This window comes from Microtus oregoni, unplaced genomic scaffold (assembly GCF_018167655.1).
Source record: "Microtus oregoni isolate MIOR12 unplaced genomic scaffold, Mior012 000005F_ref0000423, whole genome shotgun sequence".
Taxonomy (NCBI): domain Eukaryota; kingdom Metazoa; phylum Chordata; class Mammalia; order Rodentia; family Cricetidae; genus Microtus; species Microtus oregoni.
In genome coordinates, this window is record NW_024543064.1 from 14,786,964 (window position 1) to 14,857,677 (window position 70,714).

Consider the following 70,714-nt stretch of genomic DNA (forward strand, 5'->3'; position numbering starts at 1 on the left):
AGCCCAGGCTGGCCTGGCTACACCACATAGCCAAGGATGACCTTCAACTACTGATGCTCCTGCCTTTTTATCTCAATCCTGGGTGTGCTGCTATAGCAAGTTTATGTGGTGCCGGGGACCAAACACTGTCTCGGCCTTACTAGGCTAACACTTGACCAACAGAGTCTCATCCCAGCCCTGGAATGTGGACTTTCCTACATGGCTGACACACATGTACAAAAGTCAAGGCATTTTTTACCACATGCTCAGCAAACACCAGCTGACCCAGCAATTTTACCCCTCCATAACTCACTCAAGAGAAACGCAAACATATATCATGTAGAAAGTGCTTGCCCGTGGAGTCAGCTCTTTGGCTCTGCGCTGGGCATTTTAGACAACGATCTTGGCCAGTCTTCCCCATATCCTGTAGGGAGGTACTAAACTCCCCATTTTACAGATGGGTAAGGTGAGGCTTGGAGGCCAAGTATTGTAAGTTGCTCAAAGCTATAGAGCAAAACAGTATATTGAACTTGATTTGAAACTGGACTTTGCTCCAAGGTTCACCTCACTTGCACAGAGAACAAGTCAGAGACTTCCTGCTGTGCAGGTGGACGGTAGAAGGGAGCGAGGTTGAACCAGGCCCGGTGGCTCTTGTCTGTAATCACAGCACTTAGGAGGCTGAGGCAAGGCAACTGACTTGAACTCAAGCTCAGCTTGAAGGCAGCAATTGGCCCTAGGAGAAGAAGCCAGGGAGGAGAGGTGCTGGTAGAGACGGCTCAGTGTCAACCCAGATAGCAGTTCACGACCAGCTCAGAATTATCTGTAACTCCAGTTCCAGGGCATCCAACACCCTCTTCCAGCCTCTGTGGGCACCAGGCATGCCCATGGTGCACATATATACATGAAGTCAAAAAAAAAACATGCACATACAAAAATAATAAAATTAAATTGCAAAAAGAAAAGACCCAGGTGCGGTGGTGGAACACATCCTTAATCCCAGCACTCAGAAGGCAGAGGCAGGTGGAGCTCTTGAGTTTGAAGGCAGCCAGGTCTACTGAGAGAGTTCTGGGACAGTTGGGGCTAGGTAGGGAGACCCTGCCTCAAAAAAAAAAAGGAAAGAAGAGAGGAGAGGAGAGGAGAGGAGAGGAGAGGAGAGAAGAGAAGAGAAGAGAAGAGAAGAGAAGAGAAGAGAAGAGAAGAGAAAAGTGGGGGGATGCAGACCAGCCAAAGCCAACATCACCTGTCTCTTTCAGAAAGAACTAAAAGCTCCACACAGCATTGATTCCAGGGGGACCACCCCTCCCAGTGCTGGTGATCTCATCTCCCAGGTCCTTCAGGGGCTTTTCTGTTAGATTGTCCAACATTTTCTCTGAAAAATTAGGAGACAATGGGAAGGTGGGCTCTACTACTGAAATTCCAGTCTCTTGAATTCTTCAGTGAAAACCAAATTCCCCAGTATTTATTTATGGGGCACCCCTATCTAAGGCATGGGGGAGACTCCAAGGACCTCAACTGATTGATGGGTGAGTGCCTTCCTGGGAGGCTGAGTGTCAGTGAGTCAATGTGAAGATACACGCATCTGAGGATTGGATCTCTGCACAGGGGTGTGACCCGCTAGTGACTTCCAGCAGGTCCAGTGAGGCCTCAAACATTTGTGATGAGGGCTGATTGAGCAATGGATCCAGGCCTCCTTCCGGACGCAAATGGGATTGTGACTCATGGCTCTTTTCCCCCCTTCCTAACCCGACTCTCATTCATTCAGTGTGTGTGGCAGCTGCTGCTTCTCAGAAGTTATGAGAGAGGGAGAGAAGCCTCTCAGACCCAGGCCAAGTTTCTGGGCCTGCATTCATTCATGCTTGGTTTACCCCCTCTCACTGTGTGACCTTGGGAAGGTCGTTTTGCTCATTCAGCCACCCTCTCCTAATCTTGTTGTTGTGGAACTAATGTGGTATTCTGTTTGGGTAGTGGAAGGATGCATTGAAGACAGCAAGTATAAGGGGGCTTGTCCAGTGCAACACACACAAGCCATATAGGGCACAGCTATGCACGATGGTGGTCAAGGAAGGCAGACTGTAAACAGCATACACAGCAGCAGGTGCCCAGCGGGGCCCCAACATCCAAATTGCTAGAACTCAGTATCAGGGGCTTGCTCAGGCCGATGTGTCCTGACTCCTCCCTGCCAACCCTCGCATCTCCACTTTCTCTGGGACTTGGTGCTCCTTCTCCCTCAAGATACTCCTTGGCTTGCTTCCAGTTCTCAGAACATTCTAGGAGCAATATCCCCAAATACCAGTGGCCTCCATCACCGGGGCAGTGGGTCCCTCTCTTCCCTGGCCCCACATTACCACGTAGATCCCCCTCCCCATCTTACTTAGGGTTACTATTGCCATGATGAAACAGCATGGCTAAAAGCCAACCCTGCCTTTGGGGAGGAAAGGGTTTCTTTGACTTACTTTTCCACATCATAGTCCATCGTTGAAGGAAGTTGGGACAGGAACCCAAACACAGCAGGAACCTGGAGGCAGGAGCTGATGCAGAGGCTATGGAGGGAAGCAGTTTACTGGCTTGCTTCTTGTGGCTTGCTTGGCCTGCTTTCTTGCCCTTCCCCGTCAATCATTAATTAAGAAAATGTGTTACAGTTGATCTTATGGAGGCATTTTCTTCATCGAGGCTCTTTCCTTTCAGATGGCTCTAGCTTGTGCCAACTTGACATAAAACCACCTAGCACACCCCACCCCTGACACCTATTATGTTCCTGAGTAACCTAAAACATATCCCCTTGGCAGAAGCTCTGCAGGAACTGGGGTTCCTCAGACTCATCTTCCAAAATGACTGCTTCATCAGCTGCCCCAGCCTGGAACCTTCCCGCCTGCCCACCTGCACAGGTCTAGAGCAATCTCTGCCAACCAAGCAGTTTGGTGACCCACCTCCTAGTAGCTGTGCGCTGGCCTGAGCAGGTGTCTGATCCTTCATCTGCAAAAAGAGGGGGATGGCAAAGCCCACACTATAGAAAGAACTCCATCAAATATGCCTGCGGCACAGCCATACTTACAAGCCTCCCCGGTGTCTCCCTAGGCTGCCTGACTCCTGTCTCTGACCTGAGGCAGTACTTCTGTGAATGTCACTATTTCCCATCTCACTGTATTCCCACGGAGATAATGAAATGGGGTGCTGGCCCCAGAGGGCTCCAGCATAACCAGGAAGACCAGGAAATCAATCATCAGAATTGGGGTAAAAGGCGCCGTGAGGAGCTGGACATGGTGGCGCACACCTTTACTCCCAGCACTCAGAAGGCAGAAGCAGGTGGATCTCTGTGGGTTCGAGGACAGCCTGGTCTACAAAGTGAGTTCCAGGACAGCCAGAGCTGTTACACAAAGAAACCCTATCTCAAAAACTGGAGAAAAAAAAGTGCAGTGGGGGGTGGGGGATATAACAGAAGGTCAGGAAGAGTCCATGGAGGAGAGCACCCCAAGTCAGTCCTCAGGGATGACTAAATGTTAGAAGGGAAGAGGAAGGGTCAGGAGGAGAGGGGTGTGCAGTGTCCCAGGAGTGAAAGAAGGCCTGGTCCCTTACGGAAAGTGCAGTCCAATCTGGATGACCAGAGCAGAAGGAGATGGGGAAAGGGACGAGAGACAGGCTGGAGGAAGCCATAGGTCAGATCGTGAAGGGTTTCTGGTGCTCTACTGAAAAGCCAGTCTAGTGTCTCAACCAGAGCCTTAGACAGAAACAAGACAACCCTGGGAAAGCTGCTGAAATGCTATGGGAAATGTCTACACTGTTGTTAGTAGCACGGTGTGTGTGTGTGTGTGTGTGTGTGTGTGTGTGTGTGTGTGTGTCTGTGTGTCTGTGTGTCTGTGTGTGTGTGTGTGTCTGTGTGTGTGTACAACCACACCACGCTTGTATTAGAAATGAGGCATGGGGTGCCAGAAAGGTGGCTCGGAGGTTAAAAGCACCTGCTGCTCTTGCAGAAGATCCAGGTTTGGTTCCCAGCATTCGTGTGTGGGCTCACAACTCTGTAGCCCTCCTTCCAAGGGATGTGACGGCCTCTTCTAGCCCACCAGCATGTGACACGCTTGTGTACATACACATACATGCAGACAAAACACTCAACACATAAAATAAAGAAAAGGGTACCGGATCCTCTGAAGCTAGAGTTGCAGGTACTTGTTAGTTAGCTAGATAGTTAGTTAGTTAGTTAGTTAGTGTTAGTGAGTTAGTGAGTTAGTGAGTTAGTTAGTTAGTTAGTTAGTTAGTTGCTGGTAGTTGTTAGCTTCTATGTGGGTCCTGAGAACCAAACTCTGGTCCTCTGAAAGTCCCGCAGGTGCTCTGAAGCCACTGAACCATCTCTCCAGACACAGAAGTTTTGTTTGTTTGGTTTATTTTGGTTTGGGAGGTTTTTGTTTGTTTGATTGATTGTTGTTGTTTTGAGACAGTCTCACTATGTAGCCCTGGCTGTCCTGGAACTCGCTACATAAACCAGACTGGCCTGAAATTCACAGAGATCCACCTGCTTCTGCCTCTAGCTTCCAGGTGCTGGGATAAAATCATGCACCACCAGGCCCAATCAAAGTTTCATTTTTTTTTTCCTTTTCTTTTTCTGAGACCAGGTTTCTCTGTGTAGCCTTGGCTGTCTTGGAACTCATTCTGTATGTAGTATGTGGGCGCGGCGGGGCTGCGTCCCCGGCACCCGGCCGCCCCCACTGTTAGCTTTACCCAAAATAATTACACGGAAACTGTATTCTTTTAAACACTGCTTGGCCCATTCTCTTCTAGGCTAATTCTCCCATATTAATTTAGCCCATTTCTAATCATCTGTGTATGGCACCCCAAGGTGCGCTTACCAGGAAGATTCTAGCCTATGTCCATCCTGGGTCGGAGCTTCATCCCGGGAGCAGGGCATGGCGTCTCTCTCAGGCATCTGTTCCCGAGAGGAGAGCTGTCGAGTCTGACCTCACTTCCTCTTCCTCCCAGCATTCTGTTCTGTTTACACCTCCCACCTATCTTCTAACCAATAACATGGGCCAAGGCAGTTCCTTTATTAGCCAATGACCTTCCTCCATCATCTGTAGACCAGGCTGGCCTCAAATTCAGAGATCCACCTGCTTCTGCCTCCCAAGTGCTGGTATTAAAGGCATGTACCACCACCACCACTTTCATTTCTTAAAGCTAAGTTTAACCTTAAGAATAATGGGGAGCCATTGAAAGCTACACAGCAGTAGTATAACCAAGACTGTGCTGGATACAAACAGAGACTTAAGAGTGTGAGCCAGGAGCAAAGAGGAAAAAATCTCCAAGATCGAGAAGGGGAGTTTAAAAAACTGTTCCTGCCAGTGATGGAGCACTCTTTTAATCCCAGCACTCAGGAAGGCAGAGGCAGGTGGATCTCTGTGATTTCAAGGCCAACCTGGTCTATAGAACATGTTCCAGGAAAGCCAGGAACACACAAAGAAACCCTGTCTGGAAAATAAAATTTAAAAAAAAGTAAAAGAAACTGACCGTGATGGGATGCAGAACTAGAAGAGAGGGCTCGGCCAAAGGAGACCTGGGAGTCGCTGGTATGGGAACGTGGGTGCTAAGACTGACTCCCTGCGAGAGACAGAATTCCAATTCAAGCATGAAGGAGAGGTTCCAGCGGGTTGCCCACCCATCCCTGCACTAAAAACAAAGCAAAGGTATCTCAGCTGGAGTTGACCCGGGAGCCATTGCAACACTAGTCCTTGGGCTCCATCAAGACGCTCTCTCCCTTTTCGGTGGCTGCTCACTGCTCAGCTGTGAAGGGCTCCTATCCGAGAGCTGCGAAGCCTCTGAACAGCCCACAAAAAGACGCTCTCCCCATCTGCTGCGCTTAGAAAGCCCCACAGAAGGGTTTTGCTTAGTCAGGCTGGGTGACAGCTACCTCTATGCCACACCCAGACATGCTCTGAGTAACTACAATTGGCCCAGCCTGGTGGCTACCCACCCCCTGGCTGAGGTTAGAACCAGAACGAGAGAGGAACAATTGTTCCCCCCCCCAAAAAAAGAGTCTGTTATTCATGCTCAGGAAAGTGAAGCAGACAAATGAACAAGATGTCAGTGCACAAGGCGAAAAGAGCAGAGGGTGGGGGAGGTGAAGCAAGCAGGAAATGGACTTACTTCAGGCTATAAGAAACATAAGGCTCCTCTTGAGCTTAAAGCAGTCCAGTTCCTATTTGTCAACATGCCAGGGCTTCTGGAGTCAATGCTGTTGGCATTAGTGGGCTTTCCCAGGCCTTCCCTGGTACAATGGCCTGCCCCTGAGTGCCAACAGCAGAGCTGCATAGTTAGGAAGATGGAGGCCAGGTGCAAGGCTAGGACCTTCCCCAGAGGAGCAACAAGAAGTAGGAAGCACACCTCTTTTCTGGGGGTGGTGGGGCATGGATCTGGCGGAGAGGGGAGGTGGGTGGGGACTGTGAGGAGTGGAGGGAGGGGAAGCTGTGGTTGGAATGTGTTATGTGAGAGAAGAGTAAATTTAAGATGTACTACAGAAGAGGAGGAAGATGGGGAGGAGGGGAGGACGAGAAGGAGGGAGAGGAGAAGAGGAGGAGAAGGAGAAGAAGGAGGAGGAGGAGGAGGAGGAGAAGGAGGAGAAGGAGGAGAAGGAGGAGGAGGAGGAGGAGGAGAAGGAGGAGGAGGAGGAGAAAAGGAGGAGAGGAGAAGAAGAAGAAGAAGAAGAAGGAGGAGGAGGAGGAGGAGGAGGAGAAAAGGAGGAGAGGAGAAGAAGAAGAAGAGGAGGAGGAGGAGGAGGAGGAGGAGGAGGAGGAGGAGGAGGAGGGAAAAAAGAAGGAGGAGGAAGAAGATCAAGCAATGATATGCATAGGGAGAGTGTTGCCTCCTTCCCCTACCCAGGTCTATTTGCAAACCTGCTGCTCCTCTCTCTTCCCCCACCCAATAGGGAGCAAAAGATAATGGGCTCTGTAACCAGATGCTGGTCTTTGGAGACCTCCCTTAAAGATGATCTTGGTGACAAGAAAACCCAAGAGTTGCCCTCTGACCTCCACATATACACTGTGGCACACATGTGCCAACGAACGCACACAGACAGACAGCCAAAGAGATAATTCAAAGATGACCTTGGACAAGTCACTAAAATTCTCTCACTGCTTTCCTCATATAAAATATAGGGATAATAACCTTGTTTCACAGAGTCTTTGGGGGGTCTTGGGTTTCCTTTCCTCAATGGTTAATGTCTTCTCTGCAAGTCGCACAGCTCTGGGAACAGTGTGATCTCTGGGGAAAATGTAGCTACTTGAAGCTTGTTTTGTTTGGCTGCAGTTCGGCAGTTTCCTGGGGTTCTGAAAGGGTGAATGACTGATAGATAGCTTTATTACTGGATGACTGCACAGATACATAAGTGGATGAATAGTTGGTTAGACAAATATATAGACGCACGGATGAATGTATAGATGGACGTGGGTGGGCATGAATGAGCATTAGGCTGGCTGGGTATTTGGTTGGCTGGGTGTTTTGTTTGGTGATCGAGGATTTGTTGGATGGAGAGACGGTGTTTAAGTGTGTAGATGGACATTAGGTTGCATGGGTTGCATGGATGTTTGGTTTACTGGTGGGTAACTGGCATGTTGAGTGGATACACGCACAGATGGATACATGTATGATATATGTACTGGCTGAGATCGCACTTCTATGAAGAACAAAGGCACAGACCCAGATTATTTCGATCAAGAATGCAGCTTGTGGGGAGGTGGTGGTGGGGAAACATGACAACAAAGGCACTTCCTGCCTTCTAGGAGTTCACAATCTGATTGAATAATTACCCGCTTTGGATTCTGTTTGAAGTCAAGCCAGGTATAAGTAAATCTATAAACACAACTGTTAAGTAAACACGGTGTGCTTTAAAAAGCTTCGCGCTCAGACATATAATAACTCTTGATTCAAAACATCACTTTTTCCTCGGAGCAACCTCAGAGCTAATTCCCCAAATTTCTGAGAACACACGTCCTCCTTCGTCCCTGCTGCTCAGCCTCGCCTCCTCCCTGGACCCCCTGTGCTACCGCGATGGGAGAATATATACAGGAACCTGTCTCCACCTCACACACACACACAGTTTGAGCACTTGCCCGCAAGGTGAACAGGCCCAGTCATCTCTGTGGGAGCTCCTCCTCACCCTTAATAGGCAATCCAAAACTGGGGACCCAATGTCCCCAAGCTCCTACAACATTGACCTTATCGGTTGGTGATTTAGGTTTTAGTCTTAAATGCAGCATAATCCGGGTTAGAAGACTAGGAGGGGCTGGAGAAATGGCTCAAAGATTAAGAATGTGGGCTGTTCTTCCAGAAGACCCGAGTTCAGTTCCCAGCACATACATGGCAGCTTTTCTTTGTTTTATTTTTTTGTTTGTTTGTTTGTTGGGGGGTTGTTTTTCTTTTTTTCATTTTTGTTTATTTGCTTTGTTTTTCAAGATAGCATTTCGCTGTAGCTTTGGAGCCTGTCCTGGAACTAGCTCTTGTAGACACAGAGATCTGCCTGCCTCTGCCTCCCAAGTGCTGGGATTAAAGGCGTGCGCCACTACCACCCAGCCTTGTTTTTGTTTTTCAAGACAGAGTTTCTCTGTGTAGCCCTGGCTGTCCTGGAATTCACTCTGTAGACCAGACTGGCCTCGAACTCACAGAGATCTGCCTGCTTCTGCCTCCCGAGTGTGGAATTAAAGGCGTGTGCCACCAGCGCCCGGCCTGCCTGGCTTTTTATATAAGAACTGAACATCTGAACTCAGACACTCAGGTTGCCAGGGCTTTACCACCTGAGCCATTTCTCCAGCCCTAAACAAGAGTTTTCCAAAGACAGAACTCCACTTAAGGAAGGTTGTTTCTATTTCCCGTGCTTTGTTTTAACCAGGAGGGTGACACTGTCCGGTTATGGAGCTAAATGAGACCCTGTCTGTGCAGACAGATACAGCTGCAGAGCTCCGAATCCATTCTCAGCCGTGAGGAAAGATGATTCAAGCCCTTTGGGAACTCACATGGACATGAGCTCCACACACCAGCTCTGAAAGGCCCCGGAAGCCCGCTGGCTATCTCTAGAAGCAAAACTGGGGCCCAGAGAAGCCAGGAGAATGCTCCTGAGCCTGGGGGTGCATTAAGACTAGAGCCCCGGTCTTATCATAGGGAAGACTCTCCCTGCCCCAGCTCAAGCCTGACCAGAAACCTGAGTCCTGTGGGGTCTGGGGTCACTCAAGGATCTAAGTGAGGGCGAGGTCCCGTTTGAGTGGCTCACCCCTCTCCTCAGCAGGTTTCCCAGCTGCTCTATCCACATGTGAGGCAGCTCACAGGCGATGACACCCACCCACCCCCACCCCGGTGGTGGTAACAATGGTGTTTGAGGAGCAGCTGGGGAGTGGGTGGCTGAGGGAGGTGTTGTTCTCCACGGAGATGCTGGCATGCTGGGGGGAGTGTGAAGATGCAGTTGCCGCCACAGCTACTATCTTGGCTACTGGTATGACTGGAGGACAGGAGGCCTCAGAGAACATGGGGGATCCACACGGAATCACCCTCAACTACAATCCTGAGGCAGGAGAGGATGTTTTAGCTTGTCATCCTTTGCTGACTGCCTGTCCGTGGTTGGTTGAGGCCCCTGTGGCGGCTGGGGCTAGGGTTTTCTAGACAGCTGCCCTGTGTTCAAATCCAGGTTCTGTCAGTTCCTCCCAGAGCAGCTGCAAACAGATTTGAAGCTCTTTCCTCTGTGGTTTACACGGGGGTCAGGGTTTAATCAGGGTGTCTCTGTCAAAAGACTGCTAGGAGGGTCAAGGGATACCCTAGGTGTCATTACATAGAGGGCTCCTAAGAAGGGTAGGGGAACAGGACACTTGCAATTTCTCTGCCATGTTGCATGTGTACTTGGGTCAGAACTGCTCAGGCAAAGCATGTGACTTTGTACAAAGACAACTCCAGGGAGACGCTCAGTAGACAACACTCCCTGAAACTAGACATAAGCCAGGGGAGTCTAGTGCCCCTTGCACACCTTCTAAACAGGAAGTAGGACAGTGGCACCCTAAGAATGGAGGCCTTAAGGACCTGAATGTCATGGAAGCACCCAAAGTCCTGAGACGTCCCTGACCATAGTTAACCTCCTAGAGAGATGCCGCTGAGACCAGTGGGGACTCTGAATGATGGGGTGTGAACTCCCCTCCACCCACACAGACCCCTTCCCGTCAGACCACCTATTTCCCTGCCCCAAAGCCTGGCTGCTCTCATTTCTCCTCTCAGCAGGTCCTGCTCTCTTCCTCCACTTCTGCTCCTTCCTCCTGCCTAATCACTCTTTGGACCTGTCCCAGTTTGTTTTCTATTGCTGATGCCCACAACAGCCTGTGTAGGGTTGGGGGGGGGAGGGGGGGGTTATTTGGCTTACACCGTGATTGATCATTTTCAGTCATTGAGGGAAATCAGAGCAGGAATTCAGGGCGGGAACCTGAAGTCAAAAATCGAAGCAGAGGCCGTATTTACTTACCAACTGTTTACTTACCAGCTTCCCGTGGCTTCCTCAGCTCGTTGTGTTTATATAATCCAGGACCACAGCCCAAGTTGGCACACTCCAAGTAGGCTGAGTCCTCTCACACCAATCATGAATTAAGAGAATTCCCCTACAGATGTACCTACAGACCAGACTAATGGGAGCATCTTCTCAAGTGAGGTTCCCAGATGACCCGAGCTAGCGTCAAATTGACAAGAAAAAAAAAAATACAAAATAAAAATAAACTAAGCCAGGTGGTGGTGGTACAGGCCTTTAACCCCAGCACCCTGGAGGCAGAGGCAGAGGCAGGCAGAGCTCAGTGAATTCAAGCCCAGCCTGGTCTACAAAATGAGTTCCAGGAAAGTCAGGGCTATTACACAGATAAACCCTATCTCAAAAGGCCAAATAAAAATAAATAAATAAATAAATAAATAAATAGCCAGCATGGGGCCCCAGCTTAGATAGCAGCTTCACTGGTAAGCATCCTCTGAGTGTCCCTAGTGTCCCCAGTACCCTGTGCTTGCCCCTCTCCTAATACCTAGGAGCCACCAGGGAAGGCACAGCCATTTCCAGAAGTAGGGTCAGAGGATATAAAAGCTGTCATTCCTGAGGTCCTCATTCTTCTCTACCCTAGTGTACCGCCCTAACACAGCATCCTGCATGGACCTGGGGCTAACAGGGAGTGAGGGAACAGACGGTGGTGTGGATGGCAGAGGGACAGGAGAGAGGGATCTGGTGGGATTTACCCCAGTATCATAGAGGTGGCCCTGAAGGGCAGAGCCCTTGCCCCAAAGTCTGGATAGTGCAGCCTTGTCCCTGGTCCCCTTCCTGTCCCATGCCAACCACAGGAAGGTAAGCTTGGCAAGGTGATACACAAAGGCAGCCTTGGCTACATAGTAAGTTATAGGATATATAAGACACTACTAAGAAAGAAAAGAAGGAAGGAAGGAAGGAAGGAAGGAAGGAAGGAAGGAAGGAGCGAAAGAGAGAGGTTCCAGGGGCTCAGATCACATAGCAAACTCTGTTCCAAGCTTGCCCACTTACTCTAGCCATAAACAGAGCCTAAGCCCTTGCAAGATGCCCCTGTAACCTTCCTCTTTGGAGAAGCAGGTGGAGGATTCACCTCCTCCCCATTCCTGCCACTTATAGGTCCTCCCAAAGCTTCAGGAGCCTAAGGGCCCCACTCCTCCCCACTTGCCAGCTCTTCCTGCCTCTGGGCAACGAACCTAGGCTGGGGTGGTGAGCGTGGGAGGCTGGCACCAGGGAGGTTGCAGGTTGGAAGTAAAATTCTAATCAAACCCAGAATCCCTCCGTCTTCTCCCTCTGCTCCGAGGAAGGTGTTTTTGGCTGGGTTATTACTCATTTGTTCTCAGAGAACTCTCTGTGGCTTTGGAGCTGAGGGGAACTTGCAAGGTTGGGAAAATAAAAATCGTTCCCCGCCCTGCCCCCCTCCCCCCAGGCTGCTTCTTGCTCTTATTATTGTCTCTCTCTGTCTCGCTTTGTGGTAGGACTTTTGAGGAGTGCATTTGGCCCATCTTAAAGGCACAGGTTGCTGGAGGTGCAGAGCTGTCAGAAGCCCTGAGGCTGGGAACAGTAGGGAAGGGTCAGTGCAGTCAGCCTCCATATGGGAGAAATTGCAAGTGATGGGTTCTCACAGCATGGAGGGCAGGAGGGCAGAGGCCACTGGGGAAGGCACAGCCTTGCTCAGAAGCAGTTATCAAAGGGGTTCAAGATTAAAACTGTCTCTTTTTTGTTTCTGAAATAGGCTCTTTCATATTGCCCAGGCTAGCCTAGAACCTGACCCTGAACTCCTGACCCCCCTGCCTCCAGTCCCCCTAAGTGTTGAAATCACAAGCGTGCATGGCTCTCCCTGGGTTATGCAGTGTTGGGAATTGAACCCAGAGTTCTGCTCATGCTAGAAAAGCACTCTGCCAACTGAGCTAAGCCCCTCCCCCAGGCTGAGATGGTTTTGATGCCTCTTTTCACAGCCCTACCTCAGTCTGAGTCACCTTTGAAGTCCTTCCCAGATCTGAGCATCCTGTTTCCAGTCTTAGCCCTGCGCCCATTGCTCCGGCCAGTAGCACAGACAAACTTCAGAAAGGACGCAGCCACCCTGCATTGAACTCTCGCCTCAACAGCCAGAACGGAATCCAGCTCTCTAGACTGGCCCGTGAGATGCGTTGCCTGCTATGTTCCCACTGGCCCAGAGTCCCTTTCTGTCTTCACCTGACTCCAAGTTCCAAGTCCCCCAAACATGCCAACTCTCTTCCCAAGGTCTTGTTGCAAAAGCCACTTCCAAAAGGGGCTTTCCCCACCCACCTGTTCTAAAGTAACACCCACCCCTGTCACCACAGGCCACGTGACCCATCCCCCCCACTCTGGGCTCAAACTGTGCAGGAACAGTAGGGACTCAGAACGCAGTGAACCACATCCCCTAAATCCCCTTCCCTGGGTGGTGCTGGGGCTGTTCGGGATGGAGGGAGAGAGGGGCAGCAAGATGCGTTTGTGTGAGATCAGGCCTGGGAGTGAAGCAGCAACTGCTGTATGCTAGCAGGTGGGGCCCCTATCACTGGCCCATCTCGGTGGTGAAAAGCCCCTGCCCCCCATCAGCCATCTTTCTCTTCAATTTCCCCAGCCCTGAGTGAGTCCGGAGAACTCTGTTGGTGAAGGGTGCCAGTCTCTCCAGCATGATACCCTGGGCATCAAGGTCAGAGGTCACGGGAGACGCGTGCAGGAGCTTCCCATTTTCCTTAGGCAGTTTTTTTTTTTAAATATTTATCTATTTATTTATTATGTATACAGCTAGCCAGAAGAGGGCACCAGACCTCATTACAGATGGTTGTGAGCCACCATGTGGTTGCCAGGAATTGAACTCAGGACCTTTGGAAGAGCAAGCAATGCTCTTAACCACTGAGCCATCTCTCCAGCCCTCCTTAGGCAGTTTTTGTCAGCTTGGCTCGGTCCTAGAAACACCTGGGAAGAAGGAACCTGGATTGAGGAATTGCCTCCATCAGACTGGGCCCCTGCGTGGTTTTTGTTGATTATTGGTTGCTGTATAAGGGCCCAGCCCACTGTGGGCAGTGCCATTCCTAGACAAGTGGGCCTGTGGTCTTTGCTTCAGTTCCTGCCTCCAGGCTCCTCCCTTGATTCCTGCCTTGGCTTCCCTGATGATAGACTATGACATGACGTGTGAGCCAGACACACACACACACACACACACACACACACACACACACACACACGTTGCTCACATACAAGTTGCTTTTGGCCAGGATTTATCACAGCAACAGGGAAACCAACTAGACCACCATTTTCCCTTCCCCTGCCACACCCAACTTTCCCTCCCTGCTGAACTGCAGCTACCCCACCTAACCCCAGACACAGAGGCAGCAATCTGCATAGCCACCCACCAGCTCCACGTGTCAGGCTGCTGCTTGCAGCCCAAAGAAAAGCCCTGACCCTGCCTTCATCTCGGCCCTAGGCAGAGCCCCCGCCTTTCTAACTAGCACACACTCGCGGTTCTCCTGAGAGCAAAGGTCCCAGCTGCCTTTTCTCAGTGGTATCCCCAAACCCAAAACAGCATCTGGTACACAGTTGGGTGCTCGGTAGTTATGAAAGGCTGACTATTAGCTGGCACTCCGGTGACTAAGGAGCCACCGGGGAAGGGAAAGATCACTCTGGCACAGACTGTGCACTTACCTAATAGGTACACAGTCCCAAGGAGATCCACGCCTTCTTCAAACTGCATCCTTGCCCAAGCATCCCACCCCCGAGCAGGCCCTAGCTCATGAGCATCCTGCCCTCTTATCAGCCATCTCCTCCAAAGAATGCCTACGGCTCCTGTCCCCCTGATCCTTCTTCTAACCACTCCCTAGGATCTGGTTTCTGCCTATGGTTAGAGTTGGCCATGACCAAGGTCACTGGGACTCACCCAGCTGCAGGTCCCCAGTCTCTTTTCCGCTAGCTACAGCCCCCTCTTCCCTCCCTGCGAATGTGGCCTCTTCTGACTTCCAGTCTTTGTTCTGAGTTTTGCTTTTCAGGACACTTGAGATGGAATCAGAGCCTGGAATGTGCCAGGCAAGCACTGTACTCTACCACCGAGGCAATCGCCTAGTCCCAAGTCTTTTCTTTGATTTTTCCAGGTTTCTCCTTCCAGCTACACCCTACACAATAGCCCCCCACCCATTACCTGATCCATTGCCTACAAAGCCATAATTTCAAAATGGTCTCCAGTTTTTGCAGCTCTCCAGAGTCCCCCACTCCAACAGCCCGAGAAGGTTGTAACCTGTTTACGTCCTGGAACAAAGATTCATCAAGTTGGGTGTACTACTGTAAGCTGATACCCTTGTCACCAAGCTCCTGGTCCTCATCCTGTTGCTGATCTAAGCCTGTTGAGACCGTGGGAAGACCTGTGGGTGGGAAGGACCGAGGGCCTTGGTCACTGGTAACACCTATTGCACATGTGACCTAGTCATGGGAGGAGCCAAAGGCCTGTTGAGTGAGTGTTCACATGAATCAGTGCGTGAGAGGAAAGGAGGCCATCTTTGTCTGCATATTCCAGTTGAAGGAAGCAGACTGGGGTATTTGTCAAACAGTCAAGGCACACCTGTAGGCTGGGAACAATACCTGTAGGCTGGGAACACTACGATCTCTCAAGTATATGACCAAATTCCAGCTTTGTAGGCAATGGATCAGGTAATGGGTGGGGGGCTATTGTGTAGGGTGTAGATGGATAGATATATGGACAGACGCATAACTGGGGAGGAATAACGAGGGATTAGGCCATGGTGATGGAGACCCAAGGGACATCAAGCGTGGATGAAATCTTAGAATACTTCCCCATAAGATCCTTGATAATTAGACGCAGATGAGGAAAACTGAGTGCCAATCAATCTTAGGCCACTCTGCGGTTGAGAGCTATGCCCCTGTCACAGCCAGGGCCACAGCTGGGAAAGCCCAGCTCACTACAAATGCTGTGTGCCCCTCAGTCACCTGGACCTCTGCTCTGTCAAAGAGGACATCTGGTGGTAAGCAGTTACTGTACCTGGTGTGACTCTGATAGGCACCTGGTGCTCGGCAGTTTCCAGCAACCCCTCTGCTGCCCTGCACGAAAGCACCCCCATCTCTACCCAGCTGATGAGGAGAGCAAGCTCAGAAACTACAAATGGTTAGACCAGGAACATGGAACCAGGAGAGCCTGACTGAGATCCGAACCAGGCCTGCCTGACTGGAACCTGGCTCCATCCTCTCCCTCCCCACACCTCCCATGTCTCTCCCTCCCCACACCTCCCTCCTCCCTCCCCTCACCTCCCTTCCCACCTCTCCCATCTCCATCTCTACTCCTCCCACTTCCCTAGCCTGATACTTCATTTTATTAATTTTATCTATAATTGTTTATATGTGTCTGCATGTAAGTGTTCTCAGGCATGTGTGGGTGATTCTCAGAGACCAGAAGAGCGTGTCAGATTCCCAAGTGATGGAGTTACAAGTGGTTGGTTGTAAGTTACCCAATGCAGGTTCTAGAACCGAAACCTAGAAGAGGAGCAAGTGCTTCTAACCACTGAACCATCCCTCCAGCCCCGCATGACGCTTTGCACAGACAGCTCCTGCAGCCATTTGTGAGATTTCTGATGGGTGTGTAAACCCCTCTCTTTATGTGTCCACAGTGTCCAGAACTTGCCCTGTGAGTCCAGTGTCTGGTCACCTGCCTGCCTCTCAGAGCAGAGGTGATTTAAAGATCAGACAATCTGGCCCTATAGGCTACTTACCCACCAGCAGGTTACTGTGTGGCAGTGGATGGATGGATAGATATATGGACAGATGCATAACTGTAACCATGTACACATGGGAAATGAATGTGTTTGTAGGTGGATGGATACGTGGACGGGTGAATGAATGGCTTCATGGACGGATGCATGCATGCATGGATAGATATATGGACAAATGCATGACTGCAACCATGTATACATGTAAAATGAATGGGTCAGGTGGATTAATGGATGGAAGGATACATGGATGGGTCAGTGGGTGAATACATGTGTATATGCAAGAAAATGGATGCGCACATGTATGTATGGGTGAATTGATAGATGGATGGATGAAAAATTAGGAAAGGGGTCCCCAGGCATGGTGGCACATATCTGTAATCCTAGCTAACTCAAGAGTCAGGGCCAGTGTTGTGCATAGGAGTTCAAGGCCAGCCTAGGCTACAAGGCAGTATCTTGTCTTCCAAATGAAACAAAATAAAAACCACTAAAAGCGGGAGACAGACAGTGGTTAGCAATAACTGTCATCGTGATAGTTTAAAGCGATAGCTCAGCCAGGTGGCTTTAATCCCAGCACTCGGGAGGCAGAGGCAGGCCGATTTCTGTGAGTTCGAGGACAGCCTGGTCTACAGAGCGAGTTCCAGGACAGGCTCCAAAGCCACACAGAGAAAGCCTATCTTGAAAAACCAAAACCAAACAAATAAAAAGACAAACAAAAGTGGTATCTCAACACAAGTCAGGAAAAGCTAGATTAAAGTCTAACCTAGATCCCTGGCACAGGGGCCCCCAAAGCCTCTGAATTCACCGAAACCTCAGCCAAAAGGAGTTGAGACGGGATGCTAGAGAGATGGTTTGAGTTAAGAGCACTTGCTGCTCTTCTAGAGGACCGGAGTTCAATTCCCAGCACCTAGGTCAAGTGACTCACAACTGGCCATCTCAGGTACCTGCTCCAGGCATCCTAGGGTACCTGCTTTTGTGGGTGCATGCCCACATGCAGATATACACACCTACATATACTTTAAAAATATTAATAAATCCTTTAAAAAAAAACGATCTGAAAGGAACAAATGGCATTAACTCCTCAGAGGTTAGGACCAGAGGCGGGTACCTGTCCTTACCTCCATCCGGACCACCTAGGTGGTGACCTAGGGCAGACCCACATGCACCGACTGGCCTGCTGGCCTCTGGCTGGCTCTCTCTGGCACCCTGCCAGCCCGACAAGCCAACTGATGAAGCCGGAACCGCTTTCAGAGCAGTTGGCCCTTCCGTCACCATCAATGCCCCCCTCTCCCTGGATTCTGGAGTGTGATGCTGACGGGGTGTCAGAGGGATTTAGTTTCATTTCTGATAGGGCCCGCCCGGGGAACTGTCACAGTCATCAGGCAGTGACCATTTATGGCTGTGGGTATTTAAACAGCTTGACTATTTGTTCCAATAGGCATCATATAAAGTGATTAAAGTAGCAGACGAAAGGCGGAAGGCACGGCCCGGACTGTTTGAAGAACAGCTACCTGTAAGCTGTCACTCTGAGAAAGAAAAACAGTGATGGGGTGTGTTCCCAGGGTGTCCAGGTGGTGATGGCAGAGGTACATCACGTCAAGTCCAAACAAAAGGTACTCCTAAGTCTATGTTCCAGCTACTGCTGTTTGGGGGCAAATAAAGTTTATTCTTCCTGATAATGACAGCAATACACCCTCATTATAAACTGTCAACAGGACAGCCAGGGCTATACAGAGACACCCTGACTAATATATATTATAATATAATATATAATAATATATGTATGTATTATATATTCCACCCCAGTTCCACTCCAGCACTGCAAAAAATTACATAAATAAATAAATAAATAAATAAATAAAATAAAATATTTGGACTGGGAGAAAGATCAAACTGGTTATTATGGTGAGCATGTGTAATCCAGCTTTCAGGAGATGGAAGCAAGAGGATTAAAAATTCCAGGCAAGGGCCAATGAGATGACTCCGAGGGTACAGGTGCTTGCCACTAACAGCCTGAGTTAGATCCCCAGAACCCAGACGCCTGGAAGTTGTCTTCTGACCACCACACACATGCCGTGACACAAGCACGCACACACTAATGACACAAGCACGCACACACTAATGCACAAGCACACACACACTAATGCACAAGCACGCACACCAATGACGCAAGCACACACATGACACAAGCACACACACTGATGATGCAAGCACGCACACACTAACGCACAAGCACGCACACACTAACGCACAAGCACGCACACACTAAAACACTTAGTGAGTGCGTGAAGAGGAGTTACTGAAACATTTGCTCGGTCCCATCTAGCTGTGAGGTGTTTCTACTGGTGAGTTCTTTACAATAAAGTGAGTTTATTAAAATAAATACATGAATAAAAGTTGCAGGCCAGCCTGGGCAACACAAAGATTTCCAAGCTGGCCTGGACTATGTAAGATCAAACTGGCCTGGGAGAAAGATCAAACTGGTCTCACAGCCAGGCAGAGGCAGGTGGATCTCTGTGAGTTCAAGGCCAGCCTGGTTTACAGAAAGAGTTCCGGGACAGCCAGGGCTAAATAGAGAGACCCTGTATCAGAGAGAGAGAGAGACAGACAGACAGACAGACAGACAGACAGACAGAACAAAAACCATACATTAAGCCATACTCCAGAGACAACATGGTTGACAGCCTTCCATCTTTTTATTTCTTCTTATACATATTTGATATAACGAAGATGACAAAAGTCACTTATAATAACTGAATCTCCACAGTACGAATTATTTTACGTGCCCTGACAAATGATAACCCATCTCATCTTCTCAGTGGTGCCCTTGGTATCTGACGGTGCTTTTATGTCTGCCTCCTTCACATGAAGAAACCGAGACACGGAGAGGCTAGGTGGTCCTAGTTCACACTGAGCGAGCAGCAGAACTACGATTCAAGCCACCCGGGTCACTGTCCGTACCATCACGGATGCCGTCTATATTCTCCTTGTTGCCCTGTACATACGACCTATTTTATTTCTTCACACTGGAGGTAGAACCTAGAGCCACACACATGCACGCAAGCACACACACACACACACACACACACACACACACTTAGCAAGTGTTCTTGCTTTAATTTACAATCTCAGATCTTAAAATGTCATTGTGAGGCAGGGTCACATGTAACCCAGGCTGTTCTTTAACTCATGAAGTAACTGAGGTTGGCTTTGAACTCGTGACCTTGCAGCCTCCACCTTGTGATAGCTGAGATTGCAGGTGTGCACTGTGCATTTCGTCTGACTCCAAAGTATTATTTTTTGATTGTTGCCAAGAATTCCAAGAAGATGAACTAGTTCACTCGGTCGTTCCTCCCCTTGTTCTGGGTTTTCCCCTGGGCTTTGGGGCTTCTGGGTCCTGCACAGCACAGTGACTAACCCGTCACAGAAGAAAGCCCCTGGCTCCTCAAGTTTGCGCTCCTGAGAATACACCCACCCTGGGCACCAGCAGGCAAAGCTGGCTGCAGCTCCTCACTGAGCCCTGAAAGCAACAGCTCCTGGCCTCCTCCCTCTACCCATCCCCCATGAGACAGCAAGCCTGGAATCAGCTCTGCAGAGACTCCCACTAGGAACTAAATATATTACAAGCCTATCCCCACCCACCTCCAGGGAGACAAATTGGGCGGTCAGCCTGGTCGCAGGGGGGCAGGTATTCTGACCCCACCACCACACCTGCCTACCTCAAACCATGTTTCTTCTGTGGGCAGCCGACGACAGTCATCTAAGAGGCTTTTGAAGCTGGAAAACTGTATATGCAAGAGGTTGTTATTGTTACAGCATGAACTCAACAGGATTCCCTGGGGAACGGCTATGTGCCTGACATTTGTGCAAAGCCCCGAGGAGATGAAGACATGCCAAAGAGAGTCCAGCAACTGCCCCAAAGGGAACCATGGGCTCACGGAGGAGGACAGACCAGCAGTGACGCACTCCAAGGATGGGTCCGCAGGCGAGGAGAGCAATGGGCTTCAGGAGCCTAAGGAGAAGCCCCACTCAGGTGGAGAGCATTCCTGGAAGGCTTCCTGGAGGCCCAGCTGTCTCAGTGAACACCTGCCCTTGATCTTAGCCAAGGGAGCCTTGGAGGCCGAACAGGATTTGGCTGAATCATAAGGGCAGGAGCTGAGACATAAGTAGGACATTCTAGAAGAAAAAAAAAAAAACAAAAAAACACTGAGGCCTGGGTGTTGTGGACTCCTGAGAAGTGGAGGGAGATGAGGAAGACAGTTGTGACAGGAGTGAATGTCTACTAACCCCAGACAGTAGACATACCAAAGTAAGGGCCCAGTGAGTTTTGCTGGGGCTACTTAAATGAGTACAGGAGAGGGGTCACTCACCAGAGCAGAAATGACTCAGGCAGCTATACCTCCAAAGACCCACCAGCACGAATGACAGCTCCCAAAAGCTGGAACCCTGAAGCTCAGCGCTCAATTTAGGATTGGACAGTTGAAGAGTGTCTCTTCCAGGCAGTTTAGCTTGTCCGAGAGTGTTTCTCATCTGTCCTTACTTTATATAAGATTGGGGGATGGAGGGACTAGTGCATCTCATCAGTTTCAGGGACTTCCTGAGGCTTCTCTGCTGTTTACTTCCTGTGAAGTAATATGAGCGGCAGGGCTGCGTTCCCAGCACCCTGGCTGCCTGCTCAGCTAGCTTATGCCCCGAAATAATTACACGGACACTGTATTCTTTTAATCACTGCTTGGCCCATTTCTATCTAGCCTCTTCTAGGCTAACTCTCGCACCTGGACTAGCCCATTTCTAATATTCTATGTAGCACAGCAAGGTGTGCTTACCGGGAAGATTCTAGCCTACGTCCATCCTGGGTCGGAGCTTCATCGCGTGTGTCTGCCCAGGAGCCGGGAGCATGGCGTCCCTCTCTGAGGCGTCTGCTCCCGAGAGGAGAGCTGTCGAGTCTGTGTGCTCACTTCCTCTTCCTCCCAGCATTCTGTTCTGTTTACTCCTCCCACCTATCTTCTAACCAATGAGGGCCAAGCAGTTTCTTTTTATTTAACCAATGACCTTCCTCCATCATTTCCCCTTTTTCGGTTTAAACAAAAAAAAAAAAAAAGGCTTTAACTTTAACATAGCAAAATTACATATAACAAAACAGTTATCAAGTAAAAGTTACAATAATCTTTATCATAACTAAGGAAAACTATAACTATAACTAACTATTCTTAATTCCATCAAAGACTCCAGAAAGATACAATATTATCTAAGCAAACAAGAAATAAACAACTTTTAAAACTCTAGAAATGACAGAGACATCTCGCTGCTTGTATAGTCACCCAAAGTTCCTCTGTACCGTTGGGGCATCCATCTTCAGCCTACAGGCCCTTAGTTTCCAGCAGACATTTCCACAAAGCAGGAAATTTCAAAGGCAGTCACTATCTGCTTGTCCTGAAGAATGTCTTGCAGACTCTTTCATGAATCAGGAACCCTGAAAGACCATCTCACCTTTAGGCAAGTTCAGCAGTCCTCTCTCTGCAGGTTCTTTGTGTCCAGTTTATGCAATAGTCCAGGCAAGAACAGTTTCTTGCCCAAATGGCTATCAAACTCCATAAGGATCCTCTTCAATGTCAGTCTTCTTCTTGAAGTAAATTGGTGCTGCCAGGAGTAGAGTGTCTCATTGTCATGAAAAGTCCTAAGTTATTAAAACATTTAAAATGCCATATTCTATAATCTTTGAAAGATATGAAGAATGCCTATCTAAGATATATCTATGCACATCTAGAAAATCTTAACTAACATGACTACAAACTTGACTATTATGATTATCTATTAACAAGCTATATATATATATTACATTTTAAGTGAACTACACAATCACAATATCTTAATCAATAGCAGAAATATGCATATACATATAACAAAATTGACCTTAAAATCCATACCAATGCAAATTATTCATACCTATATCATTCCTGCATCTTTTCTCTGCTTTTTAAAAGCATTTTTCTCTTTGAAAAGATTTGATTTTAATTATGTACATGTGTGGATAAGTGCACGTTTGTGCAGGTGCCCTCAGAAGCTAGAGGCACAGGCTCCATCAGAGCTGAGGTGACAGGAGGTTGTGAGCCACTCCTTGTGAGTGCTCAGAATCAAATCTAAGTAGTGTCCTCCGGGAAGAACAATATGTCTTCTTACTCTGAAGTCATCTCTCCAGCTGACTTCCCAAGTCTTAAGCTTGAGTCTTAACGAGTCTCCCACCCTGCAGGATGGAATATGCCATCTTGCAGGAAATTACTGCACACTAGCGAAGACCACACTCCATTGTCCCATTAACTGTGTGGGGAAGCCTGAAAAAAAAAAACACCACACACACACACACCCCACCAGGCATTGCCACTTTGTGGCCTAAGGTAGCCAATGCAAGGGAAAGGTATGCTGAACACCAAGGCCCTGGTTCATGGGACAGCCAAGCAGTCTTCGGAGGATCCTGCCTGACCCAAGTGTTTAGCTGCTCTTGATGTCCATTTGCTGACATTCCCTGTGACAGCAGGTGTTGTCAACCTGATAGAACCTAAAATCACCTGGGACACGGGCATCTTGAGCATACCCGGGGGTATCTTGATTGTGTTAACTGGGGTTAGAATATCTGTCCACTGCGGGCAGCATCATTCCCTAGCCAGGATCCTGAACCATACAAGATGGAGAAGGGGCAGAACAGAGCATGCGTTCATCTCTCTCTGCTTCTTGCCTGTGGGTGTAACCAGCGGCTTCAAGCTCCTGTCCAGCTTGACTTCCCTTGCCTATCCTTGAACTACGGGTTGGAATAAACTTTCTCCCTCAAGATGTCTTTCTCAGGGTGTTTTATCATAGCAATAGGAAAAGAAAACCAAGACACCCTTCCCAAGGACCCCCCTGCCCTAGAAGCAACTCAAAGCCCAGACCTAAGGATGGGTCCCCAGAAAGTTCAAGAGCAAGGCTTGTTATTTATTTTGTTCATGGTGCTAGTCAATCATGATGATTCTTGTTCTCCCAACAGACTTCTGAGGCTGGGGTTCACGGCCCTACTTCCCAAATGAGGATCAGAACCCTGAAATAGTAAGGCCCAGCCACCCACATGCTGAGTTCCAGTTAATGGAGGTATCAAGAGGGTAACTAGCTGGTATTCAGGCTCCTTGTGGATGCCCTTAGATAGAGTATTTCTCTCAACTTTGACAAGGGATACTAGGACTGCCATCTTTCCTGCCACTGGGGTTGTGGGACTTTCTGAGATGTCCTCCCAAAGAACATAGCATGGAGACTGCTTGGCATCTAGGGTAAATCTGGAATCTCTCCAGATTTGCCACGGGAGAGGATGGATAGCATCGTAGGCACCGGCCACATTGCACTGACTGAGCTCCCTGCTGTGGGATTCCAGGGAGACCTGAGCATCTCAGAAATGTCCCTGGGGCTCTCAGCCCTGCTCTGTCAGTGGCAGAAGCACTGATGGGTTCCGAGGTCCAAGGAAACTTCCCAGGGCACTCAAAGGTTTTCAGTAAAAAAGGGTAAGCAAGGGGGAAGGTTCTGCTGTGTTACTCCACAGAAGACCCTTGGCCTCTCTGTGCCTCCAGCTCTTCACAGCGACAGGTCTGCAGACTCTAAAACCCATGGCTCATTTCCTCCTCCACAAATACTGACTTAGACACTGTTCCACAGACAACAGCAGTCACACACACACACTCAAGAACCTTCCTTTCAGTGGTGCCTGGTTCCCTGCATGTCATGTGGGGTTTACAGCACCTACTCACCTCGGGGATCCGAGCACGCACAGCCTAGCTTAGGACCTGGCACTCCCTACACACTTAAAGGTGTCCTCCCCTTGGAATAGTTATTGGATAAGGAAACAGAGGGAAAACATTTGGGCACATGGTAAGATGACCTACTATAGCAGCCTGCATCTGAGCAGAAGTGACCAAGGCACAAGAAATCAAGTGCCTTGCCCCATCCCACTGTGAAGTCTCCTAGACAAGATTTCTTCCTCAGCATGTGATGGGGGCTAGCCTCCTGGTTCTGGGCACCGTCCCTGTACTGAGATATTTCCAGTATCCCTGGCTTCTGTCTACAAGGTAGCATTAACATTCCCTCTTCCTACCAATGGTGGCCATCAGAAGTGTCTCCAGACATTGCCTTGTCCCCTGAAGGCCCAGGTCAGCCCCCACCAAGAACTACTGCTCTGCTACTCTTGAGGATCTGAGGGGGGGGGGATCATTGGTAGAGTATGTACCTAACATGCATGAAACCCTGGGCTCAACCCCCAACACGTGTAAAATGGATGTGGGTGTGCATGCCTATAATGTCAGCACTTGGGAAGTAAAGGCAGGAGGAGGAGGAGGAGCTCAAGGTCACCCTTGGTTACACTGTGAAGACAAAGTCATCCTGGGATACAGGAGACCCTGTAGACAACACACCAACAGACAATAAACTAACCCTTGAGATTGTATTTCAGAATCCCTGTGATCCACACTCATCTTCTCCAGAACCCCTGTTATCCGCCCTCATCCCTTCCAGGAACCCCTGTGATCCACCCTCATCCCTTCCAGGAACCCTGTGATCCACCCTCATCCCCCCAGAATCCCTGTGATCCCCCCTCATCCCCTCCAGGAACCCCTGTGATCCACCCTCATCCCCTCCAGAACCCCTGTTATCCACCCTCATCCCCTCCAGGAACCCCTGTGATCCACTCTCATTCCTTCCAGGAACCCTGTGATCCACCCTCATCCCCCCAGAATCCCTGTGATCCATCCTCATCCCCTCCAGAACCCCTGTGATCCACCTTCATCCCCTCCAGGAACCCTGTGATCCACCCTCATCCCCTCCAGAAATTCTGTGATCTCTCATCCCCTTTCTTCCCAACCACTTCCCAAAGGACCTGCCCTGATACAAGGAAGCCCCAAATTTCCCAACCTCTGTCCCTTATTCCTAGACACTCCTACCAATAGCTCCTGCCCCTCCCAACCCTTTTCAAATGTTTTATTTTGTATTTTACCAGACAGAGAGATTGGCACACGTGTGGAGGTTAGAGGGCAGCTCTGGTTCTGCCTTCCTACCTTCTCATTGGGCTTGCGCCATAACACTTTTATCCACTGAGCCCCAAACCTTCCTTGCGCCCTTCTGCCACCCTCAAGCACTAGTTCTGGGCAACCAGCCCTTATCAAACGAGGCACTCACTCCATCTGAAACGTAACTGTAGCCAGTGTCTGCCCTTTGCTTCCTGTCTCAGACCGTCCCCCAAAACATCATCCTGCTACCAACAGCAATTTGAGGGCAGGAGATGATCCCTAACTCACTGGTGTCAATGGTGGATTCCCAGCACTAAGGGCCTGCAGAGGACAGCTGTGACAAGCGAACTCACTCCCAGTGACATTTGTTACATTGTGACATACAAATGTAACTCTAACACTCACACAGACACCAGGTACCTGCATAAAGCCACAGGTAAAGGAGCCTTGGCTCCCGGATAAGTGCACAGAGGTGAAAACCATGAGCCAGCTCCAGCTGTTTCCACTTCTGGCTCCTTCCAGAGGGCAGTTCCTCAACTCCTCCAAGCCTCAGTGTCTCAGTCTGGGAAATGGAGATAATCTATAGAGTCCCCACAGGGTTGGAGTGCTAGGAGAATTGGGGAAGCACATGCAGGGTGCTCAGCGCTGTGGTGCACATCAGAAATTAAAAGGCACATAATGGTGACTTAGTGCTCAGATACAATGCAAAGGCCACACCCCCACATTACCGTGTGGGGTCTGGTCAGCTGTCCTGGAAGCGACCAGAACAATGTCAGAGAGGAGGATGCCAATGTTCTTTGGGAGCCAAGTGGTATAGTCAGTGGCCCTGGCTCATAACACCCACTAAATGAAGGAGAGAGGGAAAGCTGCTTCCCTTGGCTCCCCTTGGGCCCTAGCCTGGGCGACTTCTTGGACAGTGAGAAAGAAGGCTGCTGGAACCAGAAAGTGGAGACACCGCAGGGGCAGGGAGGGCAGAGAGGAAGGGGGGAAGGGGAGGAGAGCCGGCAGGGAGGCCTCCGGGGAGGCTGCCAGACTTGGTAAATAATTCACACAGAAGAACTGAAGACAGCCGTAGTGCATGGGGGATTGGGCCAGGTCGCAAAGGCTCAGACGTCTGGAGGGGACTTGTGGTCTCTCCTGTCTGCGAGCCAAGAATTCTTGTGGCCTAGCCTGCCAGGAAAGCACCGTCCCAGGTGCCACTCCTCGCACTGAGGGAGGGAGCTCCCCGGAACTGCCCTACCGGGGCAACCTGCCTGCCTGGCCGGCATCTCCGCCCAGCCGTTCCCATGGCAACCGGCTGGCCTGGTCCAGGGTTCACCGCCAAGTAGAACCTTGGCTTTCCCCTTTCCCTCCCCCCAACTCCTCACCCCTACCCACCACCCACCCTCCACCCCCACTAAAGAATGGGCGTCTTACAGTCTGTCCTCGAGCTCCAGGGGCTGGGACTTCGAGCTCTAAAAAATAGCTGTGAAAGCCCCTCCTTGCATCGGGGCTGACCAGATCAGGAGCAGCAGGGACCAGCTCTGCCACTTTGCAACCGCAGGAAATCAGGCAGGTGTGGTTGCTGCTCTTGCCTCACTGTCCCTCATCCGTAGAATGGGGGTGAGAACAGCAATAACCCAAGAAAGTTGCTGTAAAGATTCAGGTCATTAAATGGCGAGAGAACAGCGCAAATACTAGTTTGCAGCCACAGCGGAAAAAAAAAAAAATCACATTGAGAAACGAAGTCCCAGAAAGACAAAATACACTTGCCAGGGACGATAGTCACAGGGCCAGACCCGGCTACTAGGCCAAAAGGAAGGAAATCGTGAACCCTTTGTGACGCTCAGGGACTCAGGGACGGGTGGTGACAACAAGCTGCTGGGACTCCCCCAGAGTCCTACACTTCCCCTGGGCCCACCCCCACCCCCACCCCCACCCTCTCGAAATTCAGTCACTGAAAGGTCACAGACCAGACATTGTGGTTTCTGAACCGGAAAAGGCCTCCCTCTAGGCAAGCCTGTGTCTCCCCAGTGCCAAACACAAGCCACACCCCCCTCTGCCTGCCAGAAAAATTGTTGAATGAATGTGGACTTAATTAATGAATTCACCAAGTTCATCTCCTCCATAAAACACCCTCCCAGGGTAAACTCCCGAAACCCTTGGCCACCCAGTTTTCTTCCTCAGGGCATCTCTTTCCCTGGCCGGTTCTGCCATCACTGTCCGCCCTCCCCCACCACACCCCTCCCATCAACCATTCTCTGAGGATTTCCCAGGGCTTACTTCCGGGTCCTCCCCAAAACAGCCTGTCCTCCCAGTGACTTCCTCCCCCCTCTTGGTGACCCTTTGTCCTCAAAACAGCTGCCTCTAGGTCAAAGATCTGGTTCCAAGCTCCAGTGGCGGTCATTTCCCCCTGGTTAGGGACAAAACCTCCAGTGTGAGGGATGTCACCATGAGCCAAACCCGTGGATCAGGGAGGGGAAAGGGAGGAAAGCCCCCATTTCTGTCTGTCTGTGACTCTTGGTCGCTCTGGGTGGGGCCTGGGTCTTTGGACCTCAGAGCTTTATCCCCAGGCCGCCCAGCAGGCTTTATTCCAGCTGCCAGGCTTCCTGGGTTACCAGCATTGCCTGGGTTTATTTTTGCATATGGTTTGGGAGAATCTCTACCGTTGAATAAGGACCACATGGCTTTTCCCCCCTTCTCCTTCCCTCCAATAGGCAGATTGTGTAAACCAGAGCAGCTGCCTGAGTTTCCAAGAAAAAGATTAGATGCTGCACAGTTTTTAACCAGGATGACAGCTTCTCCACAGGAAGTCGCTTCTATTAATTTGTTAAAAATCTCTTTTTTTGCACGGCTCCATCTATCGGTCATCTGGCTGCACTGTGGGGTTTTTGCAAATTCTGGGTCTTCCTCCCCTCCCAAGGTGTGCCTTGGAACTGACGATTTCTCTGAACTTTTGCCTCTGTTGGACGTGGAACTACTGGACAACGGCTCCCTCGATGGCCTGTGCAGATCTCTGGATGTGGAAAGCTCGGACTTTGCAGGGTGATTGCCTTCCAAAAGATACAATGTGCAGAAAAGAAAAAGGGGGATCCTGCAACCCGGAATCCTGACTGATCCCACTCTCTCAGCCCAGATGATCCAGAACAGTACAACAGGGAGTGCCATGTGTTGCCTGTGCCTCTGATGTGGAGAACAGGATTGGTTGCTTCCTCCTAAAATCCATCACTCAAACCACTGGAAAAAAAATATCAGATAAACCATGAGGGGGTTGAGGACATAGCTCAGTGCTTGCCTAGCATGCACGAAGCCTTAGACTCTATCCCCAGACCTCACTGGAAAGTGGTGGTGCACACCTGTAATTCCAGGTCTCAGGAGGCAGAGGCAGGAGGATTAGAAATTCAAGACCATCATCTACTGCATTCTAAATTCCAGGTCAGCCTGTGCTACAAGAGAATGCGTCTCAAAACAAAACAGAACACTGGAAGAAGGCACTTTACTTGGAGGCCAGTCTACAAAACGGGTCTCCAGTGTTCCATCAGCAGTCAAGTCTAAGAATCTAACACAATCAAGGGCTTCCCAAAGAGGCATGATGACTAACTGCAATGTGTCCTCCCGTGTGGAATGCAGGAAGACAAAGGGCGTTATATAAAAACTAATAAAATCAGAATAAGCTGTGGGGTTTAGTTAGTAACCATGGTCCCATGTTGGCTCCTTAGTCAGGCAAAATTTGCCAGAATGGCACCAGATGGTAGGGGTAGAAGAAACTGAATCAGGGTTATATATGTCAGTTCAACACTGTCTCCCCAACTTGTCTTCTGTATCATCATCATCATCATTGCATTTCTCTGTTGGAGGTTAGGAGTACATGCATGCCACAGCATACATATGAAGATCAGAAGACAACTTTCAAGAACTGTTTTTTTCCTTCCACCACGTAGGTCTTGGGAATCGAACTTATGCTATCAGGCTCGGAGAAAAGTGCCTTTACCTTGATGAGACATCTTGCCCACCATCTGCAGCTCATCTTGAACTAGTCTAGCGTTCCAATGATATTTTATTTTAAAGTGGGTCACATGCTTGAGTGCCAGGCCATACCCAAGGCCCAGCTGTCTTTCGTTCCCACTGTTGCCAACACTAAGGAAGCGGGTTGTCGAGGTTTTAGAAGCCCCACACTCCTGACTTAGGGTTTCAGTTGCTGCAGTGAAATGCCACGGCCGAAAAAGCAACCTGGGAGAAAAAAGGTTTTTTTTTGGGGGGGGGGGGTATTTTTTTGTTGTTGTTGTTGTTTTTCATTTTTTCTTTGTTTTGTTTTATTTGGTTACACATTCCAAGTCACAGGCCACTTGGGAAGCTAAGGATGGAACTCAAACAGGGCAGGAATCTGGGAGCTGATGCAGAGGCCACTGTGGGGTGCTGCTTACTGGCTTTCTCCTCTTGGCTTGCTCAACCTGCTTTCTTATAGAACCCAGGGTCACCAGCCCAGGACTGGCACCACCCACAATGGCTGGGCCCTCCCCCATCAATCACTAATTAAGAAAATGCCCCACAGGCCTGCCTGCAGCTGTATATTATGGGGGTATTTTTTTCAATTGAGGTTCCTTCCTCTCAGATGACTCTAGCTTGGGTCAAGCTGACATAAAACTAGTCAGCATGGCCCCTCTGTCCCAATCTCACTTCCATGGTGGGGGCGGGGGGGGGTGATCATTTCTGGTCCCAGGACAAGCCCCTGGTTTGTTCCTCCTTATGCCAGGTACACATGGCAGGCACTAAGTCAATACTTACTGAGTGGAGCTCTTCTAAGGAAGTGATCCAAGCAGAGAGCTAAGGTCATCCCTCCCCAGGGCATGTGAGCACTGTGGCTCCCATCCAGAGAAGGAAGGCTTCTGGCAGGCGGGGTGGAGGGGGTGCTTAGCTTCCTGAGACACTGCCTTTGGGGAGCAAGCACACCTTTCTTTAGGAACCTTGGAAAACTGATGGAGGTCATGGAGGTCGGGCAGACTGACTCCCTCAAACCACTCCCACCTCCTCGAGAAAACTCCTGCCTTTTGCACCGCAAAGAGACTATCCCTGTCTTAGAGTACATCAACCTAAAACTGTATGCAAAAACATGACAAAAAGTAAGAGCATGTCCAATGATTTCGGTCACCCACTGCCCGATATACAACAAACACTTCCTGGGTGCTCCTATCAAGGGCTGTCACTTTCTGAGTTCCAGGCCACGTTCTGGGGAGAGAGACATCTATGCTTTCCTGACACTTCGTACCATCTACAATTTATAGAAGAACTAGAAAGCCAAAGACCTTGCGAAATGTCCCAGGTCCCTGTCAGGATAAAGGTTTCAATTCTAAGCCATCTAAGCCTTGAATATACTTGCCACATAGTCAGTGCCCTTCCCTTTTTGCCAGAACCTTCCCCCGGGTAGGCCTTGAACACCTAGAATTTGTTGCCTGCTCTGCAGCCACGTCCTGGGCTCATTCCTTCATCCGTGGCAGACAGCAGGAATCTTTAAGCTTCTCTGTTTTAAAACTTAATTTGCCAGTTCTTCCTTTAACGATATCCTTGATATCCCTGCAGCCCGTCAGCCTGGACAGGCCACAGGAGCAGAATACAGGGAGATGGATGCTTATTAAAACATTCAATTAGCCAAGTTGAAAGGATGCAGCTCTGGATGCTCCAGGTCGATGCTCGAAGGTTTAGAGGCACACTCCCCCACCTCCACCTTTTAATAATCTTTTTCCATATTTATTATTACCCTCTCCAGATACTTCAGACATATCCAGCCAGCACTTGGTATAATTTGATATCTGCTCAGTCCCCAAAGTGCCTCCTCACCAAATTCTCGCCCGATGCTATAGTATATTTAAGAGATTTATTTTCCTTGTTACTGAATGAAGGCCTCAGGAAAGGCAGCCTCATTCCAGGCTGAGGACCTGCCTTCGCTGCCCAGTGGCCTCCAGCAGGAACGTTTTAATACATCACTTATTAAAATGGACCTTCGGCCTTGGCTCAGGGCACCGGGCAGCTTCAGGCGCGAGCTGACCACATCCACACGCTGCCCCCTTCTGCCCTGTGACGCAGTCTGTTGTGTGGGATGGTGAAGATAGGCAGGGCTTCAGAACAACACACCAAAAACACAAGGACCTTTAAAGGCTGAAGGACAATAGCTGAAGCAGGGAACCGAGCCAAAGTCTGTCCGCACCCTCATCCTGGACGGTGGACTCTGGGTTCCAGTCCTGCCTCCGCAGCTAACACGGCACTTAGCAGGGTTCGTCCTGAGACCTGATTTCCATTGCCAGGTCAGGGTAACAACAGTGTCCATTCCATGGGGCTGTTGTGAGTCTGGCATTCACTAAAAAGCCCACGGATGCAGGTGATCTCTTTTACTTCTCTGGGGCCTCAGTTTCTTTGGTGATTGGAAAATGAATGTCTCTGGATTTTTAGGGATGTTGGGACCACCGTGAGAGGTGATAGATGAGAAAGTACTCGGTAACAGCAGTGCCATGATGGGGTACAGACAGAAACCATGACACCCCCCCCCAAAAAAAACAATCTTTTCACCTGGCCTCTGTCCCTCTTAGCAGATTACTGTTTGAACAAAAAGCAGGCCCTGCCCCTAATTCTCTCCCCAGCACTCCTTGGCCTTCTAGGGGAGAGTATACAGCATTGCTTGGCTCTATAGAGCCTATAGACCTTCAATTCCCAAAGGGAGTGCCTGGGGTCAAGAGGGAAGATAGCCAAACTCAAGAGGAGGACCATGTGTCTAGGAGAATGAAGTTGGCATCTGCAAGCATCCGCAGGCTGGGCACTGCCAGTTCCTGCTCCCCCATCAGTCCCAGTAATGACCACAGGGTGAAGAACCCTGGGCTGGTACCCACGGAGGCTATCGGACCTAGCAAAGGATATGACACATTCGCCCTCCCCTTCCGGGTCCTCTAGAGCCCCTGTTCTGCAACTCCTCCTGTGGGGACTCTTACCTGATGTCTGAGTCACACTTAAGCTCCTGTCACTGTGAGCTGTGTTGTGACTCCTTGCCTGACAGCTTTACAACAAACATATTAAAAGCTCCAGGCAGTGGGGCTTCTACATGCAAAACAGACTGGGGGGAGGGGAGTACTCCTCCCAAGTTCTCTCTCCCATCCCACCCCCAGAACTTGGACCCCTCACTGCTTCCAGCTTCATCAGAGATGGCGCTATCTCCCCACACCCTTACACAACAAGCTTTTGAAATGGGTGATTGGAGGCAGGAGTAGCAGGTGCCTCTGACCTCCTGGCTAGGCAACCCCAGAGAATAGATCGATCCTCAGGAAAGGAACAGTGGGCTCTGGAAGTTACCAGAAGTGTGTATCCCCAGCCCAGTCCCTAATGATGCTCACTGGGTGTTACCAGAGGCCCCATATGGTAACCAGACCCCACGAGGCAGAAGCCCGGTTATCTGCTCTTTGCAGATTAGGAAACTGAGGCTTCCAGAAGTTCCAGTTCAGAGAGCAAGGAAATCAGAGCTGGGAACTGAAGCCAAGTTAAGAGAACCGACAACCTCCCTCCTCCCCCCAGCAGGATGGCCAGAACCTTGGGGAAGCCAGGAGGAGCCCAATTTGCAAAATTCAAAGCCCACTCAATTCGTTCTCCGGAAACTTGGCCCGTCCAGCCCACTGGCAGATGCCCACCACCCCTGCTGCCTAGATTGCTTTATCCCACAGACCAAAGCCACCAGCTCCTCATTCTGGTCAGATGGACAGCAAGTACCCAAGAAACAAGGTCAAGGAAAGAGAGAGACACAGGAAGAGTTCTTTATTGTACATTGGAGAAATAGCCCTGTGTGCAGGTTCAAGGTGCAACATACAGAATGTGGAACCAAGAATGGAAGGAACTGGGGGTGGGGACCCCTTGAGGTCCAAAGTTGCAAACAAACCAAAAAAAAAAAAAGATGGTAAAAGTTCCTCACGCAAGAGGCATTTTTTTGCAAATACCATGCAAACAGGCAACTGGCGAGCCTTAAGAGAACCCCTATAAACAACAGGATTGACACTCCGAGCATTCCTGCACAGGGACTCAGAGCACAGGGGAAAAAAGAAACCAAAATGCCTTTTGGCGTTTCAGGATATTTGGCACTCTTGTGATTACATTTGATTTTTTTTGTTTTTTACAGTTCATTTATGAGAATAAAGTGACACACTGTTTGGGAAGGAAAGAGGGGGCTCACACAACAGACTCCAGGGGAGGTTAGAAAATACTCAAGCATTATTTTTCTTTGTCTTTTTTTTCTTTCTGACATATAAAACGTGTTGTTGGAGTTTAACCTGGGCAAAAAGCTTTACTGCAACAAGGAAACACAAGCTGCACTGTCCACCTCTTTAAAACTAGACAAGGATTCTCCTTCAGCGTCGGTCCACAGAAAAGTTCCCTTCTGCTCTGAAACACATGTCCGAGAACTCCAGAAGGTGACCCAAGTAGAACGGTTTCTACAGAGATCGTTTTCCCCGATTTCTTTTGTACATCCAAGAATAAACAACATTTTTTAAAAAAAAATAATAAAACAGGACAGCATGTCACATCCAAGTGCACAGGATCATTTTTGCAAGATTAAATAATGTAAACATTGGGAACAGCCAAATCAGCAGAGACGGCAAGCACCTTCAAGTACTCGGTGCTGCTTCAGGAAGTGGTTCAAACTCCAGATCTATAATTGCACAATATTTACCATATATAAAAAGAAACAGGTATTGATTCTGACAAATAGCTGCAACTGAGACTTTTTTCTTTATATGTGTGTATATAGTGATTTTTTATGTCGGTTTTTTTTTTAACTTTTATTTTTGTAGAGGAGCCCAGAGCCTTCTCCTCCTCCTCCTCCTCCTCCTCCTCCTCCTCCTCCTCCTCCTCCTCCTCCTTCTCCCACCTCATCTGTCTCCCGGCCTGACATGAGACACAGGTTGTTGATTTCATCGTAGGTAGCAATCTAATAATAAATTTCAAAGTGCTTTCTCCTCCTCATGCTTTTGTCAATAACTGTTACGGCCCGCCACTCTTCTTTTTCTTTCCCTCAACTCATTGTCTTTGGGGCAGTTAGACACCAGGAGGTGCCTTGTCGGTCATATTTTTCAGCACGTCATCAATCCTATCATCTTCAATAACAACTGCAAAAAAAGTAAAAAAGGAGGGGGAGAGACGTGTGAGAGAGCTTGGGCCTCGTCAAGGGTCTCAGACATTTGGTCTATGCTCACTAGGGGGGTGCAGAGGAGGGCGAGGAAGGAGAGCTGGCTGCTCCACGCAGGGCAAGGCGAACAGCTCCACCGTCCTCGGTTCCTGTTCAGGGGTCCCTTCCCTGCCTAGCTCTGAACTGCCCTAATGCCTAACCCGCGGTTCTAGCTAGATTCTAAGAAAAAACGAGCAAGAGGAGAACATCCCAGCGGCCAGCTGCAGCCCGGGCGCACGACGGCCCTCAGTGGCCAGGCTGCAGCCCTGTGCCTTCCCAGCCCGGTGCATCCATCTACCAAGAAGTATCCGAGACCGAGAAAGGAGAGGAGAGGACGCTGAGCTCTTCAGGTCACCGGTGCCGATGGACCAGGCCAGGCCGGGATCAGAGAAGCCGGGAGCCAGGAAAGGAGACTGGGATCGGTTCCCACGCCGATCCACCGTTGGAGAGTTCAGGCCTGGCCTCCGGCGGGTGTCCCCCTCCTGCTCGCCTTCTCTGCACCCGGGGCCGGTGGCCTCCGCCCCTCCGCTCTCGGTGCCACCGCAGAGGGCAGAACCTTCCTTCGCTGCCGCCTGGGGCTCTGCCTCGGGCCATCTCTTCCGTCTCTTCTGTCAGTCTCCTGTCTCCACTTAGCCTTTCTCTGTCCCTCTAAAGCCACGGGATGATTCTATCCAGGACTCTGGGTCTCTACGCTTGGATCTCTGTCGGTCACCCTCATTGTTGCGGCTGCCTCAAGCGTCCTCCCTAGACTTGAGTCCCCGGCTCGCCGTCGCTCCCGCTACAGCTCCCTAGCTGGAGCTTTGTCTCCGGCTCTCAGCCCACCTCGGTCCCCCGGGTAATCTCCTTCCTTCACCTCAGAGCCCCAGTCTCTCCAACTCCAATCGCCCAGACTAGACTAACCTTCTCCCTTCTGGCAAGTAACAGTGAAGAGCCTGTTCACCCCCTCGTCTTCCCCCGAAGCCCCCCACGCAGACCCCTAAGGATCCCCAGGACCCCCTCCCCCAGGGTGGCAGAGCAGAGCGAGTGCAGCTGCGACTCCACTGCGCAAAAAGGGGGAGGGGGTGTGAAATCTAAAAGCAAACTTTGGTGCGGTTGAGGACGCGGGTATAAAAACCTTGGGTATAAAACCCAAAAAACTAGAGGCCACCACGCCCCCGGGTGACCCCGCGGTTGGCCGGGACAGAGGGGACGCGTGCCCGAGGCCCGATCCAGCTTCCGCCGCAGGAGGGATTCCTAGATCCTGCAGGAGGTCCCCTGTGGTCGGGGGACCCTTGTGCCCCCGCCAGGCCGCAACACCAGCACCGCAGGGGGTAAGGGGCGGAGAACTCACCGCGCTTGCTCCGGCCGATCTGGCCCAGCTTGGGCGGCCGCTTGTTCTGCCCGGCGCCGAAGAAGTTGTTGGTGTCCTGCAGGCGGCACGAGAAGATCTGGCCCACGTCGCCGCCGTCGCCGTAGGGGCTCAGCTTCTCGTCGCCGTAGGGCAGCACCTCCGACATGGTCGCGTCCGAGGGCTCCGAGGCGGCACCTCCTCCGCCCGCGTCCCCGCCCGCGGAGGACAGGGTCAGCGGCGCTGGGGCCGGGGATGGCCGGCCGGGGACGGCCCTCGGGGCTGCCGCGGCGCTGGGGCCGGCGAGAGGCCGGGGGACACCGCTTGGGGCAGGAGCGCGCAGCCCGCGCGAGCGACCCAGCGAGCGCCCGCAGCTGAGCTGCGCTGCGCTCGGGCTCCGCGCGCGAGTGGCGGCTGCTCCGGCGGCGGCGGGCAGGACTCACATCCTCGGCGCGCTCGGGCGCGGGGCGGGGGCCGAGTCGGGCGGGGCCTCGACGCGCGGGGAGGAGGGTGTCCCTGCGAGCCCGGAGGGCGCGGGACCGTGGGGGGCGCACCCCGGGGAGCGCGCGGGCCGGTTCTGCCGCGGGTGCGGGCGGCGGCAGCGACTAGGGGACTGGAGAGCTGCAAGCGGCCGAGGGGGAGGGGAGCGAGGAGGAGGGAGGGCAGGGGGAGGAAACCCGGAGGGAGGGAGGGAGGGAAGAAACCGAGAGGGCGACGGGGAGAAAAACAGAAAGACGGAGGGAGGCAGGGGGAGCGGCGGGAGGGGGTGAGGAAGAAGAGAGAAAAGAGGGGGGAGACTAGATCTGGATCAGAGAGGCAGAGCAGAGAAGCTTGAGGAGGGAGAAACAGAGGGTCGGAGAGGGAAGGAGAAGGGAGAAGAGAAGGGAAGAGGGAGGCAGGGTCGGAGGAGCAGCCTGCAAGCTGCGAGCAGAATGCCGGCCCAGGCTGGAAGCGAGGCGCCGGAGGAGGGCGGGAGGAGGGGACCCGTGGGCCTCGGGGAGAGATCCCTGGAAGCCAAGCGACGTCACGGGGCCGCGCCGGACCGCGGCTGGCTTCCTGCCCCCGCCCCCTGTCCCCTCCGTCCCGCCCGCGCCGAGGGGCCCCGGTGCGCCCCGCCCCTCTCGGCCCGCGCCCCTCCCGCGCGGTGTTTACCCGACCCGGAGCCTACGCGCGCCGGCTCGGCGGGCTGTGACTCCCGAGGGGAACCCGAGGCTGCGGGAGGGGAGGGGACCGAGGACGCACAAGCCGGGAAAGGACGCGGATGCTGACCTCCCTGGAGGCCAGTTGCAGAGGCCGAAGATCCCAGCGCACCGGGGCGACCCATGGGTACGCCTCTTCCTTCCCCCCATCACACTTGTGCCCCACTTAGACCCTGCCAGGCATCCCTAATACCTCACTCTATGCCCCCCATGCCCACAGATCTACCAGGAAGGCCTTTTCCTCACTTCTTGTCCCTCTGTGCTGGGCCCTGGCTCCCCCGGGACAAGAAGGAGGGGTGGAGAGGGTCAGCCCCGCCTCCCGCAGGATAGGGAGAGCCTCATTAGGCTGGGCTTGCCGGGGATGCCCGGCTCCTAGCGCCCTCTGACTCCGCTGGGGACGTCCCGGGCCTCCGGCCCTCTGCCCTCCGGGACCTCCCTTACAGCAACAAAATTAATAAAACCCTGGGGAGAGACTGCGGCCTCAAAACCAGAAGCGTGCTCCTGCACCCTGAGAGGGAGACCCGGGCAGCCCTAGAGGCCTGAGAGGCGCATCTGTCAGCCAGATGGTAACTCCAAGGGAGCAAGGTGCGTGAGGAGCTCTCATTATCCTCGCCTAGCCAGGAGCACCTGCTCTCCCCGTGGAAACCAGACCGGCTCAGTAGAGCCGCCCTAACCCCAGAGATAGGTAACCAGCCCAAGGTCAGCAGCCTGCTGGAGGAGGCAGGGCCAGGAAGCTAATCCTTGTCCCCAGGTTCCTAGCTCACCTGGCTGCGGGAGGGGGGGGGGGTGTCCCACCAGTATCAAAAGAACTCTTGTAACATCTAGAACTCCAGCGAGTGGGACTGAAGGGAAGGGAGACCGGTTGATGCTCCTAGATTTGGAAGAGGGGCTGCTAAGAAAACTGAGCCTACTACCCCCCCCCCCAAAAAAAAAACAGTTCTTAAAGGGATGGCTGGTTTCCAAAGGCCAGACCCCAGGAAGAGAGGAGGAGGTGGAGAAATCAGAGAGAAGGGCTGTGCCAGGTGGAATAAGCCTGACCTCTAGGTTAGGGCCTGATCTGAAATCCCAACCCTGAGTTCCCTAGCCATGTGGGAAGTGATCTATCCTCTAGAACCCCATCCAGTAGCACCAGGCCCAGTTGTCAGTGTGCCCCTCAGGACAGTTAAGGGGGGGGGGGGAGGTGAAGTCAGACTCCTGAGGCAGGGCTGTTAGTGGAAGCAAGGTAGGCAAATAAGAAATGGCTCCCTTTGTGGGCTGCTCTTTAGACATGCCCACTTCAGAGCCACCTGGCTGGGAAGCCTCCCCAGAGATCACCCAGCCCAAGCCTGTAGTTGACACATAGAAAACCAAAGTTAAGAAGGCCTGGGCTTGTCAGTGGCAGGAGCAGCAGGTTCCCAGACAATGGGTGCTCCCCTCCACAAGGCAGCGGTCTCCAATCACTAAGGCTCTTCTGAGAGTCTGCTCTGAGGTTAGCTCTGAAGCCAAGTGCGGAGGCAATGACAGAGGCCTAGAGTGCAGGGTGGTGTAAACTTACAAGCAACTCTTACATTTGTGCTAGGCTTTCTGGTTTTGCCCCAAAGCGCTTTTCACATCCATTTATTGACCTCACCGTCTCAAAATAAGTGAGGTAGAAAGAGGAGAGGCTGCAGCTCTGTTAACTGGTGGAGTGGGGAAAGGGTGAGTGGCTAGGCCAAGGTCATGATCAGGAAAAGGGCCTCCTTTCTCACAGAACAACACAAAGCAATTTACAAGTTAAGTACCTCCTGGGGCCCCACTGTGTCAGATAAAAAGTCACACAAAGCGAGAAATCCTCACAGACCGTGAGGGTGAGGAGACAGCATTCCAAACGTCAGTTGGCCATTCTGTTTACCTCATCTTGGACAAATAAGGTTGAAGGTGGCAGCCCCCAGGCTCCCAACTGAGCACCCACCCCTTTCAGGAAACACCCGTGGCTCCTAAGCACGTGGGCACTGACAGTCTGAAAACCGTCTCTGAGGACTGGGAATGTAGCTAGGCGGTAGAACACTTGCCTAACTAGTCACGATGGGTGCCCCGGTGCTAGCTCCAGTCCTCCTGAAAAAATGTCTCTGCCATTATTAGGTTGTTATCTTTGGAAACTCACCCTCCAGAAGTGGGCATGGCTGGGAGGGTGGTGTGTTGCTGCTCAGGTAGCTGGAGGCTAAATGATCCTCCCAAGGTAACACGGAAATTCTGCGAAGAAAATTCAGAGTCCAGGGGTGGTTACCTGCCTCCATCCTTCCTGGCTGCCCACAACGCCTCACTCAAGCTTTGACCTTCTGTTTCTCTAGTCTCTTGTTGGGCGTCTCTCTAGCCTGAGTCAACACCTGTCTTAGAGACTCCATTTCTACCTGTGAGAGGCCCACAGCTGTGCCAAAGATAGCAGACCCTGGGGACAGCAAAAAGCAAGGTAGAGATAAAGATCACCCTCTTCCGTGACCATACACAAAAAAAGCTGCTGTTACATAGTCTAGGGTCATCAAGTTCAAATCCCTGCTCTGCACTTCCCAAGCTGGCCATCCATTCACCTCCCTGTGCCTCAGTTTCCTCTCCTATTGCTTAGTTTAATTTGCCCACAGGTTCTCGTGTTCAGTGTTTGATCCCCAGCTAGTGGCACTATTTCAGAAGATTCTGGACGGTATGGGGGTAGAGTGTAGCTGAAGGAAGTAGGTCACTGGGGACATGCTTTTGGAGGTGTTCTCTGGTCCCTAGTTCCCTTTCTCACTCATTCTGGCTCCCATGATGTGACTGTCCTCTACCACATAGCTCCTGTCACTCGAGCAGCAGAGAGCCAGCTGGCCATGGGCTGAACCCTCTGGAGATGTAAGCTAAAATAATTCCTCTCAGTATGTTGTGTCTGTCCAGCATTTTGTCACAACAATGCGTGTTACGCTGTTAGCTAGGTAAAGACCTGTTAGACTCAGCGGTCTCCTCTATGAACTGTTAGACTCAGCGGTCCCCTCTATGAGAGGAGACCATGCACACATCATGCCTGGCACATAGTAGGCTCTCAATAAATGTGGTTAAAGCAAGTGACTTTCTTTGTGGCTGTGTTTGGTTTTGCTTTGTTTGTCTGTGCTTTTGAGACAGGGTCTCACTGTGTAGCCCTGGCTGTTCTGGAACCCAGAGATCATCCTCCTGTGTGCTGGGATTAAAAGTGTGTACCACTATTCTTGGCAGCTTTTTATTTTATTTTATTTTATTTTATTTAAAAAAAAAAAAAACAGGGTCTTACTTTGTAGCTCAGGCTGGCTGAAGCTGCTGCCTCAGCTTCCTGAGTGCTGGGGTTGTAGGGGAACATTCCAAGTTCTTTGTGTCTTTTAATAAAGTGCTTCTCACTCTAGTCTCTGATGATACATAAACTGGGAAATTTGGGGATTAGAAGAGCCCGGCTTCTCCCAGATGTGAAGTAGAGGGCTGGGACTCAGCTTGATCTCCGTTACTAAGATGGGGTTGGGGAGGTACCAGATCCCAAGCAGACAAAAACTGCTTGAAGCATAGGCAGGGACCACAGAGCCTCATCTCAACTTCCTCTTAGCTCTCACCTGAAATCTCTTCACTAGGTCCATACCTTTCCCCAGGTCCTTCCAGCACATTCTACCATTAGGAGTTTGTATCTAAAGCCCCTGCTGTACCCTGAGCACCCAGAACAGGTAAGACACAGGAAGGAGAGTCAGTATAGAGACTCCCTCTGTTCCCATCCCCTCCTGTTTCTTCAGATGGGGAAACTGAGGCACAGACAGCAGCTTCAGAAGGCAATGACAAGAGCAGAGAAGAAGGCAGCTGCCACACATCCTCTGATGGCTGGGTCCCCAACACCCATGTGGCAGTTCACGACCCTCTGCAATTCCAGTTCTGGGAAACTCAGTGCTCTCTTCGGCCTCCAGGCTCACATTCGGGTCACAAACCTACAACACATTCAAACAAACAAAACACCTTGATTTCAATAGGGATGGAGTAGAACCGAGGCTACTAGAGAGGAGACAAAAGAGAAGGTTCCCCTTCCAGCTCAGAGAGACCACAGAGCTCTGACCCCATGTTCCTTTCTGTGCAGCGAGCGACCACTATCTGCTATGCCCGCACCCTGCTGGCCACCCAACACATTTCCACCCCCAGGACCTTGCAAAATGACAGAGATTGTCACCTCCAGCTTACAGATGAGGGCATCCAGGCCAGAGAAGTTAAGTGACAGCCCAAAGCCACCCAGGTAGTGGCAGTTCAAAGCCATCCTGACAATGAAAGGCAGTAGGTTCCAAGTGGGGGTCAAGCTCCCCCATTGCTGGGTGGCAGTGCCTCCCTGAGGATGCAGGAGTTAGGAAAACAGAGGCGAGCTCTTTCATCTCATACCTCGTCCTAATCAGTGAAAGGGATAACTCTCTTCCCAAGATGCAAAACCTGTGTGTAAAATTTCTAGGAGCCTGGAGTTCCTTCTGGTGATGGAGAGAAGGCTGGGTTAGCCAAGAAACAGACACTTTAGCGTCTCTCGTTGGTGCATCCTCAGGACAACATAGCTTCATTTGGCACTTCCAACCCAGAAGAGGCAGAACCAGCTAAGATTTCTGGATCCGGGGTCAGACCCAAGAGAGCTCAATCCTGACCAGAGAAATGGGATCACTAGCTGCTGAGCCCAAACCCCCATACAGAAGGCCAATGAGCAACAAACTCTCTGGATGCAGCCTATAGGACTGCCAGGTGAGAAAGGAGTCCGCTTCATCACAATGAGTCCCGAATGAGGAAGATAGCAGCCTTCCGGCCACTCGGCCACTCCGAGGCACGGAGACTCTGCTTAGGAAGCCAAGGAAGCAGCAGGGCAGCTTCCAGCCTGAGCCCCATCCCCTCTTCTTCCTGTGTCACCTGGAGACTGCACTGCCCTCCCCCAGCCAGAGCTCCTCTCAGCTAGGAAACCAGAGAAGTACAGATGGAGTCTGTAGCTTAAACCAAGAACAGGGAACAGCTCGGTGCAGCTCCTCTGCCCACAGCCCTTGGGGTCTGCAGAGATGGGTACAAATTCCCTTGTGACCGGAAGAGCTGATAGCCGAAGGGCGGCCGGTGCGCCATTAGGGAAACCCTGCCTGGCAGCCCCTGGGCAATTATGGTGGAGTGCAGAGAGATTCTTTCTGCCCAGGTGAGGAAGACTTAGAGAAATCAACAGGAGCAGAATCCTGGAGGCTCAAAAGCCTCAGGGAGGAAAACCAATCCAAGCACAGAGAAGGAAGGCAGGCGGTACATTAGAGAGGTGTCTTAGTAACAAGAACACGGGGGGGGGGGGGGGGGGGGGGGGCGGGGGAGTGGAGAAAGGGCAGCTAGAGGCAAAAGAGGCAGGGAGCACCCAAAAAATAGGGTAAGAACAGGACAGAGGGGATGAGAGCTGGCAAAGAACCAGGCTGGGGAGAAGCAGAATTCCTCCCAGAGAAAAATCAAAAGCTGAAATCTGTGTCATAAGGTTTTTTTTTTTTTCCCCAAGCATCCTTCCCCAGCGTGAAGTCATGTGCATATTTTAGGACGGTTTGATGCATTATGCATACTAGTTGTTGAGTAAGGGAATGATGGCTAGTGTATTTAAAGACTTGAGGGCCTGGGAAACTGTAGCGGGAGAAACGCGAGGCCCCCTTCCCCCAGGACTTTTCTGCGTGTCTACAAATTCTCACATTTGCAGCCAGTGTCCTAGTGAGCTGGGCAAAGAAGGTGGGAAACGGAGAATTTCTGTTTCATCCTTAGCAAGCTGAGCCAAAGCGGTCCTGGGATCGACAGCCCAGGGTCCTCCCTAGATTCTTCTCGCAGACTTCCGAGGCCTTTTCCCAGGCCTCAGGGTTGAGAAAATTGCACAGGCCTCTGGTCACAACCTGTTTCTCTTCCAAGGGCCCGGAAGTCCTCAGTTATGGGGCCACAGCACCACCTGGTGGTCACATCAGATGCTGCACTATGGGAGGACTCGCTAGGGACCTGGGGAAGAGTGGCAAAGGGGAAGAGGATGGATGATCCATCGCAAACTGCGGGCTACTCGAAGCGCCCTCCCAAGCGGCACCTGGCGAAGGAGGGAAGGACATGAGGAGCAGATGGGTGTTCTCATTTGTACCCGCAAGCACAGCAAGAGCCTCGTAAACATGTTTTGAGCTCTTCAGTGGCCCCCATGCGCCAGTCTCAACCCAGGGGTAGAGGAATCTGCTTTGAGGGCCCTGATGTGAAGTGATGACCCCGGAAGGCACTGAGGAAGAAGGGTAAAAGCCGCAAAGCCCCTCCCTGCGATGCCCGCCTATGTTACCGGCTCTGCCTTGCCCACTCCAATCAGGGAAGGGAAATGCCAAGTCCCTCGGCTGGCATCTGGAAAACAATAAGGCAGCTGCAGGGAAGTGACTAATGGGCGCTTCGGGGAGCAATTCGGGACATCACGCGTGGAAACTTATCTCATTCAAAATTGTAAGTTAACACTATCTAATTAGAGAGGAAATGTGCTGAGCTCCCCGGCTTTCCGCAAACGCCATTCTGAGGCTGTGGCGCAGCTAGGCCAAAAAGAAGGCCCACAGTTCCCAGATGTCCCAGCTCACAGGAGAGCCCCCAAACACCTCTTTCCTGTTCTCCATCTTGTGGAAACACAAAATGTCTGAGCTAGATGGAGCTCTGGAAAATTCTAATCTAAATTACTCCTTTTTATATTTAGAACTGGAGCCCAGAGAGGTTCTGCCACTGGATCAAGATCACACAGCAGCCAGGCATGGTTGCTATCACCATTCTGAAGGCTGAGGCAGGAAGGACCTGAGTACAAGACCCTTCTGGGCCCCATAGTAAGATCCTTTCTCATGGGGTGGGGGAGAAAAAACCAACCAACAATGGAGCCAGGACCAGAGAAAACCAATCTTCAAATCTTTATGCTCTCTGTTTGGACCAATTACCATAGGGCCCTGGCTTCCTTGTGTGGAATCCCCAACAATCTGGGCAAGGCGCTGTACATAATGTCCCTCTTGGTGCACAGGCCCTAAAAGAGGCCCTACCCTCTCACTTGCCAGCTAGGTCACTGTTCTCACCTGTCATCCAGAGCCCAGCCCCTCCAGGGGCTTCATCTGTTCCTTTCACCGGCGTTCGCATTGGTCCATGGGCATTTGTGAGGTTAATCTTTATTGTCAATCTGGACCACCAAATGAGGAGAAGGAAAAAAAAGACAGCAAAGAGTCAGTCATGATGGTTCAGTGGTCTATTGGGAACTCTTTTGGGAACTGGGGCAGAGGTCATCCATCTTACATCCTGGCTCCTTCTGACCATGTCCTGAGACCCTGAGTGAACGTAAAACGAGAGGGAACGAGCTCATTAGTTTTGTGGGGGAAGTCTCAGGACAACTGTTTTCCGTCTGTCCCATGGTTCCTGCTCACTGCTGTCAGTCAGATCCACAGTGGGAGAACAGAAAGACGTGGGAAATTGTGTGACTGGGTGAGTTTGCAGAGGAAGCAGATAGAACCGCTCAGGAGACACCCGGGACCACGGGGAGAGTGCTCTGTGAGCAAGACCCCACACAGTAAAGATTCCAACTATGAAAATGAATGCATTGGAAGAGAGGTCGAATGGAATTGCAGCTAAAATGGTTTCTTGTCCAAACAACTGTCTTTGGAAGTGTTTTCCCTGGGTCGGCTGCGAAGCACCCAGAGGCCACTGAAGCTGGAGTACAAGAGGGTCCATGTATATCTCCAGAAGGCAGAAAAACCTATCAGGGTTGTCAATGTGATGCTGTGTAGACATGCAAAAATGCAAGAGCTGTAGGGCCATAGCGGCTTGGAGCCAAGTTCCAGAAAGTGAATTAATTTAGCCCACGTGTGGCAGGGTCAGGTTCCCTGTGAGGCCCTGAGAAGTCATTGTGTGAAACCACCCAGGTCAAGCCTAAGAGGCAGTGGAGACCCAGGATGCTGGGGATCATGGGTCAGTCTGTGTGCTGCAGGAGGCAGAGCTGGAGAGACACGGCCACTCACTCCAGCCTTTTGGAGCATAGACGATGCCATGAGTCCCAGATGCTGGACATGGGTTCCAGAGTTTTGTGTCTTCCCTGCAGGGCTTTGGTCTTGCTTTGACATAATCTTTCCTTGTGCCTCTGTTCCTTCCCATATTATTCTCTGTCATATATCAGGATGGAACTCGATTATTTTATAGGGACCCACAGGGGAAGAGTCCTAAGTCTTAGAAGAGACAATAAGTTTGGACTTTTGGATGTTAAGACTCTGGGACTTTTAGAGATTAATTCAAGGCGTTTTGTATTGATGTGGCCATGAGGGGTAGAATGTTCATATAAAGTGGTATTTTCAGTGTCAAATTGACAAGGAGTGGACTTGTGATGGTTAACTGTCACTTTTGAAGTGTCAAATTGACAAGGAGTGGACTTGTGATGGTTAACTGTCATTGCTAATTTCTCTGGATATAGAGTCCCCCGGGAAACACACCCCTGAGCATTTCCAGAAAGTTGAACTAAGGAGGGAAGACCCACCCTGGACTGGGAGCCACCATCCTATGGAGAAGGACACCAAGCCCCAGCACTGCCTCACCTCTGCTCCCGAATTTGTGAACAAGCTGCCTTGCCTGCTCCACCATGATGGTCTCTCCCCGTAAACTGTGGGCCAAAATAACTCTTTCTTCCTTCAGGTTGTTTTCTATTTGGCAACTGGTCATAGCAACAAGAAAAGCAACCAATAGCATCCTCAGCTAAGAGCTTAGGCACGAGAGAACCGGGCCTCGGTTCAATCCTATTTCTCCTGTGTACTTGGTGAGACATTCCACTCCACAAGCCTTGCTTTCCTTCTGTGTAAATAAGAATACGATGCAGGCATACCTGCCATATTCCCATAACTTGGCTCAGGCAAGAAGATCAAGAGTTCAAGACACACCTGTGCTACACAGCCCTGTGTCAGAAAATGAAAGGGAGGACATAATGTACCTCCAGGCGAGGATGGAGAGCATCGCGTACTGTGTAAGGGTACCGACAGCCTAAAACGGCACTGAGGAGAGGAACTAAAAGATGAGAGTGTATCTTGGGAATCTTAGATGAGGGACACTACATCCAGCCCAGAGCAGCAGCAGGAGGAGGTGACAGGAGACACTCCAAGCAGTCCCCAGGGCAAGTGGACACCAGTGAGTGGAAGGAAGGACAAGACTCCAGCGGCTGAGTCTATATGAGCAAGGGCGAGGGCACCACGGTGTGGCTAAGTCGAGTCAGGGAGATGCCTGATGCCCTTGGGGGCCAGAAGAGGACATTAGTTCTCCTGGAACTGGAGTTAGAGATGGTGGAGGGCTATTGTGCAGGAGCTAGGAATCGAACCTGGGTCCTCTGGAGAACAGCCAGTGCTCTTAAACTCTGAGCCATCTCTTCGGCCCCCCACTATAGTCTAGATGTCCTCACAAACCCACATTGACATTTTAGTGCCACTGTCACGGTATGAAGAGGTGGAACCATCAAAAAGTGAGGGCATAAATTTAATAAGGCCATTGTGGTGGTGGTGGGGGGGAGCTTATTTAAATAATTTACTCTCCCTTTCTCTTCTCCCTCCCTCCCTCCTTCCTTCCTCGCCATGTGCTGCCCTCTGCTGGACAAAGACCTTTAGCAGGGGTTAAGTGCTGTGCTCCTGGATTCTCCAGCCTCCAGAGTTGCTGGGAATTCACCTCTGCTCCTTATAAATTACCCAGCCTCAAATGTTCTGCTGTAGGAAGAGAAAACAGACTAAGAAAATGTCCTTCTGTAGGAGAGAGAGCACGAGCAAGGAACTCAGGACCGCAAGGGGTACACCCACACACTGAGACAATGGGGATGTTCTATTGGGAACTCACCAAGGCCAGCTGGCCTGGGTCTGAAAAACCCTGGGATAAAACCGGACTCTCTGAACATAGCGGACAATGAGGACAACTGAGATCTCAATGGCAATGGGTTTCTGATCCTACTGCACGTACTGGCTTTGTGGGAGCCTAGGCAGTTTGGATGCTCAACTTACTAGACCTGGATGGAGGTGGGGGTTCCTTGGACTTCCCACAGGGCAGGGAACCCTGATTGCTCTTCGGGCTGAAGGGGGGGGGGACTTAATTAGGGGAGGAGGAGGGAAATGGGAGGCGGTGGTGGGGAAGAGACAGAAATCTTTAATAAATAAATAAATTAAAAAAAAAATGTCCTTCTGTGGCATCCAATGAGCCAAAGAGCAACATCTCCTGTCCCTGCTGAGTGGGACTCACTCCTTGACAAACAATAGGATGCATTGAGACACATTCCAGGCCCTTTTAGGACAGAACTGGGTGTCCCTCATTTCACTCCTGCAGGCACAAGGTATATACACTGTTCGAGGGATGAACAAATGCCCCTCCAGTGACATCCAACTCCACATGCCCTCCTGCCCTGCAGGACTCCCCAACATCGGAGCCGCGGCCCAGCTGGTCCTTCTGAACGACCTGGGATCAGGCTTGTGAAGGGCATGAGATTGGCCTACTTCTTCACGTTTCTGTTTGCTTTTCAAATGTTCCGCTAGAATTTTGAATGAATTGGCATTCTGAAGACCACCTCCCAGCCCATCCGCCACCAGGGTCTTCCAGGGAGGGGCCTGAATGATGGCTGGCTAGATGGATGGATGGGTGGATGGATGTGTTGATTGGCTAAAATTGGTAGAAATGCTGTTTATGGTGACAGAGTGGGCTCTCTAACGCCGCGGGCTCTGCCTCTGGGGATTTAACCAAGTACAATCCGGAGTATTTGTGAAAGAAACTGAACACATACACATTTGTCTCCTTCTTCCCCGAACAGCACAACATAACTTTCACCCCATCATCCGGGACTCCCTGTGTTAGGATAATCTAGACATGACTCCATGTACACAGGAGGGTGCACGTGAACCCCATTCCAACAACCAAAGAGGAAAACAGGTCTCCAACCTCCATCTTCATCCTATCATGGTGGAACTTCACCTCCATCTCAGGAAGCCTCCTCTCGGCCCCTAAACTCGAGTGAAGAAAGCAACAGACACATGGGACGCAGTCTGTTTAATTGTGCTGCTCACTTGGACGGCGCACGTACTATAGTCAGCGCCTGGAAGCCGCCCTTCTTCCCCTCACGGAGGACAGGAGATGCTCAAGAGGAGCTGAGAGTGACCTGGCCCACCCAGCCCACGGACAGTCTCCGATTTCTCTGGCACGTTCGGAGGGAGAGCGCTGCTGGGCTTTGCTGACAGAACAATGAGGCAGTCCAGACAAGCTCTGCCAGTGTGCGCACCGCCAGCTACCTTTCTTTGGCAAAAGCAAGCAGAGACACTACAAAGGCCAGAGGTCAGGACAGCAGTGACCTTCATTCCCTTTCAGTGAGGCCTTTCCACAGGAAACCAGAGCTGTCTGGGAAAGTCAGGCAGCAGCCACACCCACAACCCTGGTGTCCTCCCTGCCGAGAAATATCTAGAAATGTCTGTTGTCCTCCTGCTGACCTGTGTGTCACACACACACACACACACACACACACACACGGCCGGGCAGGCATGCTGCTCTCACTGCCTCTCACCATCTCCCCAGGTGTGCAAACATTACTAGTGGCCTGCCCTGCCTGACAGGTTTTAAGAAATTCCTTCCCATGGACAGAAGCAAGAGGAGGGGTCTGGGCAGCAAAGGCCCTCAGAGCTCAGCCTTCCTCCCAACCTAAGGAGTCAGCACCCCAGGGAGCGAAAGGCGAGATCCCTGGCCTTACTGCGGGGACATGAGCTGGTCTTATTCGGTCACACACAGATCTGGCTCCTAAGAAGGGGACCTCACCATGGCCCCCACCAGGTGCTTGGAACTGGAAAAGGACTTGTCCAGGTTGAAAAGCAACACCCAGCTGTTGGAGATGTGAGGCTTGCCCATGTTCCCTCCTTCATACCTTAAGGTATAGTCAGTCACCCCACCAAAGACCTCAAGATAAACTCTGACCAGAGGAGGGACATCCACAGTGTGACTGCTACAGCCCTAGCTGTTGTACAGGGGAATCACCCTGCTGATCTCCCGACGACAGATCGGGCACCTCTTGGGCTCTGGCAAGGAGAGGTAACACTGGCGGCAGGAACAGACATGCCCGCACTCCAGGAAGACGCAGGACTTGAAGCTGCTCAGACACACAACGCAGGCGCTCTTCAGACTCTCTCTGTCCTCCGGAGTCGCTTGGCTCAGCAGGTGGGCCTCATGTTCACGGAACTCCTCCTGGAGCTGCTGCTGGCGCAGGCGCTCCTGCCGCTGCAGGTACTGTCTCCGCAAGATGAAGAAGAGGGTGGCACAGGTGGCAAAACCAAACACCAGAACCAGAACTTTCCAGAGCCGGACACTGGACTCCTGCCTGTGCAGTAGGCTGTCGAAGTCTTGGCTGCTCAAATAGTATTGCATGCCTTGCTTGGGGGGCTGCAGGCGGACAGAGTTGTTATCCAGAACCAGTTCGCCAACCCCAGTGAGGGTGGCCCCCACCTTCAGCATCTCCTCTGTTTCCTGGATGCCTTTGGGCCGCTCTCCACTGATGTAGTGGCCGATGGCATCAGTGAAGGACTGCACAGAGGGGTGGAACTTCTCGTACACAGTCTCCAGGCCCAGATCCACCGAGTCCAGGGGCTTCAGCACTCGCACAGCCACAGCCACACCATCCTCGTGGGGCACAAGGTCAAAGGGCACAGTGTTAGTCCTTTGGTGGATGATCTTGGAATAGTCATTCCTAGAAGAATGTAAGGACCAAAGATGAACAGAAGAGGAACAGGAACCGATTCCCACACATGGAGCCACCTACATGCAGATACCCCAATTCTGCGATACTACTGGACGCTGGTCTCCAAATCAGTCCATTCTAAAGCAGTAGTTCTCAACCTTCCCAATGCTGTGACCCTTTAATACAGTTCCTCATGTTGTGGTAACCCCCCACAATCATAAAATTATTCTCGTCATAACTGTAATTGACATTGTTAAGAATTATAATGTAAATATCTCTGTTTTCTAATGGTCTTGGGCGACCCCTGTGAAAGGGCCACTCGACAACGCCCAAATCACCAAGACCACAGCAAGGAGGGTCTATTTTAGGTCCTTAGGTTTCAGTGGACAACAGCTGGCAACAGAGGTCACCTTTAGTGTTTATTCCCTGTGTTTCTGTTATATAAATACCTCAGACAAAAATCTGCTCGGAGAGCCGGGCGGTGGTGGCGCACGCCTTTAATCCCAGCACTCGGGAGGCAGAGGAGGCAGGCGGATCTCTGTGAGTTCGAGACCAGCCTGGTCTACAGAGCTAGTTCCAGGACAGGCTCCAAAGCCACAGAGAAACCCTGTCTTGAAAAACCAAAAAAAAAAAAAAAAAAAAAAAAAAAAAATCTGCTCGGAGAAAAGGAGAAATGGTTCAGTTCATGTTCTGGCACAAATGAAAGGAATCCATGCGTGACTGATCTACAAATGGGTGGTCCTACAGCTTCAGGGGATTCCAGGTAACTGGCTGCCTCGTGGGCTCTAAGGGAAGTGCACAGTCCACACAGTAGCAGTGGGGTGTGGAGAGGCAGCTCTGCAACCTGTCCCCCAAAGCTGGAGGCCCAGCCTCCAAACAGGCAGAGTGAGGGTCCAGCCAAGGGAGAGCAGCCAGAGGACACGCACCAAAGGTGGGTTGTTCGGTTCCACACCATCTTGTGCTCCTGAAGCGTCAGCCGCTGGATCACCCCCTTACAGTTTTCCACAAACTGGCTGTTGAGCGTTTCTTTAACGGACCGCACAGCTCCTGTGGAGAAAGCAATCATGGTCCTTCTGAGGGACGGCTCTGCCCTTGCTTTAAGGTTCAGCATGTGCCGGAGCTGGGTTTCAACAATCACTCAACACGATGGCATCTGCATCACCACCAGACGGCAGGCTCTGCAAAGTGCCTTAGGGAAGCAGCTCACCGGAATCGCATCGTTCTGGTCTCAACTGTCTTATACTCCACCAAGCGTCCTAAAGCCATCAGAGGCCCAGTACGAACGGTTCAGGCACCCTGCCCAAGACAACAGGCCCCCGCCACTAAAAGGCTCTCAAGAGGGCCAAGAATGGCCTCAGCAGGTGAAATGCTACTAAGCCTGACAACCTGAACCTTGGAACCTCCACAAAAGTGGAAAGAGAGTCAACTCCCCCAAGTTTTCCTCTAACCTCCACACAAGTAACAGCACCCTCGCCATCCCTGCCCATACAAACAAAACTAACTAAATACATGCATACATATATAAACAGAGGTTTAAAAAAGAAATAGAGGAAGGGTGTGTGTCAGTCAAGATGGCTTTTACCTACTACTACTAGGAGGCAGCTGCTGCCAGCCACACCAAAGAGCAAACGCACCTTCAATGACAGCATAAGGCACGCACTTTCCCGGAGCTTCTGAAAGAATGCCCTTCAGATCTTCACCCAAGTGGATCTTCTTAGCTCCCTATACACAAAAATAAATAGATATTAAGTTGGCCACTGAATACTGACATGCTCAATCAAACTTAAGGTGTTGGGGGATGAGGGACAAGGAGATCAGCCAGGAGGGAGATCTCCTAGATGATGGGGTTCCCAATCTGGCCCTGAACCTTGACCATAAACAAGCAGGTGGCTCCGGGCTCATCATCACCAAGGCCGGAGGTGTCACCATCGGCTTCAAGTAGAACAAAACACACCTTTAATGCGAGCATTTTTACATGAAAATATAAAAGGTATTAGCCGCTTGGCATACCGTAGAATCAACTCCAGCAAACACAGAACTAGATCCAGCTGAAGTGTATCCTTGGTGATTTTGAACAACTTCACTTAGGAGTCTGTTTCCAAAACTGAAAAGGCAGGGGAAAGCACAATCTCACGGGATTTTTGAGGTGGGGATAAGTGAACCTTGAGGTACTGCAAAAGCCAGTGCAGGGCTGATGCACGGAAGCCTTGAAACACTCAAGCATTCCCGTGACCAAGGAAAAAACACTGGAAGACACACTCAGCTCTGTGCGGTCTGTAGCCGGACCACAAAATGAAAATCTAAACTTAGTCCCACGACCTGACCACAAAATGACAATCTAAACTTAGGAGTCCGGTGGCTTTCCAGGAAGGGTTATCTCATCCTTTTAGGAATTAACTAGATCTCACGTGTCACAGGCTGGCCTGGGACTCAACACATACCCGAGGATGTCCTTCAACTCGCTCCTGTTGTCAGTTTGTTCTGGGCTTCTCCATTTGTCTGTCTGTGTTTGGGTTGGGGTTTTCTGTTTTGGCTTTCATTTGTTTTTTTTTGAGACAAGGTCTTACTATGTAGCCCAGGCTGCCCTTGAACTCCTCTGCCTCCTTAGCACTGGGAACTTCTGATCCTCCTACCCAGACTCCTGAGTTCTTAGACTGCAGGTGTATGCCACCACATCTGGTTATGTCATGCTGGGGGTCGACTCCGGACTTCTGGCAGGCTAAACAAGCACTCTGCCAACTGAGCTACATCCTCATGTCCTGGCAAGGCTTTTTAGGTCATCCAAAGATGGGCCCTGGAGAGCTCAGCAATTCCAAGAGTCTCACATACAGCCAACTTGAAGCCAAATTGGTTTTGGGGTCAAGAAAGTGAAATATCAGTTACCCTCTGAGCCACTCACTCCAGGAATCACAGTAATTGAATTAGGTGAGCAGCTGGGCAGTGGTCTCCCGCTGGGAGCCATTTGTACAGCAGATCCAGCTGCCTCCTCATGAATTGCTTCATTCCTGAGTCCAGAACATCTTTCGCCACAAGAACTCCACGGCTTTGTTTCTGAGCCCTTACTGAAATCAGTCCGGGGAAAAAGGAGTCCACTTTCACACAATTGCCAAATCGAGCCTTTGGCTGATGGACTGTGAAACTTCGGGCAAAATAAAACCATTAGCATGTACTGAGCATCCACTACTTGTCAAACGCTGAGCTAAGAATGGAAATATGAATAAAACAGAGCAAGACCCTCCCCTGACCTTACAGGTCCATCTCTAGATCAGGTGACAGATGCCACACAGCAAGACTGTCCCCTGGCCTTACAGGTCCATCTCTCTAGATCAGGTGACAGAAGCCACAAGGCAAGACTGTCCCCTGGCCTTACAGGTCCATCTCTAGATCAGGTGACAGTTGCCACACAACAAGACTGTCCCCTGACCTTACAGGTCCATCTCCAGATCAGGTGACAGTTGCCACATGGCAAGACTGTCCCCTGACCTTACAGGTCCATCTCTAGAACAGCTGCCAGCTGCCCCAAAGCAATGTTGTCAACTAAGAAAAGAGGGAAAAGCCTAGTGTTACTGGAGTCACGGTCAGAGCTGTGCCCTGGCATCCACAATTGGCCAGGCTCAGCCACCTGTCCTCAATAAGCCAACTAAAAAGCTAACTTAATGGTAAAAAGCAAGCCAGGCAGTGGTAGAACAGGCCTTTAATCCCAGCACTCGGGAGGCAGAGGCAGGAGGATCTCTATGAGTTCGAGGCCAGCCTGGTCTACAAGAGCTAGTTCCAGGACAAGCACCAAAGCCACAGAGAAACCTTGCCTCGAAAAAACCAAAAACGAAAAACAAAACAAAACAAAAAAATAGTGAAAAGCAGAAAAAAGACATTTACCCAATGTAGCCACATTGGGAAAGGGAGGGCAAAGATACCCAGGGGCTCTACCCCAAATCTCTCTTTGGGTCCTAACACGAAAGTAAGGGTTTTAAATTTTTACTTCATTTATTAATTTTAATGTATGGGTGTTTTTGCCCGCATGCTTGTCTGTGTGCCATGTACATGGCTGGGACTGGAGTTACAGATGACATGTGAGCTGTCACATGTGCTGACAATCAGCTCAGGTTCTAGAAGAGCAACCAGTACTCCTAACCACTGAGCCATCCCTCCAGCGGGAAGTAAGGTTTAACTGGCAGAACTGAGTGGTCAGGTTAAGGTATGGTCCAGCCCAGCACCACTGGGCTTAGCCCACCCCTCCCACAAAGATCATCTTGACAAAGTTCTCCTCTGACCAGTCCCAGGCCCTTGGCTTCTCCTTCTCCCAGCAGCAGGAGCTTCCCGTGGAGTGAGGGGGATTCCAACTTCTTGGAATCCACCGTTTCAATAACCTGATAGTCAAAGGGAAGGACACAATAGAAATCTTCACTCCTGGCCAGGCAACAGTGGTGCACGCCTTTAATCCCAGCACTAGGGAAAGCAGGTAGAGGCAGGTGGATCTCTATGAGGTCAAGGTCAGCCTGGTCTACAGACCAAGAATTCCAGGACAGGCTCCAAAGCTACAGAGAAACCCCGTCTCAACGCCCCCCCCCAAAGAAAATGAATGAAAGAAAGGAAAGAAGGAAGGAAGAGAAAGAAGGAGGGAGGGAGGGAGGAAGGAAGGCAGGCAGGTTCACTCCTGTCTGGCCTTGAACCCAAAAACCTAAATTTAAGTGCTAACCTGTCTTGGTTGCATTCCTCTTGGTGTGATAAATACTGGGAGAAAAACAAAGGAGAAAGGTTTGTTTGGGCTCACAGGTCAAGGGTACACTCAGTCATGCTGGGAAGTATCCTGGCTAGTTCTATGTCAACCCAGTACAAGCTAGAACTTTCCGAAAGGGGAGAACCCCAACTGAAAAACTTCCTCCATAAAATGCAGCTTACTCAGAGACTGATGGAGGAAGGCCAAGCCCATTGTGAGTGCATCACCCCTGGGTTGAGCCTCCTGAGTTCTCTAAGAATGTAGGCTGAGCAGCAAACGAAAAGCAAACCAGGAGCAGCTCCCTGCCACGGCTTCGGCATCAGCTACTGCCTCCAGGCTCCTGCCCTGGTTGAGTTCCTGTCCTGACTTCCTTCAATGACGAACAGTGACGTGGAAGCATAAGCCAAATAAACCCTTCCCTCCCCAAGATCCCAGCGATGGCAACCCTAAGACAGGAAGTCAAGGTAAACGGAGCTTAAAGAAGCTGGTCACATGATATCCAAGACAGGAAGCAGCAATGAAAGCCTGTGTTCTGCTCATTTCCTCTTTTTTGCAAGCCCAGGGCCTGGTGCAATCCATTTTCAGGGCAGATCTTGCCATCAGAGTGAACCTAATCAAGACAGTCCCTCAGACATGCGCGCAGAGATCTGTCTCCTAGGTGATTTCAGATACCGTCAAGTTGACAGGTAACGCTAGTTATACGACTTTTCCTTTAAATCTCAAATATCTGGGTTTGCAATTGGGGAACACCACTGCCATCGGTCTCAGAAAATTGCTGTGCTAAAAGAAACTCAATAAATAAAACCAAAGCAGGAAAGCGCTGTGTGACCTGCTAAGCGAAGTTCAAATAGGAGAGCGCACTTTTACAGCAGCAACAATGCGAAAAGAAACGGAGAAGCGAGGAGCTGAGCGGTTAAATAAATCTGCTGCTCTCCAGGTGGAGCCACACCTCCCTTACTCATCAGCATGCCCTCCATCTCCACCCCAAATGTCACCTTGCTTAAAGCGCCCACACCCACTATAGTGGTCAATTTCAACTGGCCACTATCTAGAATCACTTGGAAAGAGTGTCTCAACAGGGGGCTGTCTAAATTGGGCTGGCCTGTGGGTACGCAGGCATATCTGTTAAGAAATGGTCTTGACTGCTCTAATAATAAAATTAGCCTGTGTGCTGCGGGTGACACCATTCCCTGGGTTTGGGCTCTGGACTGTTTAGCAGTAGAGAAATCAAGTTGAGCACTAAGCGTGCATTCATTTGCTTCCCTCCGCTCTTGACTAAGATGTGATCTGTCAGAGGACTCAAGTCCCTGCCTGGACTTCCCCGAGATGATGGATGGTGACCTGGAACTGAAAGTCAAATAAACCCTTCCTCCCCTAAGTTACTTTTTGTCGAAGTATTCTGCTATAGGAAAAGAAAACGAAACTCTCCGTTTAACATCTTTCCACTTTTCTCTGCTTTACTCCAACCCACTTCTCACCCTATCACACCGTCCGATTATGTGTAGCTATCCCGTTGTCCTAGAATGGGATATCCCGAGGATAACAGCCTCTGTTTTCTCTCACTACCTGGTGAGAGAAATAGTTTTACGACAAATCAATGACATTAAGATTGACAAATCAGAGACATTAAGGCTAACTCCAAGGGCTTCGGAGCGACGGGGTCGGGCAGCCTCGCTGCAGCGGGTGGCCGGGGCCCCCTCTCGGCCGCGCGTCCTCGGGGTCCCTGTGGATCCCCTATTCGGCTCGCCGCGAGCGGCCGGTGAGACCACGCGAGCTCCCGCACTGACCTTGAGCTCTTGGGCGACCTGGGCCTTCTGCCGGTATATGGAGTACAGCACGGCGGTGACCACCGAACTGGTGCCCAGCAGGATGAACTGGGCCAGCGACGGCCGCGATCCGCTCTCCATGGCAACGCCTAGCAGCGCTTGCCGCCTGGAAGCCACCCGCGACCCCTACGCGGCCGGGAAACCCTTCCCGGAAAGCGTAAGCCCGGCGTCCGTTGATGACGAAGTCATACCGGAAGTGGAGACAGCGCAGGAGACCGGAAGGCGACGTTGCCGAGGTGATGGCGATGTAGCTGCGGCCTCCTGGGAAACCGATCGGGTCCCGGGGGGACCTCAAGGAGCCTCCGCGAGCGATTCTATGACCTTGTCAGTGCCCTACGCTGGCCGGGGTCACGTGGGAGTGCTCCCTCTGGGTTTCTAGACTCTCTAGTTGAGTTATTTTTAAATTACTTTTTATTTATCGTGTAAGTAGGCGTGCCACTGTGCCTGTGTGGAGAGTTGATACCCAATGAGTCAGTCCTCTCCTTCCACCTTGTGGGTCCTTAGGATCGAATTCAAGTCCTTAGTCATAGCGGCAAGCGCCTTCACCCACGGAGCTATTTCTCCAGCCATTGCTTGGTTATTTGATGTCGCCGTCATCAGATGGGGAGCTGAGTCAAATGTGTTAAGCGCTAAAAAGCGTTACTTAAGCTATCGGGTGAACCTGGGTTATACTCCGTTCTCTCTCTCTCTCTTTTTTTTTTTTTTTTTTTTTTTTTTTTTTTTTTTTTTGGTTTTTCGAGACAGGGTTTCTCCGTAGCTTTTGGTTCCTGTCCTGGAACTAGCTCTTGTAGACCAGGCTGGTCTCGAACTCACAGAGATCCGCCTGCCTCTGCCTCCCGAGTGCTGGGATTAAACTCCGTTCTCTTTTTTAAAAGAGGAAGAAACTGCGGCCAGAGGGGATGGGACACATCCTGCTGCTGAGGAGAACAGTGAGCCCAGCTGCAAAGTCCTCATCGCTGCTCCAGCTGAATCACTAAAGCAGCTCGTAATTTACCACCACCACAGAAAACAGCGTTCTGTTTATTAAGAACTGCAGCTGCGTTTATTGAATAACTATTATGTGCCATGTCCTGTGATTATGTTTCTTAGGTTTGCTTTTATTCATCTTTTAATTCTTACTTTTGATTTGTTTGTAGTGCTGGGGATTGAACCCAGGGCCTTGTGTGTGCTAAGCAAGCACCCCACCACTGCACTGCACCCCCAGCCCTGTTCCGGTTACCAAGAGTTCTTTATATATTCTTGATACAAGCCCTCAATCAAATCACATATATGACTTGCTAGCATGTCTTCAAGCTTCCAGCTTGACCTCTCCTTGGACGTTCCGAGTGTTTATGAAGTCCAGTAGATCCACTGTTTCCTTTCAGGGATCTGCTTTTGTTGGCTTATCTAAGAAATCTTTACTTGTGAGCCAGAGGGATGGCTCAAGAGATGAGGTGGCTTGATCTGTAAATATAAGGACCTGAGTTCAAATACCCAGCATTCTTATAACAAGCCAGACATGCCCCCAACACCAGCACTGGGGAGTGGACAGTGGTTGATCCTGAGAGCTCGCTGGCCGGCCAGTCTAGCCAAAAATAGTAAACATCTGGGGAAAGCAAAAGACCTCGTCTCAAAACAGGAAGACAGAGCGTGGAAGACAAACAACATGCTGTGCTAGTCTCCACACGGAAGCCCACAGGTGTACATGCTCACACAGTCGTGTGCATGCACCACACACAAACATGCATATATACACCACACTACATACACACACTACACACACATGAATTATACATACACACTGCATAGACTATACACACGCAGTACGCACAAACATACTACACACACACACTACACACACACATGCATGCATGAACACTTTGTCTACATTAAAATCACAAAGATGGCAAGGCAGGAAAATGGATTCTAGAGTACCAGACTAGGGAGGAAAGGCCTAGTCTTGAAAGACTGGAAGCCAGTCCTGGATTATGTAAATGAGATGAGCTGGGTGCTTTAAACCTAGCAGGAGGATGTCTGTGAGTTAAGGCCAGTCCAGCTAACATAGGGAGCTCCAGGTCAGCCATTGCAACATAGCGAGACCTTCTATCAAAAAACAAGAAACAGCCGGGCGGTGGTGGCGCACGCCTTTAATCCCAGCACTTGGGAGGCAGAGGCAGGCGGATCTCTGTGAGTTCGAGACCAACCTGGTCTACAAGAGCTAGTTCCAGGACAGGCTCCAAAACCACAGAGAAACCCTGTCTCGAAAAACAAAAACAAACAAGAAACAGGGGCTGGAGAGATGGCTCAGAGGTTAAGAGCATTGCCTGCTCTTCCAGAGGTCCTGAGTTCAATTCCCAGCAACCACATGGTGGCTCACAACCATCTATAATGAGATCTGGCACCCTCCTCTGGCATATGGGCATACATTGAGGCAAAATGTTGTATACATAATAAATTAAATAAATCTTTTTTTAAAATATTTATTTATTTATTATGTATACAATATTCTATCTGTGTGCATGACTGCAGGCCAGAAGAGGGCACCAGATCCCACCACAGATGGCTGCGAGCCACCACGTGGCCGCTGGGAACTGAACCCAGGATCTTTGGAAGAGCAGGCAATGCTCTCAACCTCTGAGCCATCTCTCCAGCCCCTAAATTAAATAAATCTTAAAAAAACAAATCACAAGTGTGTCCTCCATTTTCTTTCAAAAGTTGCAGTTTTAGGTGTGTGAGATTAACCTGGCATGGTTTCCCAGGCAACAGCTCATGCCATCTTCACATCACCCCAGCCAAGTAACAAAGGCCCTGTTCACCCCAGCTCACACATGCAGACACCACAGCCCAGCCAGACGAAGGCACAGAGTTGACCCCTCCTTTTATATGCTTGAGTAGAATATACTTATATGTGTTTTTCTGAGACAGGGTCTCGTGTATCCAGATTCACTTGGAAATTACTGTGTAGCTGAGAATGGCCTCGAACTCTGATTCTCCTGCCTCCACCATGTCCAGCTTGTGTGGTGCGGAGGATCTAACCCAGAGCTTCACACATGCTAGGCGAGCACTCTGCCAACGAAGCTACATCCCATTTAGTTCATACCGCTGGCCCCAGAAACAACCAGGCAATTTCCATCCTTGAATCACATCGCCTGTATTCAAATATTTATCAGTGACAGCCCATCTGGAGAGCTAGTCTGGAAGCCAGGATTTCTGGATTCAAATCTAGGCTCAGGTCAGTCAGGTTAGGGAAAATGCAAATTATTTGTTTGAATAAATTCCCTCTCTAAAAACCGCTTAACCATTATTTTACATCTTGGGTAATTTTCAATGGCTGTTGCAGTTGATAGGTTTGACCACATGGGGGCGCCAGGAGCACAGATGCAGAAGATCAGGGCACAAGAAAGAGCTCTAGGGAGAGCTCATGGGAGACCAGGCAAGAAGGGCAAGAAAGACTTGGGATTTGTTGTTTGGTTATTGGCCTTTTTTTCCCCACAGAGGATCCCATGTATCCTAAGCTTGCTTTAACGCCACTGAGTAGCCAAAGACAGCTGCCACCTCCCAAGTGCTGGGATTACAGGTGCTTACCAGATCTTTCTTGCCCTGCCACAGCTGAGCTCAGTGCTCTCCCTCAACCAAATGCTGTGTCAGGATGGATGGAGAGCCAGAGCTCAAGTTTGCAATTGGGCTCTTTGCTTCTACATACAAACTCAGACTCCTGGTAGTCACTTAGGGGCTCATGATGTGGGCGTGACGTGGACATAACGTGTGTGTGTGTGTGTGTGTGTGCGCGCGTGCGCGCGCGTGCGCACGCACGCATGTGCGCGCATGTGTACCTGTGTGTGTGTAGAGCTATATTAGCCAAGAATTCACTGTTACAAAGTCATTGAAACTCAAGGTCAAGGTTAAGGGAAGACCAGTAAAAGGTCAAGGATGAAAACCTAAGGAGACGCCCACCGTCCCAGTCATAAAAATGTCTCTTTAATTCAGCTCCCTAGACATCTGGTTTCACTTCAAGTGCTCCAGTCCTATACGTGACTCAGCTGAAAGTAGGCAAGGGGACTGGAGATGGCTCAGAGGTTCAGAGCGCACAGTGCTCTTGCGAAGGACCCCGAGTTCCATTCCTGAAACTCCAGCTCCAGGGATGCAACACCTCTGACCTTCATAGGGACCTGCACTAATGTGCACATACTCACACACACATGCGGGATCCAACACCTCTGACCTTCATGGGGATCCACACTAATGCGCGTGTACACACACACACACACACACACACACACAATTAAAATAACTAGCTGTGGTGGCTAACCTTGGTTGTCAGCTTGATATACCCAAAAAGAGGAGGCCTCCACTGCACATTACTGCCATCATTTTGTCCGGAGCCATATCCATGAGGTATTTGGTTAATTGGTAATCAGTGTGGAAGGGCCCAGCTCACTGTGGTGGTGCCATTCCAGAGCAGGTGAGCCTTGGTTGTGTATAAAAATGGTGGTGGTAAGCCAATATACACCATTACTCCATGACTTCTGCTTGAATTCCTGCATCCAGGATTCTGCCTTGAACTCCTGTCTTGACGTCCCTCCATTGATGTGGGAGTGATTTCTTATTAATAAAAAAACTGCCTAGACCCATTTGATAGGCCAACCCTTAGGTAGGCGGAGTAAACAAAACAAAATGCTGGGAGAAAGAAGCTGAGTCAAGGAGTCGCCATGATTCTCCCACTCCAGACAGACACAGGTTAAGATCATTCCTGGTAAGCCAGCTCGTGGGCTACACAGATTAATAAAAATGGGTTAGATCGATATGTAAGAGCTAGCCAATAAAAAACTAAAACTAATGGGTCAGGCAGTGTTTAAAAAAATACAGTTTCTGTGTAATCATTTTGGGTAAAGCTAGCCATGCGGGCGGCCGGGTGCCGGGGACGCAGCCCCGCCGCCCCTATTACAACACTCCATGCTGGACGACAAGCTGAAATAAACCCTTTCCTCCCCACGTTTCTTTTGGTCAGTGTTTTATCACAACAATGGGAAGCAAATGAGGACGCAAAGTTAAAGACAGAAAGGGAAAACCTCAAACTGAGTATGAGTGGGAAAGGTAGTGTCGAGGCTGGCGACAGCATGGATGCTGCTCTGATTGCCGAGCGTGGGATAAGTGTGGGATAACTGTGGTCTAGGGACTGGAGTCTCGGGGCAGGGGAGGGGCTGGCCAGCTAACGATTCTTCATAACTTAAGTCTGAAACACCTAAGTCACACCTCTTACCTACGGAACCATTTTCTATATATGAGTTTGACCCCCCCCAGAACCCACATGAGAGAAAATTGTCCTCTGACCCCTCAAATTAGTACCATGACACAAGAGTCCACGTGCACAAACACATAACATAAATAAATGATTATAAACAAGTGTTTTTTTAAAAAATTAGTTTCTAGTCTGGGCTGTGGTGGTGCACACTTTTAATCCCAGCACTCAGGAAGCAGAGACAAACAGATCTTTGTGAGTTCGAGACCAGCCTTATCTACAGAGCAAGTTCCAGGGCAGCCAGGGCCACACAGAGAAACTCTGACTTAGAAAATTTAAATTTAAAAAAAAAAGTGGTGGTGCACACCTTTAATCCCAGCACTAGGGAGGCAAAGGCAGGCAGATCTCTGTGAGTTCGAGGCCAGCCTGGTCTACAGTTTGAGTTCCAGGACAGGCGCCAAAGCTACAGAGAAACCCTGTCTCAAAAAATTTTTTTTAAAAGTTTCTGGCTTGGTGGTGGTTGCACACACCTTTAATCCCAGCACTCGGGAGGCAGAGGCAGGCGGATCTTTGTGAGTTCAAGACCAGCCTGGTCTACAAGAGCTAGTTCCAGGACAGGCTCCAAAGCTGTGTGTTGAGAAACCCTGTCTCGAAAAACCAAAAAATAAAAAAATAAAAATAAAAAGAGAGAGGAAGGAAGGAAGGGAAGGAGGGAGGAAGGAAAAAAAAGGAGAGAGGGAAGGAGAAAGGAAGGAAGGAAGACATTATGTCCCTTGAGGAGTCAATGTTGTCTTAGTCATTGCTCCCAATGGAACCCAACCTCGGCTGCCAGCACCCACACTGTTTCCCTGTCCCCCGCCTTCTTCCCTATTTATCTGTCACCAGAGCACTTGTTACCATGTGAGTGGTTGATCCTAAATAATGCGGTTATCACTGGTCATATAAACTCATCGAGACTACCAGATTATACTTTCATCTGCCATACCCTCAACTCTTTTTTTTTTTTTTTTTTTTTTGGATTTTCGAGACAGGGTTTCTCCGTAGCTTTTGGTTCCTGTCCTGGAACTCCCAGAGATCCGCCTGCCTCTGCCTCTGCCTCCTGAGTGCTGGGATTAAAGGCATGCGCCACCACCGCCCGGCCACCCTCAACTCTTTAATATTGCCTGGTGCACAGCAGGTGCTCAGTATGCGTTTGTTAACTGGATGAACTGAAGGGTAACCCACCCGGGCAGGCAGGTGGCATGATGGAATTGTAGATGAGGCTGCCTGGGCTCACAGAGGACCACATGGCTGGGAAATGGTGGCTCCAGAAGTAACACTCACACCAGAGGCAGGGGCCACCCCTCAGAGTCCTAACTGGCCCCACAGCCTGTCTTTGGCAGGGTTTGGGGGCTGGTTACTGATGAGCACTGGGAGTAAAAGGTTAAGCCCAGGTGTTCATGACTCCAAGGTATCAGTGATGATAAGCAATTTAGATGGAGGCGAGAAAGCAAATGTTTAGTGCAGACACTGATCCCAAGACACAGCCTGACTTTAACAACTGCACAGGAGGAGGCTGTGCATCTTCCAGGGAGAGAATGCACTAGTTTGAGATGGGGAAACGTAGCTGGAGACCTTTCTTCCCAGCCCAGGAGATGACTATAATTTGGCCGCATTTTCTGTGAAAGAACCAAAACCTCGGCCGGATTCTTTGGTTCCCATCCCCGCCAGCATCTTCCCTGTTAATCACCGCTTGCTTCCTGAGCCTCCTGCATCTCCGCCCCATTCTTTCAGTCTTCAGTACAAATCACAAGTTTGTTTCTCATCTGCGGAGACTTAGGGCTGGAGAGCATGCACCACATCCTGAATCGTGTCTTCTCTGCTCCGCACGCCCAAGTGCACGCACACAGTGGGCATTTAGGGTTATGTTCACATGCACAGAACCAGACCCCACTCAATAGGGGGATGGGTGAACGGTGACAGCTACATTTGTCAGAGCTTGGGGTACAGGAGCATGTTTCTCTGTCTACTCCCATGTGTGTCCCTGGTGGGGTACAAGCAAATGTCCAAAGGTCTAAGCAGCATCAGAGATGGGTGGGAGACAGACGCCTGCCGTGTGTGTGTGGGGGGGGGGCAGCACTGTGACCATATGAACTTGAAGAGGTCCAGCCTTGAACCTCACTATTTCCTAAAACCTCCTTGTCCCGTCCATTCTAGAAGGAGTCCTGGCTATTCACCTTCACCTCCCTCTCCCCTCCCCAGCTCATGCGCAGAAAGAAAGCAAGGCACCCCCCACCACCAAAAAAAAAATGCAGAATGGTGGTTGCTATGAGCACCGGGATCCATATAGTACTTGACATCCATGGTTTCAGAAGTTCAGTTGCTATGGTAACAAATACCATGTTTTCCAGACTAAAGACTAATCTCTGGTTCAAATCTGAGGGAGAGAAGGCTTTTCTAGACAGCTCCTGGAGTGGGGTGGGTGGGACCAAGCCTTCCGCTAAGGATTCGATAAACATCAAGGAATTAAATCAAAGCTCGCTGAGCAGCAGAGAATCAAGCTACACCCAAAGCCAGTCCAGGCTGAAGGACAGCCCAGTGCCCTCTGGGCAGCTACTCTGGGTGGGCACTGTGGTCTCCGCAGAGCAAGCTCGTGACAAGTACTTCCTGTGGCCCGCTGCCCCATCGGGTGGCACATGTGTGAAGAACAGAGCTTGCAAGGCAGACGCTAGTGCCAAGCCAGACATTAGTGCCAAGTCAGTAGACACCACATGGCTGCTGTTAGCAACCTGTAGCTCTAGGTAAGAGGGAAGCCGGACAAAAACCTATACTCTGCCCTTGAGAATACAGCTAGAACCAAGCATGGCTACCTGAGTTCAGGTCCCCAGCACCCATGTAAAAGTCAGGGATGGTGACATCATCGATAACCCTGGCATTGAAGGGGCGGAGACAAGTGGAAAGTGGATGCCCAGAGCCCAGCAGTCAGTGAGCTTCAGGCACAGGGAGAAAGTCTCTGTCTCAAAAAGGAAAGTAGAGAGAGACCAAGAAAGAGATCTGGCATTAATCCCCAGCCACCACAGACATGCACACACATGCATGCACACACAAGCAAACACTACACTACACACACACACACACACACAAATGCTCAGAGCCAGTCAGTATATTACATACCAGTAATTGTCTCAGAGAATTACTAAAACAGGACTACAGCAAATTTGAGATAGCCTGGGATGCAGGGTCAGGCCTGTGTTAAGAGGGGTGGAGAGGGGTGTAGATGGTAAAGCAAGGAGAGAGATGGCCACAACATGGCAACCTGAGGAGGATTCCTAGAAACAAGTGAAGGCAGGGTGAGAGAAACAACCTACAAAGCTGCCCTCTGACATCGTAGGCACAGCGTGCGTGTGGGTGTGCCCACCCCACACGCCCTGCATATACACACATACACACATACATACATACATACATACAACAACAAAAGAATCAAAGAAATGGTTTACGGGCAGACGTGAAGGACAAGCAATGGCAACTTTTCCCAGCCTGAACAAGTGTCCGCAGCTACCAAGCACTCAGGAGGCAGAGGCAGGTGGCTCTCTGGGAATTCAAAGCTAGCCTGATCTACATAGTGAGTTCCAGGCCAGCCAGGGCTACAAAATTAGACTCCGTCTCAAAAAAAAAATAAAATTAAATAAAAAAAAGCATCTTGGGGTCGAGGACCTCACCCTGGATTCTTCTCATCAATTCAAAGTAATCACAAGAGTCCTTAAAAGAGCCTGGAAAATCAGAAAGATGGTTCAGCAGGTACAGGTGTTTGCTGCCAAGCCTGCCGGCCAGAATTTCACCCCAGGTCTCACATGGTGGATGTAGGAGGTGGAGAGAGCCACCTCCTACAAGCTGTACCTCCACGTATGTACCATAATGTGTGCAACAAACACACACATGCACGCACATATGTAATAATATTTATTTAAAATAAGCAAAAGAGCCTAGAGTAGACATGAGGTACCCAGGAGCAGCTTCTAGAAGTTCAGGAAATGAAGTCAGGCTTGACCCAATTTTGTATGCATTTGAATGTGCATCACTTAGATGTGTGCATGTGTTTTTGCATGCATATGTATGTGCGTGTGCGTGTGTGTGTGTGTATCTATACAAACAGTGCTAGGAAACACTTTAGCTAAACAAATGCTCTACCACTGAGCCGTACACCAGCCCGACACCAGAATGTAAGGCAATGCGTGGTGTTGGCTTAGACACTGTTGGTGTCTGCTCTGGAGACAACAGGACACCCACACAGCCTGTGGGGGGTGTGTGTGGAGAGCTGTAGCCCAGCTGGAGATCAGAGAGGCTGGTGAGGGTGCTGGCTAAGGCAGGTGGTCTACAAGCTGCTCTGGGAAGGTGACATTTGGAGAACAATGTGAAGGGGGGCTGAGGGAGAACTCAGGGTATCTGAAAACTGTCCCTGGGTGAGGGGACAGGCAGTTTGGAGGCCCTAGAATGAGAAACATCAGGCATTAGGAGATAGCAGTAGCCATTTCGAAACAATCTGTGGGAAAGGCCACGCAGGTCCTAGTTGCCAAGCCTATGGGCTTTGGTAATTATGGGGCAGGGGTGGATCTACCTTCTCAAATGTCCCTCTGTTGAGGACAGCCTAGGGCAATGAGAAGAACAGAGGGAGGATGTCTAGGTTAACCCAGCAATCAGGGACAGTAGCTTGGGTCAGCGAGGGATGAGGAAAGAGAGGTCCAGAAGCAGAGTTAACAGGGATTGGCTTAGATGGCTCAGATGGGAGGGAAACAGAGGGCTCTGGGTGGAGGATAAAGTTGGCCAAAGCGAGAGTGCACCATCACTGAGGCTTAATTTTGAGTTTATTTGTCCTCCAAGTGGAAGATAGAAATGAACTTGAAATTGAAAGAAGAGGTCCAGGTGGCAATAAATTCAGAGATAGCTTATAAGGTAATGGATAGGATACTCCTCCCTCTCCCCTTACCTTCTTAAGAATCCAGTAAAGAAACTTGGTAAGAAGCGACCCACAGAGAGACAAGAATACCAGGAAAAACGGTGATGAATGTCTGCAGGAAAGAGCAGCCGACTGTGTCCACGGGTGAAGACTACAAATCGACCACTGTCTTTATCCGCCTGGGGGCTGGTTATCCCTGACCTTGAGAAGCACTCAAGTGAAAGCCAAGGCCAGATATTAGTGGATCCAAGAGAACGAAAGAGAACAGAGAACAGATTTTTTTTTCTACAAAGAAAAACCGAGAAATAAGACTTTGTACTAAAGTGGGGTGCGGGGACAAAAGAGGGCTTGGTCTGCTGTGCTTCATATGATGGGAGAAATGGGAGCAGGCTTACATCCTGGTGGCAGAATGATCCAGAGGGGGGCACAGATAACCAGAGGGAAGTGTAGGGACACTCGGGAGCAGTGGGTGAGCGGGGAGGGCTGTAGGACACCGCAAGACTGTTTAGAGCAAGGTTTGAGCCATAGGGAGGAAGGGAGTTTGAGCCAAGCGCAGATGTTGGTGGGCGCAACTGTGTCTGGGCAAGCGTGCTTCCTTCCGACTGCCCCACTTTTCTCTGGGAAGTAGGAAACCAGGCATCAGAGAATGCAGATGGGAGGGAAGTGTGGGGGCTTGAAGCGAGAGGAGGCACCTGCCAGCTGCTGGGAGCCAGGCAGCCTGCATGGACTGAACCGGCAGCGGAACTGCAGTCGCACTAGGGTCCCCGGCCACGAGCCTGCGGGAATTTAGCGTGCCATGGTTTCTCCTTCTCATCTGGCATGGAGGAAGCAGATAGCTGCGTCGATGGAGATTCGGGAGTGTTTGAGGGGCTGGTGGAAAAGAGAAGAACCCCTCCCAGCTGTCCCTTGACTAATGCCTGGAATTTCTGTACATGTGGGGTTCCTTGGCAAAGGGCATAAGGCTCAGCGCGGCAATGAAAATGAAAACAGGGAGGGGGAAACTGTGAAATGGGCAGAATCACCAAGAATCACCTGACTGGACCCAATGCACACAGGAGTCTTTATTAGTGGAGGAGACCCCAGGATTCCTGCAGCTCGGGCTGAAGAGACGGCGCGGAGATAAAGGGTTTGCCTTGCAAGCATGAAGACCCCAGGACCCATGTAAAGGTTAAGCGTGGAGACCCCCTGGACAGCCAGCCTAATCTAATTGCTGAGTTCCAGGCCTAGTGAAAGACCTTGTCGCAAAATAAACAGGGTAAATTGGGCGTGGTAGCACAGGCCTTTAATCCCTGCACTGGGGAGGCTGAGGCAGGTGGACCTCTGAGTTGGAGGCCAGCCCAGTCTACATGGTGAGTTCCAGGGAAGTCAGGGCTACAAAGTGAGACCGTGTCTCAAAAACAAACAGCAAAACCCACAAGGGCACCACAGCTATAGAAAGACATCCAAGGACATCGGGCCTCTGGCCTCGGTATACATGTGCTTGTAACCTCGTATACAGGCAGCAAGATCAATATGATGGTCCTAGAAGCTGGAAAGGGCAGGGAAATGGGCAGAGTAGGGATTTTGAGCAACCCTGGGAACACTGTCTCCCGCAGAGCTAATGACTGGAGAATGGGGACAGGAGTCACTCAACAGAGACACCGCTGCAGAAAGCACCGAATGTCCTTCCTGCCCAGCCTCCAAACACCTCACATGACCAGGACCCTTGACTTGGGGCAGGCTTCTCCCACTCCAGAGTTGAGCTGGCCCCAGGCAGTCAGCAGAATGTACCAGAATTCTTATGCAGCAGTGGGATGGGAGTGTGTGTCGGTAAATGAGGACTTGAGTTCATGTGCATATAGCGGTCAGGACAACCTCAGGTGTCAGGCGTCATTCACGTTCTTTTGTTCATTTGTTTTTGCTTTTTTTTTTTTTTGAGACAGGGGTTTCTCTGTGTAGCCCTGGCTGGCCTGGAACTCAGAGATCCGCCTGCCTTTGCCTTCCAAGTGCTGGGATTAAAGGTGTCTGCCACCTGGCCTTGAACTACTGACCTCCCTGTCTTCAAAATTCCAAAAGGTCAAATCACAGGTGTGTACCCTTGCATCCAGTGCTGAGAATCAAACCTAGGGCCCTGTGTATGCTGGGACAAGCACTCGACCAACTGAGCTACACCCCAGCACCCTCTCCCTTCCCCTTTTACATAGCCTCTCCCTTCGCAACACCCCTCAGCTACAAAGGAAATTACTTCTTCAGATGGGGTGGGAGTCTGCCACCCTGTGATTAACTGAGGATCTACCCCTCAGTACCCTTCCCACTGAATATCAGAACCATCGTTTGCACAATCTGTTTCGTGCCTATATTGCTCCAGCACGCATCCCTTTCCCAAACAAGACTATAAAGAGCCTTCAGAGGCGGGACTTCCAGTGTCTTGCTCGGCTCAGCACCACCATGCTTCCCATATAACATCTGGCACACAGCACATACTTCGATACCATTTGATGACTGAATGTAAGAACAGTGGGCAGATGTGCTTAGATGTGGGGCTTCCGTTGGGGGCGGGGGTGGGGGATTTGCGCCAGTATCAGTTTTGATGCAAGAGGGTGGGAACTCCAAAGCTGCCTCTCTGCCCTGTCTGAAATCCCATCTGCTTTGACTCAGGACCTCCCGGCTGCAGGTGTCTGCATTCCTGAGATGAGCCTGTATCCAAATCCCAGTCTCTATTGACACAGCTCTGTTCTCTGCTATGCAAACATGATTTTGTTTAAACTGGACTGTAATTTGATGGATGGACCCAGGTCTTATCTCAGGGGTACAGGTGCAATGCGGGTAGCATTTCACCCATCAGCTCTGTCCCTCATTTACATTCATTCCACTGAGTAGCTGAGCATCTCGTGAATCCAAAGGTTCCTTTACATCCTAACCCCTTCAGTTAGGAGTTCTGTCACACTCCCCCTTTCCTTAACCTCACTGAGACAGGGTCTCCTGTAGCTAAGCTGACCTCAAACTGCCTATGTCGCCAGAGGTGAGACCTTGAATTTCTGATCCTCCTGCTCCCACCTCCTGAGTCCTATCCTTACAGATGTGAACACCTTCATGCTGGGTTTATGTGATGCTGGGGATCAAACCCTGGGCTTCGTGCATGAAGAAGAGCTCTACCAATAGAGACACATCCCTAGCCCTCTCCTTATTTTTATTTTATTGATTTACTGTGTGTGTGTGTGTGTGTGTGTGTGTGTGCTGTGAACATTTCCATATGGGTAAGCAAGCATATAAGTGGATGTATATACACCTGCATGTGGAAGGAAATGATCGATATTGGTGTCAACTGCTTTTCTTCACCATTTTGGGGGAGCAGGGTGGGGATTCAAGGCAAGGTCTCACTATGTAGCTCTGGCTGTCCTGGAACTCACTTATGTAGGTTGGCCTCAAACTCACAGAGATCTACTTAGCTCTGTCTCCCAAGTGCTGGGATTAAAGGGGTACACCACCATGCTCAGCTTCATCTTAATTTTTGAGACAGGATCAATGGATTCCAGGGATCCATCTGTCTCTATTCCCCCAGCTCTGGGGTTATAGACATTTGCCACATGCCTGACTTTTTTTTAAATATTTATTTATTTATTTATTATGTATACAATATTCTGTCTGTGTGTATGCCTGCAGGCTAGAAGAGGGCACCAGACCCCTTTACAGATGGTTGTGAGCCACCATGTGGTTGCTGGGAATTGAACTCAGGACCTTTGGAAGAGCAGGCAATGCTCTTAACCTCTGAGCCATCTCTCCAGCCCCCCATGCCTGGCTTTTACATAAGTTCTGGGGATCCAAACTCAAGACCTCGCATCTACACAGCAGGGACCTGAGGTCATCTCCGTCTCCCCATTGCCATTCTCCTTATTTTCTTAGTCATAAATATACATGCATAACTTTATGGAAGGTTAGAAGCATGTCCCACCTGGGTTCAGTTACTGCCCTGCCTCTTGCTACCTCTGTGACCACAGGCAAATCACTAAACCTCTCTGAGTCTTAACTCCCTTGTCTATATGTGGTGGTTGAACGAGAATGGCCCCTATAGGTGCATATATCTGAATGCTTGGTCCATAGTTGGTGGAGCAGCTTGAGAAGGATTAAGGGGTGTGGCCTTGTTGGAGGAGGTGTATCATTGGGTTTCAAAAGCCCATAACATCCAAGTTATTGTGCTTGCTCTCTCCCTCCCTCCCTCAGTGGGTAAGGTACATGCTGGGCAAGCTTGCAGACCTGAGTTTGAATCCCAGCGGGCCACATCCCATGCCTCTCCAGGCACAGTGGTGCATGCCTGTAATCATGGTGCTGGGTGCCCTCAGGTGGGTCAGGCCCATCCTCGGGCATTTACTAACCAACTGAGTCTTGCTGGTAGGCGAACTCCAGGTCAGTGAGA

General features: G+C 50.5%; 2 protein-coding genes across 2 annotated transcripts; both read right to left on the bottom strand.

Annotated features, from left to right (window-relative positions):
- Positions 1-32,999: 32,999 nt before the first annotated feature.
- Camk2n1 (calcium/calmodulin dependent protein kinase II inhibitor 1) lies at positions 33,000-36,309 on the bottom strand. Its single transcript, XM_041652137.1, has 2 exons — positions 35,750-36,309; positions 33,000-34,360 (listed from the first exon to the last, which is right to left on the bottom strand). The coding sequence occupies exons 1-2, from the start codon at positions 35,913-35,915 to the stop codon at positions 34,290-34,292; spliced, it is 237 nt and encodes a 78-aa protein (XP_041508071.1). The 5' UTR covers positions 35,916-36,309; the 3' UTR covers positions 33,000-34,289.
- An 11,629-nt stretch (positions 36,310-47,938) lies between these two features.
- Positions 47,939-56,360, bottom strand: Mul1 (mitochondrial E3 ubiquitin protein ligase 1). Its single transcript, XM_041652837.1, has 4 exons — positions 56,129-56,360; positions 51,259-51,346; positions 50,551-50,671; positions 47,939-49,633 (listed from the first exon to the last, which is right to left on the bottom strand). Exons 1-4 carry the CDS (start codon positions 56,246-56,248, stop codon positions 48,904-48,906), a joined length of 1,059 nt encoding a protein of 352 aa, XP_041508771.1. The 5' UTR covers positions 56,249-56,360; the 3' UTR covers positions 47,939-48,903.
- Positions 56,361-70,714: the final 14,354 nt, after the last annotated feature.

Coding starts and splice junctions, on each gene's coding strand:
- Camk2n1 (XM_041652137.1), bottom strand. CDS start 35,915: ATGTCGGAGGTGCTGCCCTACGGCGACGAGAAGCTGAGCCCCTACGGC. Junction 34,361..35,749: donor GATCGGCCGGAGCAAGCGCG/GTGAGTTCTCCG, acceptor CTTTTTTTGCAG/TTGTTATTGAAGATGATAGG.
- Mul1 (XM_041652837.1), bottom strand. CDS start 56,248: ATGGAGAGCGGATCGCGGCCGTCGCTGGCCCAGTTCATCCTGCTGGGC. Junction 51,347..56,128: donor AGGTCGCCCAAGAGCTCAAG/GTCAGTGCGGGA, acceptor TTTTGTGTATAG/GGAGCTAAGAAGATCCACTT. Junction 50,672..51,258: donor GCCTTATGCTGTCATTGAAG/GTGCGTTTGCTC, acceptor CTTTCTCCACAG/GAGCTGTGCGGTCCGTTAAA.